Source organism: Coffea arabica, chromosome 9c, assembly GCF_036785885.1.
Source record: "Coffea arabica cultivar ET-39 chromosome 9c, Coffea Arabica ET-39 HiFi, whole genome shotgun sequence".
Lineage (NCBI taxonomy): Eukaryota > Viridiplantae > Streptophyta > Magnoliopsida > Gentianales > Rubiaceae > Coffea > Coffea arabica.
The window spans coordinates 15,412,422-15,484,510 of NC_092326.1; the positions used below are offsets into that span (position 1 = coordinate 15,412,422).

The following is a 72,089-nucleotide window of genomic DNA, read 5'->3' on the forward strand; positions in this document are numbered from 1 at the left end:
CTCCAACAGCCATTAGTGCCATTTGGGCCAACTCTTCTTTTTCTCTTTTTGAATTGCATTCATCCCATGTAATTTTGCAATCTCCTCTTGAACATCTCTTGTTGAAGATCTTCTTGAAACTTTTGATGTGAGGAGTTATATCATTGTCCACTTCCATGATTTCCTTACCCATGAAGGATGGGTTATCCCCCACTTGAGATGCTTTAAAAGCTATGCCTCTCTTATACATTCTTGTATTTTCTTCCACTTGCACTTTGAATTTCAGTTTTAATTCATAAGAGGTTAGGGAATTCACAAGAGATTCAATGGACATAGAATTTAAATCCTTTGCCTCTTCTATAGCATTTATTTTGTTTTCCCATTCTTTTGGCAAGGCATTCAAAATCTTTCTATTTTTCTCACCTAAAGAATATTCTTTTCCAAGCAATTTAAGATCTTCAATAATGTCACAAAATCTACTACACATCTTATCAACATTTTCAAGAGGATGCATTTTGAAAAATTCATATTGAGAAACAAGCAAAGATTTCTTTTGTTCTTTAATATCTTGGTTACCTTCATGAAATACACACAATTTATCCCAAATATCTTTAGCTGATTTGCAACCTTTAATCCTACTAGATTCATTTACATCTAATGCATTGTACAATATACACATGGCCTTGGCATTCAAAGAAATGTATCTCTTGTCTTTTTCATTCAATTCTTGTCTAGTCTTTAATCTACTCAAATTGGTGGTAGAGTCAACTATTCTAGCTTCATAAGGACCATCTTCTACCACATACCATAATTCAATATAAACAGATTGTAAGAAAATTATCATTCTTTGTTTCCACATGCTAAAATGAGAACCATTAAACATAGGTGGTCTATCAATAGATTGCCCTTCCAAAAAGAAACTTTTATGGTTGTCATGATCTTTACTCTAAGCGGTTAAGCTTGATCAAAAGAGACCAAGCTCTGATACCAATTGTAAGTGCCCGGTGCAACCCAATGAGTACAAACAATTTCACAATGATGCACTAGGATATATCAAATTTAAGCACAATAAAGAAAACTTAATTAAAGAGAAAAGATAAGAAATGCAAACCAAATATCAATCCAATAGCCTCTTCAATTGATGGCGATGCTAACCAAGATGTACAAGTGAAGGCTCACTCCTTCCTCACCCCAAACACACTTTGGTTGAGCCAAGGAGTTTTACAACAATTCTAGTTAACCCTCAACAACCTACACTTGAAAGATCACTCACCCAATTAAGAACTATTTTATACAAATGAGGCAACCTTCACCAAGGTTTTACCACTTCAAGTGATAGGTTCACCTTCACCAAGGTTTTACTCCTCCTAGAGAATAACCTTCACTTGAGCAACCTCACAACCCAACTTTCCCAACCCCTTATACAACCAACAAAGAATCTTTCTACTCAAAAATCTCACTTGTAAGCTTGTATTTTGTGTTGGCAAAAGTCCCTTGTCTTCTTGTGCTTTGGGGTTTTTATAGAAGGTGAGAAATGGCTCCAAAAGGCTCTCGAACGGTCAAATATTAAATGCTGTCAAAACTAGCCGTTGGCCTGTCGGACGTCCGAACCACCTGTCAGACGTCCGAACCCTGCGTCCAAACCACCTGTCGGACGTCCGAACCCTGCGTCCGAACGTCGTCAGAGAGTCATCAAATCTTTGTGAAATTTCTCGGACGTCCGATGCGATCGATGTGCGTCCGAGGCGTGCGTCCGATCCTTCCGGACGTCCGATGCTTCCTCACGAGCGTCCGACAGAGTTTCCTTCTTGATGTTCTTCATCCTTTCGGACGTCCGATAGCTTCCTTTCGGACGTCCGACATGAGTGCCCTGTTTTTGCTTCTTCTTTTGTGCCACAAGAATCTGTTCTAACAAATTGCTCACATAAAAGCATTAGCCCAAATCTACATTTTGGTTTGTTAATCATCAAAACCAAGGATTGATCGACCATGGTCAACATACTCATTTCTTTCAAGTCACTACATAGGCAAAAAGAAAATTTCTATCCATGCATGGTCTGTCGCTTGTACTTGGAAATAATATACTATTGCAGATGAACAATCAGATTTTTACCTCTCTATTGATAAACTAACAGCACTATATACATGATACCTAGATATTTCCCAAAGAATAAGTTCAGATAACAATGATGCATAACATCAGCCCCAAAAAATGTTATTACACAACCATCAGCCCCATAACCATAACCATAAACTACACAACCATAACAAAAAATAGTCCACAATGATGGATAACATCGCCCCAAAAAATGTTATTACCAGCTATTACCAAAAAACAGTCCACAATGACCACAAGTTACCAGAAACTACACATCAGCCATAACCATAACCATAAACTACACAACCATAACAAAAAACTGTCCACAATGATGCATAACATCAGCCCCAAAAAATGCTATTACTAGCTATTACCAAAAAACAGTCCACAGTGACCACAAGTTACCAAAAACTACAGATCAGCCATAACCATAACCATAAACTACACAACTATAACAAAAAATAGTCCACAATGATGCATAACATTAGCCCCAAAAAATGCTATTACCATATTGTTGGTAATATGTCTAGTTAAACTAAGCTAAGAGGATCTCCACAAGAATAACTGGTAAATCAGAAATATGTACTGTTACAAGCACATATTCCAGAAGATAACCATTTAGCACATGTACAAATCTTATGCACAAGGAACCTGATGAACGAAGCATAACCTATTTCCTTTTTTTTCTTTTTTAGCTATTTTAATCATTACTTCTCTCACTTCTCAAAGGTCATCCTCAGTTTTCCTTACCATTCTATGTGACAGCCCCACCTTCCCCTAAGGCGAACCAAAGAGGTTAGCGGACTGCCTGCCCAACTCTCGCCAGGACTAACGGTACAGTTTAGAGCGATCTATTTCGTTCCGGAACTTATAAACGAGCGTAAACAAGGCAAAAGGGCAAAATAACCCAAAAAAAATGAAATTCGGAGTCGGTCATGAATAGTAACTGACCCATCAGAACGCAACCAAATATCGAACAAACATTCACATCTTGAATTTTAGCAAATACAATCCAAAGTGATATATAAAAGTTGTCAAAAGTGAATATATACACGGTTTGCCAAATTGAAAGTGAAAACGGCCCTAAAGATACATTTAGGGTTTCACTTCATATACCATACAAAAAAAATATACATCTAGTTCATTCGGCAACCATCTATCAAGATTCATTCCAAAAGAGTCATATTCCTGTAAGAAAAACAAAAGGAACGGTGTGAGCTAATTGCCCAGTGAGATACTATCACTTACGCAACCAATTGCATATAAGCATCAAGCTTTCATTCAATATAGTAAAATAAGCAAAGGCACACGTCAAATATGGTGATAAAAGGATACAGATGACTCTCAAGAGCCCTTTTTCCTCGTTTGCATTTCTTGATCGAACGTCATTGACTCTCCGTCAATGTTCAACAATAACCAACCGTAGACTCCACTTTACTTCCATTCCTTCCACCTAACATTCCCCAACCGGGCCCGAAATCCAAACACTTGCATTGTGGTATTACTCGAGTAAACCGGAATTGAGAGTCTCTCATACTACAAGATTCCATATAACATTGCCCCAAGGCACATTAATTGGAACGACCAAGCCCTCGCCGGCTCGATTCAATCAATTACCAATGGGGTTGAGCTCAAGGATAACAATTGTAGTCATTGGAGACTCGTCCAAACGACACCAAGTCATGTGTTTCATTTCATATAACATTTCATATAACATTCCAATAACTTTTCAATAACATGCGAAACAATAAGTGAGAGTGATAAAGTACACTCTCACTTCAATCAATTAACATTTAACATCTCAAGTTCAAGTATCAAAGTCATATAATAACACACAAGTGAGTAGTACACTCACCAAGCTCGCAAATGTGGTTTCATGCACTTCCGTCAAAAGAACGTTGTGCACCACGGTCACGTCCTAAAACATGCAAACAAATACCATGAGACTCGATAACGAGTCATAAACCAAGGCCAAACATGACCCCAATAGGGTTCCATAAGTATATACAAACATTAAAGGAAACCAGAAATTTTGGAAATGTAACTAGCTTTGGCCCTGAAAAAAAAACAGTTTTTGTCCTCATTTTGCGGTAATGGCACCAATTTCACTACGATTATCGGATGAGGGTGAAAGACCCACCATTTCGAATCTAAAAGACAGGGCTACAACGTCACAGAAGGTCACTCAACCCAGTTTTGAGTACAAACAGGTCAAAAATGCAAGATACTACATCAAAAACGTAAAACAGATTCACCAAAATGCATTCTAGCGGAAACATCATAACTCAGGCTCTACAAGTCCAAATCCAGAAATTCCAAAACCAGCTGAAAGCTAAGAAACAGGGATAAATTTCATCAGAAGGCCTCAACAACCAATTCGGAAGAAATTCCAGCCAAAACAACCAATTACAGGCGCAATCCTTACATTCGGGTAAAACCAGAACAGCAATAATAATTTCGATTTTTCTCATTATACACTACTCCGATTGACCTGAAATTTTGTAGGAACCTCTAAAATGTCATTCCCTACAACTTTCATGTTTTAAGGTAAGGCCAATTCGGCCTCTAACTAGGAGCTAAAAATTCAGGCAGAATGCCCCCTCAAGAACCCTAATTTTCTGAAATTTCTTCCAAACCAGAAATTGGTTGCAATTAATCACTTTTTCCACCTTCTAGAGTCATTATATACCAATTCCAATCATCATAGCTAGCCACACAATCATGCTTATATTAAAATAGAAAAATCCCCAAAAATAATAAAATTTCATCACTACAACCACAAATCAAGAATTAATCCATAAACTTGCATCTCATACTACCACTAAGCATGATTTAAGCATCAATTAAGGGAGGAGGGTGGTTCTTCACAACTTACCTTAGAAACAAGAGAGAGAGAGCTATTGGTCACCTTAACTTTCCAAAAAACTTCACACAACAACTCACCAACACTTCCTTAAGTGGTTTTACGGAGCAAAATCAAGGTTGGATGGTTGGTTTTGATGATTTGGAACAAGATTGAAGTGTTTTCTTCCTTGTGCTTGGAGTAAGAGAGAGAGAAAGAGAGAAAGAGAGGGCCGGCCACTTCTTGATGATTTTTGAAGATTTTTGGTCATTTTTTAGCTATTTTAACCAATTTGGTAAAAGGGTGGATAGTGTTCTAACAAGTGCAACCAATCCTATGGTGACACTTGTCACCTTTTATTAAATGCTCACCTACCTTGTCTCTCTTATATCAATCCACTTAGCACCCTCTACTTATCTCTTAACACCCGGTAAATTAATTCCAGTATCCAAAACTTAACCTAGTTGGTCGAATTCTTCCGAACTTTTCGCACTAGTGGGTCCCACGTCCCGTATACGCTCTTAATTTCTCAAAATCCATTCGATACTAGAAAAAAACATCTAAAAATTATATCTGCTCCTTAAATTCATCTAGAAATTTTTCTAATCACGAAAATGCAGAAAACAAGCCATGAAAAAAATACGAGAAACCTAGAAAATGAAAATTATGGGTTCTCACACTCTCTCCCCCTTAAAAGAATTTCGCCCTCAAAATTTCTCACCTTAACTCACGAAAAGGTTAGGGTATTTCGTTCGTATTTCTTCTTCCACTTCCCAGGTAGCTTCCTCTACCCCATGGTTTCTCCACAGTATCTTCACTAACGGAATCTGCTTGTTTCTGAGCTCTTTGACTTTCCGGTCAAGCACTTGGACAGGTTTTTCTTCGTAAGCAAGCGATTCGTCCACATCGATCTCCTCTGGTTGTAAGACATGGGTTGGGTCGGGATAGTACTTCTTGAGCATTGAGACATGAAATACGTCGTGGATTCTCAAGAGACTTGACGGCAGTTCTAGTCTATACGCTACCGCACCTATCCTCTGTAAGATCTTGTAAGGTCCGACAAACCTCGGTTGAAGCTTCTTTCCTTTGCCTGCTGTGACACTCCGTAAAGGGGTGACTTTAAGAAATACATGGTCTCCAACCTCGAACTCCAAGTCTTTTATCCGGTTGTCGGCGTAGCTCTTTTGTCGGCTTTGAGCTGTTTGGAGTCATTGCCGTATCAACTTGACCTTCTCTCGAGCTTCCTCCATCCAAGGAATAGTGGTTGGATCTAATGTCTTCCTCTCGCCAACTTCATCCCAGTAAATTGGTGATCGACATTTTCGTCCATATAATGCTTCATATGGAGCCATTTGAATAGACGAATGGTAGCTATTGTTGTATGCAAACTCTACTAAGGTCATGTGTTGACCCCAATTGCCTCCAAAATCCAGGATGCAAGTTCGTAGCATGTCCTCGAAAGTTTGAATGGTTCGTTCTGATTGTCCATCCGTCTGAGGGTGATAGGTTGTGCTCAAGTTGAGTTTCATCCCTAGAGTCTCCTGGAACTTTTGCCAAACTCTACAAGGTCATGTGTTGACCCCAATTGCCTCAAAAATCCAGGATGCAAGTTCGTAGCATGTCCTCGAAAGTTTGAATGGTTCGTTCTGATTGTCCATCCGTCTGAGGGTGATAGGTTGTGCTCAAGTTGAGTTTCATCCCTAGAGTCTCCTGGAACTTTTGCCAAAACCGAGATAGAAAACGTGGATCTCGATCGGAGACGATGCTCACCGGCACACCATGCAGCCTTACGATCTCATTCATGTACAGTTGAGCCAACTTGTCCATGGAATACTTCATGTTCACCGGCAAGAAATGGGCCGACTTGGTTAATCGATCGACGATCACCCAAACGGCATCGTGTCCTCGCTGCGTTCGCGGTAAACCTGAAACGAAGTCCATGGTGATGTTTTCCCACTTCCATTCAGGTATCTCAAGCGGTTGTAACAAGCCCGATGGTTTTTTATGCTCTGCTTGAACTTGTTAGCACACGAGGCATTTCTGCACGTACAGAGCGATTTCCTTCTTCATATTGTCCCACCAATAGGTTCCTTTCAGGTCTTGATACATCTTGCTGCTACCCGGATGGATTGTATACTTGGATCGATGGGCTTCCTCTAGAATCTCCGTTTTCAATGATTCATCTTTCGGCACCACTATTCGGTTTCGGTATTTTAAAATACCCTCAAGACCAAAATTGAAATCAGTGGTTTCTCCTTTTCCCACTTTCTCTCCCCATTTCCAGATCGTGGGTCGGGTAATTTTGCCCGTGAGGTTTTAACTTCCTCGAGGCAAAAGAGATCACATTTCGGTTTTGCATTAATACACAACCCAGGCCTTCTCGGGATGTATTAGTGTACACAGCATATCCGTCCACCCCGTTTGGAAAGACTAGAACTGGAGCCATGGTCAATCTTTTCTTTAATTCCTGAAAACTTGTCTCACTTTGGCCGTTCCATAAGAATCGACCATGTTTCTTCGTCAAATCGGTTAAAGGACTGGCTAGTTTGGAGAAGTCCTTGATAAAACGCCGGTAATATCCAGCCAGTCCTAGAAAGCTGCGGACCTCTGTGGGAGTTTCTGGCCTCTTCCAATTAGTCACAGCCTCTACTTTCACCGGGTCGACTGAAATACCCTCTTGAGAAATTACATGCCCTAGAAAAGCAATTTTCTCCAGCCAAAATTCGTACTTGCTGAACTTGGCATACAGTTGATGGTCTCTCAGGGTTTGCAAAATAGTCTTCAAGTGTTGCTCATGTTCTTCACGGGTCTTGGAATAGACCAGGATGTCATCGATGAAGACTACTACAAATCGATCTAGGTAGGGCTTAAAAACCCTATGCATTAGGTCCATGAAGGCGGCAGGAGCATTGGTTAGTCCAAAGGGCATCACTGCGAACTCGTAATGCCCATATCTCGAGTTGAAGGCGGTCTTCGGAATATCGTCCTTCCTGATTAGTAATTGGCAGTACCCTTGGCGGAGGTCCAATTTCGAGAAGACCACCGCTTCTTGCAACTGATCAAATAGCTCATCGATATGGGGCAGTGGATACTTATTTTTAATTGTAATATTATTCAGGCCCCGATAATCAATACATATCCTCAAACCACCATCTTTTTTCTTCACAAACAGTACAGGAGCTCCCCAAGGAGACCCACTCTCTTGAATGAATCCCCGCCCCAGAAGGTCCTGTAATTGCAACTATAGCTCCTTGAGCTCGGGAGGAGCCATTCGGTACGGTATTTTTGAGATGGGTGAGGCCCCGGTAGCAGGTGTATTTTGAATTCAATTTCTCTTTCTGGAGGTAAGGCTGCTAATTCATCAGGAAACACGTCCGGAATTTCCTTCACTATGGCCACATCTTCGACTTTCAACTTATCCGTGGTGGTGTTAATCAAAAAGGCCAAAAATCCTTGTGCCCCTCTACTTAGCAATTTCCTAGCCCGAATGTCCGAAATTAAAGCAGATGAGGCTAACCTACCCCTTATATCCAACCTTATGGTTGCCTCACCAGGGATACGGAATTCCACCACTTTCATTTTACAATCCAGTTGGGCATTATACTTGGCTAGCCAATCCATACCCAAAATCACATCATACCCTTTAATAACCAAACTTATCAAGTCCCCTAACAATCTTTTCTCTCCTACCCACACTTCGCAATCCTTATAAACCATACTAGTAGCCAAGCGTTGATTCCCCGTAGGTGTACTAATTTCTAGGTCGTATGGTAAACTAGCAGGTTTTATATCGATGCCACACATGAAATCAGGGTTAACAAAGGAATGGGTGGCACCAGGATCAATTAAAACTTTGGCAAAATGGTGGAAAATAGGGATCGTACCTTCTACGACCTCTAAGGAATCTGGGACCTGTTGAGGTTCTAAGGAATAGACTCGAGTTGGCACTTTAGGTTTCGCCTCATTCCCCTTATTCGGTCCCGTATTGGTCTTTGCCGTGGTTTGAGTTCCCCTTCCGTCTTGCGTTATGAGTGGGTAGGTAGCAAGCTGGTGGTCTGCGCTTCCGTAACGCAGACATTTGCCTCCCTTCTTCCAGCAATTGTCTTCAAAGTGATTCAGCTTTCCGCAGTACCCACAAGGTCCACGAGACGCCGAACCTGAGTCCCTCTGGAAGTTTCCACCTTGGCCTCTCCCGGCTGGGCTGCCCCTAGACTGGGCCCCTCTGCCGGAACCTGACTGTCGCCCACCTCCAGCTCCGCGTCCAAACTTGGAGGGAGTACCTTTGTCCCCTTGTCCAGAACTGCTTCCAGGAAAGCCCCGCTTCTTCGCCTGGAAGTTCTGGACTTGCAATCGAGCACTCTCTATCCTTTGGGCCTTTTCTACGACCTCGCTAAAAGCATTGATTTGAGCCACTGCGAGGTCCTTTTGAATTTCGACGTTCAAGCCCTGAATGAAACGCCTGATTCGCCGTTGCTCTATCATGATCAGCTCAGGCGCAAATTTGGACAAACGGGTGAACTGGCTCTCGTATTCCGCCACCAATTGAGTTCCTTGGCGGAGTCGGATGAACTCGTCTTCCTTCATTTCCTGAACTAGAGGAGGGAAGAATTTCGCTTTAAATTCCCGGATGAAATTCACCCAAGTCTTGGGCGTTTGTTCCCGTTCCCATTTTTGTCGTATGACGTTCCACCAGGAACGGGCCGCCCTTCGAACTGGAATATGGCAAAAGTCACCTGCCGTTCATCGGTGTAGTGCAAAGCCGCAAAAATATCAACCATCTTCTAGAGCCATCGCTCGGCAACATCCGGATCAGGTCCCCCAATGAATTTGGGTGGAGCAAACTTTTGAAAACGTTCGAGAGCTCTGTCTTCGCTCTCGATGTGGTTTCCAGGGTTTCCAGGATTAGGGTTTGTATTCTGGCCTTGTTTCTGCACCACTTGTGCTAGCAAGTTAGTCATTTGCTGCATAGCGCCAGCGATTTGCACATTCGGGTCAGGGTTAGGTCCCGTAGAAGTTTCCCCAATACCCCTATCCGGTGTGGGTTGTCTATTTCCGCGCCCACGTCCCCGTCCACTACGTGTTCCTTCCATATGTTATATGATCTAGGCAATGGTACTAAACCAATATAAAACAATGCATGTAAGTAAACTCAAAACTTTCCAAACACGCATATATACATTACAAACAAGACAAACAACACACATATATACAATCAGTCAAGTCAAGTACAAGCATGGACAATCCCCAAGGGAATAGCCTCATCAAAAGAAATATACACGTAGCTAATCTAGCCGTACAAAATGATTAGCTAAGGCCCTACTCCCTATCCGCCCTATATACAAGACCAAAACTATCCACAACAACTCTAGGAGTCGTAACTTAGACCGATGACGAGCAATGAGACCCACCCGATGGAGTGGATCCAACCCCGCACAGGAGTCCTCGTCGCTCACGCCCTCGACCACCTCGGCGCAAAGGTTCAGGATCGAAGCGGCTCGATTCTTCACCTTTCGAGCTCGCTTACTCTCGCGCTCTTGGACCTCCTTCAGCTGAGCACAGAGGTCATCAACCCTATCCTCTGCCTCAAGTACGTCGTACTTCAGGCCCTCAACGCGCTCGACCTGTCTCTCATTGGCCGCTCTAAGTTGAGTCACCTCAGCCTCCAGTCAAGCATTCTCTCCAGCCAACTCCTTACGTTCCTTGTCCACTGCAAACACGAGAGCGTTCGGATAGGCATACTTATGTTTACACTCACACCGTCGAAGACGGTTAGACGGGCTCCAGCGCACGACGGCCCCTCCTGGCCGTATCTGGTACGGGATCACTGGGAGTACTCCACGAGATCTCTCGCTCGGAGGACTATCACTAGGCTCACCCTGTCCGGCCATTCTACACCAAAAGAGCAATTAACCATAAATAATCTTAAAGGCCATAAACAATAAACCCTCAACACCCAGGCTAATTCAAACCTAGACTCTGATACCACCTGTGACAGCCCCACCTTCCCCTAAGGCGAACCAAAGAGGTTAGCGGACTGCCTGCCCAGCTCTCGCCAGGACTAACGGTGCAGTTTAGAGCGATCTATTTCGTTCCGGAACTTATAAACGCGCGTAAACAAGGCAAAAGGGCAAAATAACCCAAAATAAAAAATGAAATTCGGAGTCGGTCATGAATAGTAACTGACCCGTCAGAACGCAATCAAATATCGAACAAACATTCACATCTTGAATTTTAGCAAATACAATCCAAAGTGACATATAAAAGTTGTCAAAAGTGAATATATACACGGTTTGCCAAATTGAAAGTGAAAACGGCCCTAAAGATACATTTAGGGTTTCACTTCATATACCATACAAAAAAAATATACATCTAGTTCATTCGGCAACCATCTATCAAGATTCATTCCAAAAGAGTCATATTCCTGTAAGGAAAACAAAAGGAACGGTGTGAGCTAATTGCCCAGTGAGATACTATCACTTACGCAACCAATTGCATATAAGCATCAAGCTTTCATTCAATATAGTAAAATAAGCAAAGGCACACGTCAAATATGGTGATAAAAGGATACAGATGGCTCTCAAGAGCCCTTTTTCCTCGTTTGCATTTCTTGATCGAACGTCATTGACTCTCCGTCAATGTTCAACAATAACCAACCGTAGACTCCACTTTACTTTCATTCCTTCCACCTAACATTCCCCAACCGGGCCCGAAATCCAAACACTTGCATTGTGGTATTACTCGAGTAAACCGGAATCGAGAGTCTCTCATACTACAAGATTCCATATAACATTGCCCCAAGGCACATTAATTGGCACGACCAAGCCCTCGCTGGCTCGATTCAATCAATTACCAATGGGGTTGAGCTCAAGGATAACAATTGTAGTCATTGGAGACTCGTCCAAACGACACCAAGTCATGTGTTTCATTTCATATAACATTTCATATAACATTCCAATAACTTTCCAATAACATGCGAAACAATAAGTGAGAGTGATAAAGTACACTCTCACTTCAATCAATTAACATTTAACATCTGAAGTTCAAGTATCAAAGTCATATAATAACACACAAGTGAGTAGTACACTCACCAAGCTCGCAAATGTGGTTTCATGCACTTCCGTCAAAAGAACGTTGTGCACCACGGTCACGTCCTAAAACATGCAAACAAATACCATGAGACTGGATAACGAGTCATAAACCAAGGCCAAACATGACCCCAATAGGGTTCCATAAGTATATACAAACATTAAAGGAAACCAAAAATTTCGGAAATGTAACTAGCTTTGGCCCTGAAAAAAAAAACAGTTTTTGTCCTCATTTTGCGGTAATGGCACCAATTTCACTACGATTATCGGATGAGGGTGCAAGACCCACCATTTTGAATCTAAAAGACAGGGTTACAACATCACAGAAGGTCACTCAACCCAGTTTTGAGTGCAAATAGGTCAGAAATGCAAGATACTACATCAAAAACGTAAAACAGATTCACCAAAATGCATTCTAGCGGAAACATCATAACTCAGGTTCTACAAGTCCAAATCCAGAAATTCCAAAACCAGCTGAAAGCTAAGAAACAGGGATAAATTTCATCAGAAGGCCTCAACAACCAATTCGGAAGCAATTCCAGCCAAAACAACCAATTACAGGCGCAATCCTTACATTCGGGTAAAACCAGAACAGCAATAGTAATTTCGACTTTTCTCATTATACACTACTCCGATTGACCTGAAATTTCGTAGGAACCTCTAAAATGTCATTCCCTACAACTTTCATGTTTTAAGGTAAGGCCAATTCGGCCTCTAACTAGGAGCTAAAAATTCGGGCAGAATGCCCCCTCAAGAACCCTAATTTTCTGAAATTTCTTCCAAACCAGAAATTGGTTGTAATTAATCACTTTTTCCACCTTCTAGAGTCATTATATACCAATTCCAATCATCATAGCTAGCCACACAATCATGCTTATATTAAAACAGAAAAATCCCCAAAAATAATAAAACTTCATCACTACAACCACAAATCAAGAATTAATCCATAAACTTGCATCTCATACTACCACTAAGCATGATTTAAGCATCAATTAAGGGAGGAGGGTGGTTCTTCACAACTTACCTTAGAAACAAGAGAGAGAGAGCTATTGGTCACCTTAACTTTCCAAAAAACTTCACACAACAACTCACCAACACTTCCTTAAGTGGTTTTACGGAGCAAAATCAAGGTTGGATGGTTGGTTTTGATGATTTGGAACAAGATTGAAGTGTTTTCTTCCTTGTGCTTGGAGTAAGAGAGAGAGAAAGAGAGAAAGAGAGGGCCGGCCACTTCTTGATGATTTTTGAAGATTTTTGGTCATTTTTTAGCTATTTTAACCAATTTGGTAAAAGGGTGAATAGTGTTCTAACAAGTGCAACCAATCCTATGGTGACACTTGTCACCTTTTATTAAATGCTCACCTACCTTGTCTCTCTTATATCAATCAACTTAGCACCCTCTACTTATCTCTTAACACCCGATAAATTAATTCCAGTATCCAAAACTTAACCTAGTTGGTCGAATTCTTCCGAACTTTTCGCACTAGTGGGTCCCACGTCCCGTATACGCTCTTAATTTCTCAAAATCCATTCGATACTAGAAAAAATATCTAAAAATTATATCTGCTCCTTAAATTCATCTAGAAATTTTTCTAATCACGAAAATGCAGAAAACAAGCCATGAAAAAAATACGAGAAACCTAGAAAATGAAAATTATGGTTTCTCACATTCTAAATACGGCCAGATCTGCTTCCAAAAAATTTCTGATCTTTTATATAACAATACGATACAACAATCAATGAGTATGCGTCCAAACACAAAAGTTTCGCATACAGCTAGTCTTCCAATAATGTGTAAATCACGTAAGAAAGTTTCCTACTTGTGGTATAAGAGTTAAAAAGGTTCACTTGAATGCGTAATATCAAAATGTATTCAACCAACTACAAAAGGATTAAGTTAGACTGAATTCCCTCAAGGTTTGCCAAGTACTCTTTCCTCTCCCTTCACCTCACCTCCTCGGCTGTCTTATCTCTTCCCCTTGAAGACCCCCTACCTTTTGGCCAGTCTAGTGAGGAACCATCTCAGGCCATAAAGTGAAAAAATAAATAAATAAATGCGGCAACGTGTACAGAATTGATAATACACAAATCCGGAGTCAAGTACAAAACCATTTGCACTTTAAGCCTCTTATAAAAATATATTAAAATGGGTGTCCCTTCTTTTTGGAGATATATACCTATAATTGCTGCTCCTACAGTTCGAATAGAAAATCATTGTAGAACTAATATTATAACTCTAGAGGTTTACACTTTCTTTACACATGAGAGACGTCATACTAGATCATTCAATATTTGTTTCCAATGAGACCCCATCTTCAGAAAATTAAATCAATATACATGAAACAAAAGAAATAGAGGTCGTAAGGCAATATCACATATATAACAAGGTTAAATGTTTAACGTAATTTAGATTTTATTCTATAATCACTCACAATCCCATATTATATCAAGTAATAGAGTATTTTCCATTTCCAATCTAATCAAACTAGAGAATGAGCTAATTAATATGGTGCTTTTTGCTATAGTTGAAAACTGCCCAAGTGAACTGCCAATTCACATTGTGACGCCCCGAAAATTAGGGTTTTTATTTGATGGATCTTTTGTTGGACGAGTGGAGTAAAACAGGTTTTGAACTTGGAAAAGAAGAAAAATTTTTGGAAATATGAAGGGGGCCAAATCCGGCCGGAAATCCGGCCAGTTTCTGGCCGGATAGCTGGCCGGATTGCCTGGCCATTTTGAAAAAAATTGAGTTTGCTTCGGCCTTGAATCCGGCCAAGAATCCGGCCGGAAATCCGGCCAGATTCTGGCCGGATTGTGACGTGTCACAGCCGGTCAGCTTTGACCGGCTGCCTTTTCTTCCTTCTTATCTCACTTTTGCACCTAAAATATCTCATTTTCTTTCCCTGGTTCAGCCGAGCTTCATAAGAGAAAAACCTCTTCATTTTCCAACTTCAATTTTGTCCCAGAATCTTGAAATTTCACCAATGGTTTTGGAAGATATTTCACACAAGGGATCACTAGGGTGTTTTAAAGCTTTTGATGGATTGGTTTGTGAAGGGAAGCTCTAGGTGGTTAGCTCTCTTGAATTTGAGGTAAGTTTGATATACAAGTTTCTTTTGTTCTAGTATTGGTTGATTAATGGTTTGTAGTGGCCATGTGTGTTATTTTGTGGAGTATTTCGTGGGTTGAAGGAATTTATGGTGGATTTCTGATTTATTGGGAATTTTCTGACTTAATATGGTTATGGTTCATTAGCCTTGGATTGATAGCTTTAAATGATATTAAATAGAGCTCTTGTGCGTTAATTTCGGTGGTTTGCGGAAAATTTCTGGTTTGTGCATAGATTCCGGTTTCTAGGGTTTGAATTGGGGATTGTGCTAATGGTTGGGTTATAAGCTCCTAATTGCCTTGAATTGAAGGATTTTGTGGCTTTAATTGAGTATATTTGCTAGCCTATAAATTGTATGAAAAATGGGGTTGAATGGATATATATTTGGTATTTGAATGGTAGGTTGGAAATGTGTAAAATTAAGGGGTTATGCCGCCCAATTTTTGAGAGTATGTGGTTGTTTTGAATTTGAATTGGTCTTGATTCATTTTATGGAAATTCTTGTGATTCGGAAGTTGGGATGATAAAGTTTCATATTAGTGATGTTTCTCAACTTTGTCTAAGTTAATTCATCCTTGTTTTGGCATGTATATGATTAGTATAGGCTAATCTCATGTTACGTGGGGATTTCTAGCCCTTAATTGTGATCAGTAATGGTTGTATAAAAAAGGTTGGTTCAAGAAGGATAATTTCAGTTTTTCCCTGTTTCTGGACTGAACTTGGACTGTCATTTTCTCTGTGTTTTAGACCGAACCAGCTTTTTCTCAAAACATGAATTTTGTAGATATATGAGTTAACTACCTACCTGCATAATTTCAGATTGTTTGAACCACTGTAGCTTGTGAATTGACCGAAATACCCTTGACTGTTCATAGACTCTGTTTTGCGGACAGTTTTCTGTCCTCTTCTAGATTTCGATATTTGACCCTGAAAATGTATTATTTGGCCTTGGAAATCTTCATAAGAAATGTTGATATATGTCTTAGCTTCGTAACGCCATAAGATTTGTGTCAATCGGATAAGCTTATTTTCAATTGTGTTTGAAATGCCAAAAGGTGGCAGGAACTTGTTAGTTTTAGAATGCCTTTTATTTGACATGCTATTTGTTATCTAGACTTGATCAAGGCAAGGATGTATGCTGGGATAAGCTTCGTGAGCCGTGCTTGGTGAGTGTATCATTAAATGGTTCAATGTACTTGTTATATGACTTGAATAGGTCGAGAGTGTACTTTACCGCTCTTGACCACTTGCTTGCACTATTATTACTGTGAAATTTCATGAAGATGTGATTTGATATTTGTTAGGGCAATGCCCTATTATTTCTGTGAAAATTGAGCTCATTCCCTTGGACCATTATTTGAGTCGAGCCAGCAAGGGCTTGGGCGATTCGTTAACGAGCCTTCGGGTCTCTGATAGGCGAGTGGAGTGTATCTCCTCGACCTTGTGGTATACTCGAGTATTACCCTTTTGGAACTATGAGGCGGCGGGCCCGAATAGGGGGTGAATGGTGGAAGGAATTGGTGCGAAGTGGTGTCTACGGATTTTGGTTATTCTCAATGGTTGACGGAGTGTCAACGAGTACGATCAAGTATGGACCTCGGAAACGGCCCTTGAGGGCCGAATGTATCCTTTTATACATGGTTGAGTTCATAAAACACTTATGTGTGTTGTTGGATTGTACGACTTATTTGTGCATTTGGTACCTCACGAGCGCAAGCTCACCCCCGTTGTTTTGTTTTCCTTACAGGGACACTGTTGGACTCAAGTTTTGAAATGAGTGGAGCTAGTTATGTAGCTAGTTTTGAGTTGCTCCTCGAAAACTTGGAATTTTTGATGTAAATGAATTCAAGTACATTTGAAGTGTACAATTGAACCTGTCTCATGTATATATGAAATATATATATATGTCCTTGTCAAGTCTTGGATAAATTGCATTATGTGTTTGATGTGTTTATGCGAGTACCAGTTTCGAACAAAGGAAGAGCTGTATTAAGTTATTTGTGTACCTGGATGGTGTATATCTTGTATAGTTTGGATTTGAATTCGTTTGGTGTAATAGTTGGGCTAGGGTGACTGTTTATAATTGGAATGGATGGATTCTACCTTGTACGGTTTGAATTTGGATCGCCTCTTGTGTAATAGCTTGTGGATATGGTTTGTAATGAATGATTGGACTTGAATGGACGTACGTGTACATTCCGCGGCGTTTGTGATATGTAGTTCTTGAAGAATTTGATGTATATATGTGAGATTTATATTGTAATTTTTGGAGAACTGTAGTAATTGACGGAGACCTGGCGAGAGCTGGGCAGGCGGCCCGTTGACCCCTCTGGTTCGCCTTAGGGGAAAATGGGGTCGTTACAATTGGTATCAGAGCTTAGGCTTCCGATCTCTATAGTGTATCCTAAGTTTGAAATTTAGGATACCTGACTGTGGGATTGATTTGAATATTGTGTGAACAAGGATCTATTGTATCTTAGAGGTTAAAGAAATTGATTACTTGGGAGTTTCTTGCTTGGGATTTATATTGAAGGAAAATATGGGATGAGAGATTTGCAGTGAAAGATTGGATGAATTTGAAGTATTATTATACTTGTAAGTGTGGAAAGAGTTGAGATAATCATTAGTACTGGCTATGGGGGATAAGAGACCGAGGTTTGCTGGCCAAACTCCACGTATGATGATTTTGAACCAAGATAAAAGAGTATCAAATGAATAAAATGCATTTTCTGCCTGTATACTTCCTAGTTTTATTTGCAAGCGATGTTTGGAAATTCGATATATATGCTTTAAAAATGTGTAATTTTCCGATTTTGGTAAAAAGGTGAATTTTACTTGAATTTCGAATTCGAAAATTTGTGAATAACTGATGAGCTTATTTGACTTGGTTTCTATTTAACATGTAAGTTAGCAAGCTGTGCTTACTTTCTTGGATTTGAACTTGGAACTTGAGACTCTGCTATAGAACCTAAGATTGGTTATTCTTGGAGGTGATGGTGCTCTTACTAGTAGCTGGTTTATTGAAGATTTTGAACTTCGAATGGATAATCTTTGGATTCAGCTTGTGTTATGGACTTATTGGATTTAATTTCGTAAAGGCATGTGATCCGATTGAACTTGGTGCCACTTGGTGACATTGGCACTAATTTTGGAAGTAGTATATGTAAAATATGATTTTGACTTTCGCTGAATACCATACGATCTGAGTCGTGAAGTTCTTAGTTGGAATTCTTGTATTTGAGTACTTGACATTTTCTTGAGGAATGAATCTTGGTTGGAACATAGTAATGTATGACGATGTGAATGGAAATTATAAGTGAGTTTGAGATAAGTTGTGATGGCATAGGTTAGAGCACAGAAGATTTTGTATCGTACTCACGGCTAAACCGAATAAGGAGAGTGAGATAACGACTTGGACTTGTTCAATAAGGGTGTGGCTCGGGTTTTGATAGATTTCGGTAGTGGCTAGAATTGTTGAGAAATTTTTAGTTTTGTATCTCTCTTCTAGTATTTTTGTTGGGTTAAAGTTGCACCACTTGAGTGGTAAGTGTTGGAATTTGCTATACTTGAACTACTTGGGATGGACCTCGAACTACCTGAGATTGGTCTTGAGCTGCTTGAGATCGACTAGACTGAACTTCCTTGAGACTTGACCTCGTTAGGCGAGTGTGTTTATACGTATCCTTGATGGACCTAACTTCACTGAATATATGGTATTGGACCTGTAGGTGGACTTGAATTTTATGACTGCTTAAGAATGTGAATAGTTGGACAGAGGTTAGGCCAGTGTGTTTTACCAGTACTCATGATCCTTGAACTTGAACTTGCACTTGAACCTGAACTTGTACTCTTATTTGTGACCGTGCTCCCTGAACCTGCAATAATTGACCCTACTCTTGAACTTATTCGTACTCATATGGTTGTAGACCGGCTACTACTCTTTTGTAGCGGTTGAACTGAACCTCTCTGGTGAGGCATTGCCTGTTGTGTTGTCCAGTACCACCAGGGATGGAATTTTGAATTGAGACTCTTTGGTGAAGTTTAGCCGTTGTGCTAACTTGTTGTGTTGTCCGGCACCACCAGGGCCAACTTACTGAACTGAAATTCTTTGGTGAAGCGTAGCCGTTGTGCTAGCTTGTTGTGTTGTCCAGCACCACCAGGGATGAGTTTTGATTTGCAGCTTCGCTATACCCTGAATTTCTTCCAGATATCTGGGACTTTACGTCCGATTTCAAGCCTTTTGCCTGTTTATCTGGGTACGGGTTTAACTCCCTACTGAACCGTGACTATTTGATGAGTTGGATTAGCGGGTATTTAGTACTTGAAATTGATAAGTGATTATTTGATAAGTCGTGCTTTACTGGATCATGATTTACGACAAGTGAGATTGGAGTGATTCCTAGTATTCGACCGACTTTGGGAAGACTAATTGGACCTGGTGAATGCAAGTTGGATTAGATGGAATTCTAACGCTTGAATGGTTTTTGAACGATATCTTGACCAGATGTATATGAGGTAGAATGTCGAGGACGACATTGTTTTAAGGAGGGGAGATTGTGACGCCCCGAAAATTAGGGTTTTTATTTGATGGATCTTTTGTTGGACGAGTGGAGTAAAACAGGTTTTGAACTTGGAAAAGAAGAAAATTTTTTGGAAATATGAAGGGGGCCAAATCCGGCCGGAAATCCGGCCAGTTTCTGGCCGGATAGCTGGCCGGATTGCCTGGCCATTTTGAAAAAAATTGAGTTTGCTTCGGCCTTGAATCCGGCCAAGAATCCGGCCGGATTGTGACGTGTCACAGCCGGTCAGCTTTGACCGGCTGCCTTTTCTTCCTTCTTATCTCACTTTTGCACCTAAAATATCTCATTTTCTTTCCCTGGTTCAGCCGAGCTTCATAAGAGAAAAACCTCTTCATTTTCCAACTTCAATTTTGTCCCAGAATCTTGAAATTTCACCAATGGTTTTGGAAGATATTTCACACAAGGGATCACTAGGGTGTTTTAAAGCTTTTGATGGATTGGTTTGTGAAGGGAAGCTCTAGGTGGTTAGCTCTCTTGAATTTGAGGTAAGTTTGATATACAAGTTTCTTTTGTTCTAGTATTGGTTGATTAATGGTTTGTAGTGGCCATGTGTGTTATTTTGTGGAGTATTTCGTGGGTTGAAGGAATTTATGGTGGATTTCTGATTTATTGGGAATTTTCTGACTTAATATGGTTATGGTTCATTAGCCTTGGATTGATAGCTTTAAATGATATTAAATAGAGCTCTTGTGCGTTAATTTCGGTGGTTTGCGGAAAATTTCTGGTTTGTGCATAGATTCCGGTTTCTAGGGTTTGAATTGGGGATTGTGCTAATGGTTGGGTTATAAGCTCCTAATTGCCTTGAATTGAAGGATTTTGTGGCTTTAATTGAGTATATTTGCTAGCCTATAAATTGTATGAAAAATGGGGTTGAATGGATATATATTTGGTATTTGAATGGTAGGTTGGAAATGTGTAAAATTAAGGGGTTATGCCGCCCAATTTTTGAGAGTATGTGGTTGTTTTGAATTTGAATTGGTCTTGATTCATTTTATGGAAATTCTTGTGATTCGGAAGTTGGGATGATAAAGTTTCATATTAGTGATGTTTCTCAACTTTGTCTAAGTTAATTCATCCTTGTTTTGGCATGTATATGATTAGTATAGGCTAATCTCATGTTACGTGGGGATTTCTAGCCCTTAATTGTGATCAGTAATGGTTGTATAAAAAAGGTTGGTTCAAGAAGGATAATTTCAGTTTTTCCCTGTTTCTGGACTGAACTTGGACTGTCATTTTCTCTGTGTTTTAGACCGAACCAGCTTTTTCTCAAAACATGAATTTTGTAGATATATGAGTTAACTACCTACCTGCATAATTTCAGATTGTTTGAACCACTGTAGCTTGTGAATTGACCGAAATACCCTTGACTGTTCATAGACTCTGTTTTGCGGACAGTTTTCTGTCCTCTTCTAGATTTCGATATTTGACCCTGAAAATGTATTATTTGGCCTTGGAAATCTTCATAAGAAATGTTGATATATGTCTTAGCTTCGTAACACCATAAGATTTGTGTCAATCGGATAAGCGTATTTTCAATTGTGTTTGAAATGCCAAAAGGTGGCAGGAACTTGTTAGTTTTAGAATGCCTTTTATTTGACATGCTATTTGTTATCTAGACTTGATCAAGGCAAGGATGTATGCTGGGATAAGCTTCGTGAGCCGTGCTTGGTGAGTGTATCATTAAATGGTTCAATGTACTTGTTATATGACTTGAATAGGTCGAGAGTGTACTTTACCGCTCTTGACCACTTGCTTGCACTATTATTACTGTGAAATTTCATGAAGATGTGATTTGATATTTGTTAGGGCAATGCCCTATTATTTCTGTGAAAATTGAGCTCATTCCCTTGGACCGTTATTTGAGTCGAGCCAGCAAGGGCTTGGGCGATTCGTTAACGAGCCTTCGGGTCTCTGATAGGCGAGTGGAGTGTATCTCCTCGAGCTTGTGGTATACTCGAGTATTACCCTTTTGGAACTATGAGGCGGCGGGCCCGAATAGGGGGTGAATGGTGGAAGGAATTGGTGCGAAGTGGTGTCTACGGATTTTGGTTATTCTCAATGGTTGACGGAGTGTCAACGAGTACGATCAAGTATGGACCTCGGAAACGGCCCTTGAGGGCCGAATGTATCCTTTTATACATGGTTGAGTTCATAAAACACTTATGTGTGTTGTTGGATTGTACGACTTATTTGTGCATTTGGTACCTCACGAGCGCAAGCTCACCCCCGTTGTTTTGTTTTCCTTACAGGGACACTGTTGGACTCAAGTTTTGAAATGAGTGGAGCTAGTTATGTAGCTAGTTTTGAGTTGCTCCTCGAAAACTTGGAATTTTTGATGTAAATGAATTCAAGTACATTTGAAGTGTACAATTGAACCTGTCTCATGTATATATGAAATATATATATATGTCCTTGTCAAGTCTTGGATAAATTGCATTATGTGTTTGATGTGTTTATGCGAGTACCAGTTTCGAACAAAGGAAGAGCTGTATTAAGTTATTTGTGTACCTGGATGGTGTATATCTTGTATAGTTTGGATTTGAATTCGTTTGGTGTAATAGTTGGGCTAGGGTGACTGTTTATAATTGGAATGGATGGATTCTACCTTGTACGGTTTGAATTTGGATCGCCTCTTGTGTAATAGCTTGTGGATATGGTTTGTAATGAATGATTGGACTTGAATGGACGTACGTGTACATTCCGCGGCGTTTGTGATATGTAGTTCTTGGAGAATTTGATGTATATATGTGAGATTTATATTGTAATTTTTGGAGAACTGTAGTAATTGATGGAGACCTGGCGAGAGCTGGGCAGGCGGCCCGTTGACCCCTCTGGTTCGCCTTAGGGGAAAATGGGGTCGTTACACACATAACCAAGCCAGTTTGGTTTTGTTCAGACAACTTCTATACTGAAGTTAACAGTTCAGCTTGAAAGAGCAACTAAGGGTGGTGTTTGATAACCCCATTAAGCACTTAAACTTAATGGATTAAGCGTTTTTCCTATTCAGTTTGTTTGATAACAAAACTCCACAACATCTGAATCCATTAAGAGACACTTAATTTCTTTGAAAAATTTTAAGTGAAAATTTAATCATTTAATTTGCTGAATGTTTGAACTAGGGTAACATTATTCATCAAAAATATTATTTCACATACTAGCACACTTTCATACATGCACACAGCCTCTTTCTCTTTCACACACACGCACACACATATAGTCTCTCTCACGCACACTTTCTCTCTCTCTTTGACACACACACTCTCTCCCTCTCACATATACTCTCTCTCTCTCTCTCAGGCACACTTGTCTCTCCTCTCTCTCTCACACGCTAACATTTGTTGTTTAGCATATTTTATTTCAAACATAACTCGCTTATTATGTGACAGTCCCACCTTCCCCTAAGGCGAACCAAAGGGGTTAGCGGACTGCATGCCCAACTCTCGTCAGGACTAACAGTTCAGTTTAGAGCGATCTAATACGTTCCGGAACTTACAACCGCGCGTAAACAAGTCAAAATGTCAAATAAAAAAAATGAAATCGGAATTGGCCATGAATAGTAACCAACACGTCAAAACCCAACCAAACGTCAAGCAAATATTCACATCTCGAAATTAAGCATATACAACCCAAAGGGGCATACAAAAGTTATTCAAAAGTGGATACAGGTACGGTTTGCCAAATTAAAAGAGAAACGGACCCAAAAGTACATCTAGGGTTTCAATCAAGGAGCTATACAAAAGATCTGTCCATCTAGCTCAATTCAGCAACCACCTATTAAATCCAGTCCAAAAGTATTTATTTTCCTGTAAGGAAAACAAAAGGAACAGAAAGGGGTGAGCTTGCGCTCAATGAGGTACCAGACACATAGCAGTAAAATCATGGCATTTCACATTTAACAAATCAGGTACACATGCTAGATGTAAAGTAAAGGAACCAATGATTCAAATAGGAAGGATACAGGTGGCTCTCAGGAGCCAAATTCCAATTCGCGTCACCGAAGCTTGATCGAAATAATAGTTGACACTCCGTCAACGCTAAAGGAGTAACCAATACCGCAGACTCCACTTTCTCCGATTCCTTCCACCTCACATACCCCTACCGGGCCCGAAATCCAATCAGATCAGAAATGGTAATACTCGAGTATACCGGAATCAAGGGTCTCAATACCCAAAGATCCCAAAACAGACTACCGTGGTTCGTTATCTAATCGACCAGGCCCTTGCCGGCCCGACTCGAGTAACTGGCCATAGGTGTTGAGCTCAGAGGTCACAGAAAGGTCGTTGGATACAAGTTTCCAAACGACGTCAGAACAGATACAGATACCGATACCCGATACAGATAGCAGATTCCGATACGCACTCAAAATTGATATATTAACAGACAAGAGAACGAGTGTGATAAAGTACACCCTCGCCTCCATTTTATCAAAACATTATTTGGCTCCAACAGGCATAAATCAAGTATTTCATATATTCAGATATTTCACATAACAGGTAGCAGGTAGTGGAACACTCACCGGTGTCAGTACAGATACCTCAAAATTTGGGCTTTAGTCACCAAGAAACCCTAAAATAACAAAGGTGAAACAATTATGGTTTCCACTTTTCACGAATCCAGTACACGGAATGCATAACTAAGACTTAACTATAAGTCGTGTGCCTGATCACATTAGCTTCCAGTGCAAAAAAATAACAATGAAATTGGAGAAAAAGGTAGCGGTTGGTATCGAAAACATGAACAATCCTAAAACCCTTCGCTCAAGTCACAAGTAAATCCAACTAGCCTTCAAGTAAAATTTCGGCAGCAAGTCCCTTGTGTTTACCTATTTTTCAGCCATTAATGGCTTCATTATTTCCACAAATCAGTCCCAATATCTCATACAAAAATAATCTCATTTCCAAAAGCCGTTCACCAAGCTTAAAGTCATTCAAGTACAAAATTTAGCTAGGAAAATGACCGGAAACGAAAGTCAAGCCCCAAAACTATTCAAATAAACACAATAAGACTCGCTTACAAGTCATAAACCAATTCTAGATACCACCAAAATAGGGCTCCATAAGCATACATAAGCATTAGAGGAAACCAGAAAAATCCGAAAATGTAGTTAAGCGTTAACCCGAAAAAAAAACAGTTTTTGACGTCATTTTACGGTTTTGGTACCAATGGCACTACGATTATCGGATGAAGGTGCAAGACCCAAAGTTTTGAAGCTAAGAGATAGGGTTACAATATTACAGAAGGTCACTCAGCCCAGTTGTGAGTGTAACCAGGTCAAAAATGCAAGACACTACACCAGAACCGGAAAAATAGATTCACAGAACGCATTCTGGTTCAAACATCATAAGTCAGCCTACCTAAGTCCAAATCTAGTAATTCCAAAGCCATCCGAAACCTAAGAAACAGGGATACAATACATCAGAAGACCTCAACAACCAATTCCAAAGCATTCCCAACCAAAATAACCCATTACAGAAGCAATTCCTAAATTCGGGTAAAACCAGGGCAGCAAGGGTAATTCCATCTTTTCTCAAGATACGCTACTCCGATTGACGTGAAATTTTGTAGACACCTCTAAAATATCATTCCCTACAACTTTCATGTTTTAACCCAAGGCCAATTCGACCTCTAACTATTAGTTACAAAACCGGGCAGAATGTAATTCAAAGAAACCCTACTTTCCAATTTTCTTTCTAAAACAGAAATTGCTTGCAATTAACCACTTTTTCCACCTTCTAGCTTCCTTAAATACCATTTCCAATCATCATACATAATCACATAATCATATCCATATGAAAACAGAAAAATCCCCAATAATTACAAAACTTCACCAATTCAACCAAAAATCAAGATATAAACCGTAAAATTGCATCTTATACTACCACTAATCATGGATTAAACATCATTAGAGGGAGGAGAGGGGTCCTTTTCAACTTACCTTAGCAACACAAGGGAGGGAGCAACTAATCCTCTTAGCTTTCCAAATAACTCCACTAAACTCCTCACAAACACTCCCTTAAGTGTTTCTATGGAGCAAAAACAAGATTCAATGGTTGATTTGGTAGATTGGAGCAAAACTTGGACAGTTTTCTTTCTTTTGCTTAGAGAGAGAGAGAGAGAGCCGGCCACAATAGCTAAGAATGAAGAGGATTTTTGGTAATTTTTTGTGATTTATTTGGTCAAATAGAAAAAGGTGAATAGTGGTCTTACTTAAGAATAAATCCTATGGTGACACTTGTCACCCTTTAATGCATCTCTATCTCTTTGTTCCCTCTCACACCAATCCAAATAGCAACCTCTAATTATCTCTTAACACCCGGTCAATTAATTCCAGTATCCAAAACTTAACCTAGTTGGCCGAATTTTTCCGAACTTTTCGCACTAGCGGGTCCCACATCCGATATACGCTCTTAATTTCTCAAAAACTAACCGATACTAGAAAAATCATTTAAAAACTATATTTACTCATAAAATTTATTTGCACAATTTTTCGAATAAAGAAAATGTGGAAAAACGTGTAATTAAAAGAAATTAAAACCTAGAAATTAAGAAAATTACGGGTCCTCACATATTATACATAGACATGCATTTTTGTTCCCAACATGCATTTGCATACATAAACACCATACACTATTCGTATTGGAATTTCAGTTTAACAATATTAATGAGTGATATTTAAACTTTGTAATTTGTGTATAATAAAATTTTCTCATTCAGTCCATATAATTCATGTATAATAAAAGTTTTCATTCAGTGCTCAAATTCAGTAGATTATCAAACCGGTTTGACTTAATGAAATCAGCAACATCAGTACTTAAATTTCAGCGTTCAAATTTCAGTTTTATCAAACACCCATAAATCAAATGAAATTGAGCCATGGATCAGCCCAGCCCCATATCCCACCATTCCAATCTACAACCCTCAACTAACCCACAGCAAACCCCCCCAAAAGAAAAAACTCTCTCACCTGCTCGCTAACCCTTCCTCTCCTTCACAAACTTGCCTGCCACCCATTGACCCCAGTCTTCCCATGCTTGTCCCTCTCCCTGAAAAAGAATCTAAGCTTGATTTGCCACTTCATGGAGGCATATATGGCATTGACATTATTCTTCTTGGTTTTGAGTGATGATATCAGGTGGGGTAAAAACTATCATACTGAGGCTAATGGCAGAGGCTGAGGATAGCACAAATGATCAGTGCCAAGTGTTGGAATATTCCCTAAGCAATCAACCAGGCATGCAAACATACTCAGGTATACATACATACTTAGGCAAACATCAGATCATAGAACCAAATAAGCATTTTAAGTGAGTAATTGCCACAAACCTCTCCTAAGCTTCTCGGCATAGTCCTTCCCACGTTGCAAGTAATCTGCACTATAACTTGAGGGAATACTAGAGTCAGTTTTGGTGCGGCCCATGAGCCTTTTTTCTTGTAAGAGCTTTTTGGCAACCTCAGTTTCCACAATATTCCTCAATTTGTATCTGTCACAAATGGGAGAATTTGAGCACAACTTATTGCATAGAGATCTGCAAGCTGAACCTATCTGTATAATGTTTCAACAGAAATTAAGATGTTCTATTACACAGACAACAAATGCCACCCCAACACATTTTAGTTTTCCCAACCAAAATTAAATAAAAAGTTTGCAGTAGAGATACATCATGTTGTATAAGACAAATTAAGATATGCCTAGTCACAGTGAGGAAAATTAGCATACTCCATGGGAAGCTGAAACTCGGCAATACCAGTAGTCCACTGCGTAGAGCTTTCCTTTGAATTTCGCCTCTTAACCTAAGGGAAACATTAGGACACTTCATAAAAAGAATATTAAGTAGATAAATCTTAAAAGGATATTGAACACAATAAAGTGGGAAAAAATGACTAATTTCAGTGACCACAACTCCTTAAGTAGATGGTAAACTAAACGCCCCATGTACAAAATCTGCACTTGATTAGGGCCAAAAAAGTACATAGTACAATTTCTTTGCTTTCAATTGATGCTGCAGTAATCATCTACAAAATCTTACTTTTACAGTTATACGTATGTGGTATGTGGTATGATACCAAAAAAGTTCTTCACTAAGTTTTTATGGCCATTCGTCACTTTATGAAAAGGTTGTTTCTGTATCCCCATACAGTTTTCAGCCATAAGCAGTGACTAACTATTTTTGGAAGGTATTGATCCTTTTATCCAAGAGGAATAGCTTCTCATGACATTGCAGCAGGGACATTGGGCATATTCACTTTTAAATTAAAATTCTGTCCTCTTAGTATTAATCCCTCAAGAATAAACTATTTCCTCTGTAAATCTCCCACCTTTATTTTCTGAACCATCTAAATACTTGGGGTCTAGGTAGTTCTTAATAGACATCCAACTCCTATCCATATTGTTGCAGCCCTTTATCCTACCATAAAGAATATGACCGTCACATTATATAGAAAACAAATGCAATGTAATATGAACTAAATTTAAACTCCTCAAATACTAGCAATGGGATCCAAGGTGTAAAACACATTTTTAGCAAAAATCTACCATCTCAAGTACAAATGCATTAGTAAGGCAACAAACTAAATAGAATCTGCAGCCACAGTATACATGCAAAAGTTTGGCAAACAAAAGATAAAGCCAAAAGATTTACCTACTTTCTTATCTCTTTTCTTTTTTAGTAAAAGAGGTCTACTATAATGCCAATTCCGCATTCATTCGTTGGAAACTAATTCACAGATAAACAATTCACCATTAAAGATGTTGATCTTGATCCCTATCTTTTGATGTTTACAAAACAAATGGATGTTACTAATGTCTCATAAAAGATCTATTCAGTTATGAAGCAAATTAGTTCCAAAGATCAAGTACAATTGAAAGATGACAAAGTATGCTGAAACTGTCGGACGCTCAAGAAGTCAGGATCGGACGTCCGATAATCATTGCACAACTTCGGACACTTGCTTCGGACGTCCGATAGGATCCTTCGAAGTCGACGAAACTATCGGACGCTGAATATGTCTCTACCGGACGTCCGATAGAAACAAGATAATTTCTCAAATCTGTTTGTTTGCTGTCGGACGCACAAAGAGCTTGCACCGGACGTCCGAAAGAATTGAAGAAAATCTTTGAAACTCACTGCCTGCTGTCGGACGCATAAAACAGGGCTATCGGACGTCCGACACTCCAACGGCTAGTTGACTCTTCAGCTACTTTCTATCCGTTGGAAGCTTTAATGAGGCTCTTTCTTGGTCCTATATAAATAGTGATTGGTCAGATACTTCAAACAACTTTGGCACACTGAAGATACAAAAGATCTATAGAGATTTTAGTGAGAAAATACTCTTCAAAGAAGATTTGTAGTCTTAGTGGTGTGAGGTTCATTGTAAGCTTTTCATTTGTGAGTGAATACTTCATGAGTGTAGCTCTGTGAGGGTTGTCCTGAGGGATAGTAAAACGTCCTGGCTTGACCGAGGGAGTTCGGGGCAAGGAGGAGGTGAACCTTCCTTTGTACACAAGAGTGATTGTAATTCATCAATTTGAAGTAGCTTGTTTGAAGCTCAAGAGGAGCTGGGTAGTTAATTGGTTTGCAATTCTTTCCTTTTACTTATTGTTACATTTATGATCTTTTAATTGCTTATTGATTGGCTTTTCGATTGGTTGTCTTTGGGCCTTACAATTGGTATCAGAGCTTGGTCTCCTTGAGATTAAGCTCAATCGACTTTGGAGTAAAGATGACAACCAACAATGCTATTTTTTTGAAGGACATTCTGTCATTAGACCACCTATGTTTAATGGATCAAATTATGTGAGTTGGAAAGAAAGAATGATTATTTTTTTGCAATCTATTGATATTGAATTGTGGTTTATCATTAGTGAAGGTCCATATGATACCTCTCTTATAGATGAAAATACTCAAAGATCTAGACCAAAAACAAGAAGTGAATTGACTGTTATAGATAGAACTCATCTCACCTTAAATGCAAAAGCTATGAATGTGTTATTTTGTGCTTTAGACTCAAATGAATCTATTAGAGTCAAAGGTTGCAAGCCAGCCAAGAAAATTTGGGATAAACTGAGAGAAATTCATGAAGGTAGTGAGAATGTTAGAGAACAAAAGAAATCCATTCTGGTTACCAAGTATGAATCGTTCAAGATGCAATCTCATGAAAACATTGATGAGATGTATTGTAGATTTAATGACCTTATTAAGGATTTGGAGGTGCTGGAAAAAGAATATTCTCTTGGTGAGAAAAATAGAAAAATCCTGAATGCCTTGTCCAATGATTGGGAAAATAAAGTGACTGCTATTGAGGAGTCTAAAGATTTGAATACCATGCCTATTGAATCTCTTATTAATTCTCTTACCTCTTATGAGCTGAAACTTAAGACTAAGGTGCAAGAGGAAGAGGATGCAAAAGTGCGAAAGAATATTGCTCTAAAAGCCTCACAAGATGAAGATGATTCTGCCTCCCTAGATGAAGAAGATGTGGAAGGTGATGACAATGATATCGCTCTCATTACAAGAAGTTTCAAACGAATACTCAACAAAAGGAGATTCAGAAAAGGTGGACCTAGCAATTCATTCCCAAATCAGTTCAACAACTCAAGAAACAAAGGGAAGCTAGAGTTCAACAAAAAGCAAACTGATCAGTGCTTTGAATGCGGCCAACCTGGACACTATGCAAGTGACTGTCCAGTGATGAAGAAGAAAGAAGGAAGAAAACCAAGAATAAACAAATTTCAATTCACATGGAATGAATGCAATTCCGATGGTGAAATTGAAGAGGAAGATCAATCTGCTCAATTGGCTTTCATGGCCATTGGAGATGATGAGGTAACATCTTGTAACTCTCAAGTTGAAAGTGATGATGAAACTGATGATGATCTTGAATCTTTCATTATAAAATTGCATGATAGTTTGAAAGAGTTTTTTGCTAGAAACAAGGAGTTAAAACAGAAAATTAGTTTTTTGCTTCGAGATAATGCAAATCTTTTTCAACAAAACAAAAAGTTGATTGCTGAAAATGATTACTTCAAAAAGAGTGAGACTGCTTTACATTTTGAGCTTGATAGAAAAACAAAGCTTTGTGATTTGTTCAAAAAGGAACAAGGTGATTTGAAAAGAAGAATGGATGGTCTAAATGAGTTGCTTAAACACAAGAAACAAGTCTGTTTTCAAAAGAATAGGTTGAATTCTAATTCAAATGAGTTTGCTATCCATAGGAGAAGACAAGTAAGATTTATTAAACCTGTTCATGTAAATAACTCTTTGGTTATGTGTAATTTTTGTTGTCAAAAAGGTCACATAAATAGTGATTGTTATGTGAGAAAGAATATGAGAAGAGGCATGAAATGCATGTGGATAGTTAGACATGATGCTAATTTTAACAAGTAGGAGGTTTTGTCTAATCATTGCAGTGATTCTTGTTCATAATATTTGTTCTTTTGATACTTTGATCTGAGTTTTCACTGATATCTTTGAACACTACTGAATCTATATGATGTCAAAAAGAGAGATAAAAGAATAATACTGATCTCATGATGATTTGCTGCGATTGCTGTCATTTCTCTATTTTTTCTTGGAATATTGAATTCTCTGTTATTGTTGCTGGATTATAGTAGTTGATTTTTACTCTTATGATGACAAAAAATGGGAGAAATGGATGCAATGTGTAAGGGGGAGTTATTCTGAGATTATGAGTTTGGCTCTTAAAAGTTTTGGTTGCAATGATTGAGGGGGAGCTTATACTTATTCTTGTTTCTTTCCATCCATTGTTTTGTCATCATCAAAAAGGGGGAGATTGTTGATCTTGATCCCTATCTTTTGATGTTTACAAAACAAATGAATGTTACTAATGTCTCTTAAAAGATCTATTCAGTTATGAAGCAAATTAGTTCCAAAGATCAAATACAATTGAAAGATGACAAAGTATGCTGAAACTGTCGGACGCTCAAGAAGTCAGGATCGGACGTCCGATAATCATTGCACAACTTCGGACGCTTGCTTCGGACGTCCGATAGGATCCTTTGAAGTCGACGAAACTATCGGACGCTGAATATGTCTCTACCGGACGTCCGATAGAAACAAGATAATTTCTCAAATCTGTTTGTTTGCTGTCGGACGCACAAAGAGCTTGCACCGGACGTCCGAAAGAATTGAAGAAAATCTCTGAAACTTACTGCGTGCTGTCGGACGCATAAAACAGGGCTATCGGACGTCCGACACTCCAACGGCTAGTTGACTCTTCAGCTACTTTCTATCCGTTGGAAGCTTTAATGAGGCTCTTTCTTGGTCCTATACAAATAGTGATTGGTCAGATACTTCAAACAACTTTGGCACACTGAAGATACAAAAGATCTATAGAGATTTTAGTGAGAAAATACTCTTCAAAGAAGATTTGTAATCTTAGTGGTGTGAGGTTCATTGTAAGCTTTTCATTTGTGAGTGAATACTTCATGAGTGTAGCTCTGTGAGGGTTGTCCTGAGGGATAGTAAAACGTCCTGGCTTGACCGAGGGAGTTCGGGGCAAGGAGGAGATGAACCTTCCTTTGTATACAAGAGTGATTGTAATTCATCAATTTGAAGTAGCTTGTTTGAAGCTCAAGAGGAGTTGGGTAGTTAATTGGTTTGCAATTCTTTCCTTTTACTTATTGTTACATTTATGATCTTTTAATTGCTTATTGATTGGCTTTTCGATTGGTTGTCTTTGGGCCTTACAAAAGAATGCTTATTTTGCTCTTTGGGACACTTGCTTCTCAATAAATATTCATTCATTGGCTTTTAGAACTATCCGAATTTTAAATTTTTGTCTACACTTGGGAATTTGCACTGTAGTACAAAATAACAAATGGTGAAAAGTTGGCAGGACAGTAAAGAAGGAAAAGCAAAGAAACAAAACTAAGACATCCGGCAATCTGAATGGTAAAACAATTACAAAGAAAAATTAGTTTACCAGATCAGCTCCCACTGTCCTATGCATGAGACCTGACTGGGTCTTCCAGTCAAACACCTTGAGCCGACTGCAAAATTTCAATTTCTAATTAAAATATGAAACATTTGCCAGCATGCGCTGCGCTACCCATCGTGAACAAATGGACTCTTATTTTCAAACCTTCAACGGTCAACATTCAAATACCACAACGTACATCGCTTTATTATTCTCGTCTATGATTTTGAACAATTCCCTCTTGTCCCCTACCTATTCCTACCTTTGAGTATTTGACCTCAATAATTTGGCAAACAAAAGATAAAGCCAAATAAACTCGAATAGACAGCTTCTCAAACCTGATCGATGCACCAATCAAGCGGACTCCTCTTTGAAATAACGAACATCCAACTCAACGACCAATCACGCTTGCAGAAATGAACTTGAAACAAATCAGCCACAGGTTAGATGAATCGAGTCGAGCGGGGGGAGTTCCGAGTACAACATAGCTATGATAGCATCTAATAATCAAGAGCTGCTAAAAGATTTTGGGCAGAAATTTGCAAAAAATATTGTAGAATATTAGGGATTTGGAAAAATTGGGGAAAATGTATAGGAGAGAGAAAAACGAACCTTTCCAATGAAAACCTTGCCCTTTAATGCTGGACAGCCATGGTGATGCTAGTGAGAAGCCAGAGAACAGATTTGTTGTGTGGGTGAAAGTGTGACGACCCCACTTCTCCCAAGGGCGAACCCAAGGGTATCGGCGGGCCGCCTGCCTAGCTCGCGCCAGGACTCAAAACTTAAAACAATAAAAGCCAGAAAATTCAAAAGAGTTCTATATACAATTCCAAAAGAGTTATAATTACATTCTCCAAAAGTACCTGCTCACACTATTACATCCTTATAATTACCACCAAAACCAAAATGTAGACCCTAAGGAGGGTCCTTATACAAACCACTAAAACTAAAACAAAAACAAACATACTATAAGTCCAACTATTACAATCAAACCTAACTATGCTAGTGTGTGTGACAAAAGTCCCCGCGTCGGCCCCTGCTAAGGAAAACAAAAGGAATGGGGTAAGCTATATGCTTAGTAAGTAAACAGGGGCAAAAGCGTAAATTTCACGTAACAACAGTGACATAGTAAGAGTAAAGCAAAAGCAGAAAGGTAACATCACATAATAAGGATACAGGTGGCTCCAAAGCCAATTCATATGCCATGCGTGATCTCCTGCCGACACTCCGTCGACCACACTTAATGGTCCGTAGAACTTCACTTGTACACCCACCGACACCTTATCACCCTCACTGGCCAGTCACCTCACAAACTTGCCCGGGCGAACGAAATCACAAACTTGAACTTGAGTCACAAGCTCGGGTCACAAACTTGATCACCTTCTCGGTGAACCGGATTCACAAAATTGGTTCATAACATGAACCTACAAACTTGGTGACCTCAGACTAAGTTGGACTGACTTCGACCAAGCCCTAACCAGCTCGAATAGTCCAAACAGGTCTTAGATCGGGCCCACGAACTCACAAACTTTGCAAATTTCACAAACTTTACTCGAAAGTCGCCCCGAGCCACAAGCTCAAGGGTTTTGGTTCCAAAAGGTTCATATACATATGCCAAGTGCAATTATACATTCAAATTAGGGTTTAGGTCGAGTGCGATAGAGTACACCCTCGCCTAAGTACCCTTTTCACATATCTCAAACACATAGCAAAGAAAACACATCAAACTGGCCTGAATACTTACTCAGAAACTGAAATAGCAAAAGTACGAAGTCGGACCGAAATGAACAGCTAGTAGTGGGCCCCACCAGTTCCGCCCAGCTCACCACCGTCTGAAATAGAAGATTGTGTCACATAATATCGCAAACGGCAGATTTGACACTCATTTCTAGTTTACTCATAAGTTGAGTTACGAATATCGGATTAAGGCGTATGAGATGCCAGATCAAAGCTTAAAGGATGAACAACAACTATTATGAAGACATCCAGAACTGAAACTGGAGGCTTCAATCCCAAATGAACCAAACACAATCACTTACGAAATCTGGCCAATGCACAAATGGTCAGTTTTGAGTGCAAACTGTTTTCTATGCTACACATGGTCAAAAGAGCTGAAAATTGGCAGTTAGATAGTTCATTCCAAATGGAACAACTTTCATGAAGGTCGGCAATCCAAATTCGGAACGGAAATTGGTCATCAGGACCAAAACAGATCTGACCAGAAAATGGTCATCTTCACGGCCAGGCCTTATTTGCTCGGCTATATCTCAGGTTTTATAAATCCGATTCATGAAATTCCAAGGGCGTTAGAAAGCTCTGATATAAGGCTATATGTTTGGTGTTTTGGCCGCAAGCCCAAACAGCTTGTAACCCAGTCAAATGTGAAGCCAAAGTTCCAGTCATAAACTTTCCAAAAACGTAACAGAATTTGATGGTCAAAACAGGTCTGAGTATTTCGTTTATAGCTCAGGATATACTAATCCGTTTAACCTGAAAATTTACAGGAATATCCAGGACTTAAGGGGCTACAATGTTGAAGAAGGAAACTTTGTCCAATTTTGAATGTAACAAGGTCAAAAATGCAAGACACTATACCAGAATCACAAAACAGGATCACAAACCGTATTTGACACTACGGTTATCGGATGGGGGTGTAAGACCCACCGTTTCGAAGCTAAGAAACAAGGCTACAATAATGTAGAAGACCACTCAGTCCAAATCCTAGCACAACTAGGTCAAATATGCAAAATACGAAACCAGAATTACCAAAACAGGTTTGCAAATCACATAATGCTGTAATGAGTCCAACTCAGTCTATACAAGTCCAAATGCATTGATTCCAAAGGCATATGGTAGATAAGACATTCCTATATATTTCATCAGAAGATACCAACATCTAAAACCAAAGCAATTCCTGTCAAAATGGCCAATTACAAGTGCAGTTTTCGCATTCTGATCAACCCAGAACAGCAACAGTAAAATCGACATATCTCACTCTACATTAATCCAAATGACCTGAAATTTTACAGGAACCTCAAACTCATCAATACCTACAACTTTCATGTTTTAAGAAAAGTCCAATTCGGCCTCTAACCACCTGATCCAAAACCGGACAGAAAAGGGGGTTTATGAACCCTAACTTTTCATGTTTCAATCCAAACCCAAAATTGGTTGCAAATATCAATCCTTTCCATCCACTAGAGTCATAACCCCTCATTATCAATCATCATAAACAACCACAACACCATGATTACATTAAACCAGAAAATTCATCAATAAAATGAAAACTTCACTAAATCACTTCAAACCAAGAAATAAATCACAAAAGGTTTCACTATCACTACCATTAGGCACAATTTAAGCATCATTAGGTGTAAGGGAATAGTCAATCATCACTTACCTAAGAAACAAGAGAAGAGGAGTTGTAGACCACCTTAGCTCTTCCAAAAACTTCACCAAACTCACCACCAACACCAAATGGAAAAGTTGTATGGAATGGAAACTAGTTTATGTGATTGATTTGGATGATTTGAGCTAGAGGAAAGCTTGAAGATTGAAGAAGTTTTCTTCCTTCTTGGCAAGAGAGAGGGCCGGCCACAAGGTGAAAGAAAATGGTGATTTTTTGTGAAATTTTTAGATATTTAACCAATTTTGGTCAAAAGTCAAAAAAGGTGAATAGTGTTCTTAAATCAAAACCAATCACCAAGTGACACGTGGCACTTCATAAATGCACTCCCATCCTTTCTTTTCTCTCTCACATCAATCATTTCACACACTCTACTTATCTCTTAACACCCGATAAATTTTACACAGTATCCGGAATTTAACCTAATTGGCCGAATTTTTCCGAACTTTTCGCACTAGTGGGTCCCACGTCCAATATATATTCTTAATTTTCTAAAAATTCTCCAATACTAGAAAAATCATCTAAAAACTATAATTGCTCATAAAAATTATCTGGGGAACTTTTCTCATAAAGAAAATGTGGAAAAAGGCGGGCGATAAATAAAACTCCACTTAAGCTTTCTAATATAGTAACACTAGAGGTTTGCTAATCATTCAAACTTACTAAACCTTTGTAATTAAAACAAATCCTATATTTACCTATGTCAAGGCACACACTAGAATACCGAATATAAACTATAGCTTGAACCTTATAATCATAATACGTAAACTAGGATTTTCAAGCTCAACCGAATTAGGGTTTCCTTCCTAGTCATAAAACCCTGATTTTTTTCTATACCGAATATCAAATTACCCTAATATCGACTTGCGAACGGACTGGGGCCTCACAATCTCCCCCACTTAGGACAATTTCGTCCTCGAAATTTCTATGAACGGAATCTATCAAATCTAAAGTAACCAGAAGCCTGTGCCTTCCACGTTCTTAAAAGAAACGAGGCTCTTCATTCCAGTCCCTTCTCTAGTTGACGGTCCAGGGTCGGTCTGGGTTAGCTGCTGGGTTCCTTTCTTTTCGTGCAATAAACCCGGGCAATTAGCAATTTGATGCTTGGCGCTCCCACAGCGCAGACATCTCCTCCCCTTTCTCCAACAATTCACTTCAATGTGATTGGATTTTCTACAATAACCACAAATTGTCACACCACCCGCTCCACGACCCTTCTTAGCAGATGACCTACCTCGCTTACTCGGTTCTGGCCTTTGACTCTCAAGAGATGCGGTTCTTTTCTTTGCATGGAAGGTCTTCACTTGCGGCCTTGAAATTTCTGTCCTTTGAGTTTTCTCTGGAACCCCCATAGAAGTAGTGCTCTGTGCCATTGCTAAGGCCTCCCCGGAAATCCCTTCGTATTTCCTTTTTAGCTCTAAGTTCTTGTGCAAGAGCTCAATTTTCTCTGAATACTCGTGCTTCCATTGCCCTTCCCAGTATGCGACTAGTTTCTTTTGGACTTCTATTTCGTCTCGAAGAACCGCAATTTCCTTATACATCTCAACCCAATGTGCCATCTCACAAAATTGCTGGAACTCCGATGGTAGCCTGTCGGGCAAAACAATGGGTCATAATCAATTCTTGGACACAAGTGGCATTCTCGGTCCTGGTTTTGTTCAGCTATTGTTTCCTCCCTTTCTTCTCTTGACTCTTGGCCTCGTTTTGTTCCACAGCTATGACCATGTCCGCGACTATGTCCTCCTTCCACATATATACATATATATATATAGTTTTCCCTTCTCTCTCTTTTCTTTCCAAAAAGGTACTTTAATGAATGAATGCAGTAAATTGACTACAATAACAAAATCCAACATACCAATTACACAAATAACATATCGCACATAACACACCATATCAAAAGACGGACAAGCAAGTATACAAATACATATCAAGTTGGACAGATAACCATGTACACCAACACATATACTAACGTCAGGTGGTCGTAATATACGGGCGAACCAAAAGGAAAAGGTGAAGTCGTCCCAGTATCAGCCCGTCTGATCTCTCACGTCCCTTACTATCCAAACTAGATGTCCATTGGCCTTTTGTGCTCATTCTAGTCAGACAAAGCCTGTTCATGTTTCCAAAATACAAGTCTCAAGTACCTAGTAGCTTGCATCGCCTCAATTCTGGAGTATTCGGGCACAAGAATCCGAAATACGATAGTTCACATCTCGAGCTGGCCAGTCCCAAGAGTAAACCATCTACAAATCGAACTTCCTACCCGACATACCTATCTATGGTCCTTAGATATCATGAGAAGGATTGAAGACCTATAACACTTCAGGGTTCATAGCTTATGCTCGAACGAGCGCTTAATCCTTCATACCCATTCACCACTCAGCCCAAGCTCACTCCGCGCAGAGACCACGCGAAGCAGGCTCTGATACCAACTGTGACGACCCCACTTCTCGCAAGGGCGAACCCAAGGGTATCGGCGGGCCGCCTGCCTACCTCGCGCCAGGACTCAAAACTTAAAACAATAAAAGCCAGAAAATTCAAAAGAGTTCTATATACAATCCCAAAAGAGTTATAATTACATTCTCCAAAAGTACCTGCTCACACTATTACATCCTTATAATTACCACCAAAACCAAAATGTAGACCCTAAGGAGGGTCCTTATACAAACCACTAAAACTAAAACAAAAACAAACATACTATAAGTCCAACTATTACAATCAAACCTAACTATGCTAGTGTGTGTGACAAAAGTCCCCGCGTCGGCCCCTGCTAAGGAAAACAAAAGGAATGGGGTAAGCTATATGCTTAGTAAGTAAACAGGGGCAAAAGCGTAAATTTCACGTAACAACAGTGACATAGTAAGAGTAAAGCAAAAGCAGAAAGGTAACATCACATAATAAGGATACAGGTGGCTCCAAAGCCAATTCATATGCCATGCGTGATCTCCTGCCGACACTCCGTCGACCACACTTAATGGTCCGTAGAACTTCACTTGTACACCCACCGACACCTTATCACCCTCACTGGCCAGTCACCTCACAAACTTGCCCGGGCGAACGAAGTCACAAGCTCGGGTCACAAACTTGGTCACCTTCTCGGTGAACCGGATTCACAAAATTGGTTCATAACATGAACCTACAAACTTGGTGACCTCAGACTAAGTTGGACTGACTTCGACCAAGCCCTAACCGGCTCGAATAGTCCAAACAGGTCTTAGATCGGGCCCACGAACTCACAAACTTTGCAAACTTCACAAACTTTACTCGAAAGTCGCCCCGAGCCACAAGCTCAAGGGTTTTGGTTCCAAAAGGTTCATATACATATGCCAAGTGCAATTATACATTCAAATTAGGGTTTAGGTCGAGTGCGATAGAGTACACCCTCGTCTAAGTACCCTTTTCACATATCTCAAGCACATAGCAAAGAAAACACATCAAACTGGCCTGAATACTTACTCAGAAACTGAAATACCAAAAGTATGAAGTCGGACCGAAATGAACAGCTAGTAGTGGGCCCCACCTGTTCCGCCCAGCTCACCACCGTCTGAAATAGAAAATTGTGTCACATAATATCGCAAACGGCTACTATCGTGCCTAAAACAAGCAAAACGGCAAAACAACACGCGCGCACGTAAATATGACGAACGGAAACGGAAACGGCCGTTAGCGGAAACGGCAGATTTGACACTCATTTCTAGTTTACTCATAAGTTGAGCTACGAATATCGGATTAAGGCGTATGAGATGCCAGATCGAAGCTTAAAGGATGAACAACAACTGTTATGAAGACATCCAGAACTTAAACTGGAGGCTTCAATCCCAAATGAACCAAACACAATCACTTACGAAATCTGGCCAATGCACAAATGGTCAGTTTTGAGTGCAAACTGTTTTCTATGCTACACATGGTCAAAAGAGCTGAAAATTGGCAGTTAGATAGTTCATTCCAAATGGAACAACTTTCATGAAGGTCGGCAATCCAAATTCGGAACGGAAATTGGTCATCAGGACCAAAACAGATCTGACCAGAAAATGGTCATCTTCACGGCCAGGCCTTATTTGCTCGGCTATATCTCAGGTTTTATAAATCCGATTCATGAAATTCCAAGGGCGTTAGAAAGCTCTGATATAAGGCTATATGTTTGGTGTTTTGGCCGCAAGCCCAAACAGCTTGTAACCCAGTCAAATGTGAAGCCAAAGTTCCAGTCATAAACTTTCCAAAAACGTAACAGAATTTGATGGTCAAAACAGGTCTGAGTATTTCGTTTATAGCTCAGGATATACTAATCCGTTTAACCTGAAAATTTACAGGAATATCCAGGACTTAAGGGGCTACAATGTTGAAGAAGGAAACTTTGTCCAATTTTGAATGTAACAAGGTCAAAAATGCAAGACACTATACCAGAATCACAAAACAGGATCACAAACCGTATTTGACACTACGGTTATCGGATGGGGGTGTAAGACCCACCGTTTCGAAGCTAAGAAACAAGGCTACAATAATGTAGAAGACCACTCAGTCCAAATCCTAGCACAACTAGGTCAAATATGCAAAATACGAAACCAGAATTACCAAAACAGGTTTGCAAATCACATAATGCTGTAATGAGTCCAACTCAGTCTATACAAGTCCAAATGCATTGATTCCAAAGGCATATGGTAGATAAGACATTCCTATATATTTCATCAGAAGATACCAACATCTAAAACCAAAGCAATTCCTGTCAAAATGGCCAATTACAAGTGCAGTTTTCGCATTCTGATCAACCCAGAACAGCAACAGTAAAATCGACATATCTCACTCTACATTAATCCAAATGACCTTAAATTTTACAGGAACCTCAAACACATCAATACCTACAACTTTCATGTTTTAAGAAAAGTCCAATTCGGCCTCTAACCACCTGATCCAAAACCGGACAGAAAAGGGGGTTTATGAACCCTAACTTTTCATGTTTCAATCCAAACCCAAAATTGGTTGCAAATATCAATCCTTTCCATCCACTAGAGTCATAACCCCTCATTATCAATCATCATAAACAACCACAACACCATGATTACATTAAACCAGAAAATTCATCAATAAAATGAAAACTTCACTAAATCACTTCAAACCAAGAAATAAATCACAAAAGGTTTCACTATCACTACCATTAGGCACAATTTAAGCATCATTAGGTGTAAGGGAATAGTCAATCATCACTTACCTAAGAAACAAGAGAAGAGGAGTTGTAGACCACCTTAGCTCTTCCAAAAACTTCACCAAACTCACCACCAACACCAAATGGAAAAGTTGTATGGAATGGAAACTAGTTTATGTGATTGATTTGGATGATTTGAGCTAGAGGAAAGCTTGAAGATTGAAGAAGTTTTCTTCCTTCTTGGCAAGAGAGAGGGCCGGCCACAAGGTGAAAGAAAATGGTGATTTTTTGTGAAATTTTTAGATATTTAAACAATTTTGGTCAAAAGTCAAAAAAGGTGAATAGTGTTCTTAAATCAAAACCAATCACCAAGTGACACGTGGCACTTCATAAATGCACTCCCATCCTTTCTTTTCTCTCTCACATCAATCATTTCACACACTCTACTTATCTCTTAACACCCGATAAATTTTACACAGTATCCGGAATTTAACCTAATTGGCCGAATTTTTCCGAACTTTTCGCACTAGTGGGTCCCACGTCCAATATATATTCTTAATTTTCTAAAAATTCTCCTGTAACGGCCCCACTTCTCCCTAGGGCGTACCCCAGGGTATCGGCGGACCGTCTGCCCATCTCTCGCCGGGACTCAGTCAGTTGCTATAAGAGAAGGCAAGAAAATCCACAAAACAATCGAAATAACAAAATTTCAAACTTAACGTAAACTTATATACATATCCAATCCAAAAGCAAAACAACTTTTGTACAAAGGTTCCCCATTCTCCATACAACCAGCCCACCAAACATTGGGGCGAGAACCAAAACAAAAGAAACAAAAGTACTAACGGCTAATCTATTTGTAGCTTCCGTCCTCGCACGTCTTCCCCTGCTAAGGAAAACAAAAACTAAAGGGATGAGCTGGAAAGCTCAGTGAGGTTCCGTACACATAGGCAACAAGAGAAACAAAAGCATGTAAACAACAATTCACGATACAAGTATAATAAAGCGATAAACACATTCTTTAAAAGGATACGGGCTCACAAGGAGCCATTCATTCATTCATTCATTCTCCTTTCATTTCCCCAACCTTCAATCATTTGAAAATGCATTTTTGTATAAATAAAACTCCTCGTTCATTCATTCATTCATTCATTCTTTCTCCCCGTCCCTGGCTTTTGGCCAGGCTCCACCAACCTACAGGGTAATACTCGAGTATACCGGATCGTTCACCCAAGTTCCTAATCGCTCGACCGAGTCCGACTGGCTCGAGACGACCGGTAACAAGGGGCTATGGCCAGTTCAGCCCGAAGGCCTACATTCATGCACAATTAACATTTCAATCGCTCAATCATTAAAATTTCACAATCATTTAGGCTAAGTGCGGTAAAGTACACACTCGCCTCGAAAATCGTTTTAGCAATCATTGAAAGCGTTTAACATGTTATCAATCATTCAAACAAGCCATATAATCAGGAAATATAACAAATAAGGAACACTCACCTATAACCGCAAAACAACGCCCAATTCTCAATCACCAATGAAACCTAAAATTCCACAAAGATCACATTACAATCCATCTAACATGATTTAGATGAAATCAACAAAAACCCGACTACTCGCGAGTAAACGTATAAAAGACTTTCAAAGTGTAAAGAGGCATTTGGATCCGTAAACAAGACTAATCCTAATGCAACTCAAACCAAGAGGGTTATAAAGTCTCTAAAAGGAAACACTTGACTCAAAACAATTCAAAGTTCCAGAAGAGGGGCTAAGAAAACATTCTTTCGGAATTGCTTATGTGACTCGAAAACATATTTATTCAAGTGGCCAATAAAATAACCAATGCCTTGATAAAATCATGTAAAAAGGATGACAAAATACTTTAACTTCCACACTTAAAACCTTGTTTAAAAGCAATTCACTTGTGGCCGTTAAAACCCGAACTCATACCTCTATCGGTTGGAAAGGCTTAAGGACCATTTGAAGTGTGAAACGAAAGAGGTATCATGTTTTCAAAAGATAAAACGGTCACATTATTTGCCAAAAGACAATATACGAGTTCGAATAGAAATGTAGTCTTCGAACCCTTATTCAAAAACCCGAAGTCACTTCCAAGGCAATACGTTCACTTTGATACAAAATACATTCCCAAAAACCACTTTAACTTAGTCAATTTTCAAGAAAATAAACGGACGGCATGTCCCTTGTGTTTACCTATTTTTCCAGCCATTAATGGCTTCATTATTTTTTCTCAAATCAGTCCCAACATGTCATATAGAATAACCTCATGTCCAAAAGCCGATCACCAGGCTTAAATTCATATAAATACAACAATAAATACGAAAAGCAAGCTAGAAACATTTTCGGATAAAACAATGCTTGACATCATTTTGCGGGAATGGCACTAAAGGCACTTCCGATTATTGGATTAGGGTGCAAGACCCACTGTTTCAAAGCTAAGAGACAGGGCTACAATAATGTAGAAGGTCACTCAGTCCAGTTTGTAGTGCAACTAGGTCAAAAATACAAGACACTAGTTCAGAACCGCAAAAGCAGGTAGACAAACCACGTTCTGGTTAACGAACTACAATTCGGTCTACTTAGGTCCAAATCCATTGATTCCAAAGCCAAATGATAGCTAGGACATCAGGCTACATTTCATTAGAAGACCTCTACAACCAGTTCAGAAGTTTTCCTAGCCAAAATAGCTAATTACTGCAACAATTCCCAAGTTCGGATGAAACCAGAGCAGCAGGGGTAAATTCGACTTTTCTCACTCTACATTACTCCGATTGACCTGAAATTTTACAGGCACCTCTAACACATCAATACCTACAACTTTCATGTTTTAAGTAAAGGCCAATTCGGCCTCTAACTATGCTAAACAGGGCCGGCCAGAATTGAAGATAATGAAGCCCTAAGTTTTCCAAATTTCCTTTCAAACAAGAATTTCTTGCATTAAACCACCATTTACACCAAATAGCCTCATTCTATAACATTCCCCTTCATCATACATGGCTACAAAGACAAAATCAAATGCAAACAAAAAAATCATAATTAAATATAAAACTTCACCATAAATTCCTTAAACCCATGAAATACTTCACAATATAACATATTCAATCATCTCAAACCCTAGCTTAACCAATATTTAAACCAAAGAAGCTTGTTTAACCAACTCACCTCAAATTCAAGAAGCTAACAACTTGCAACCTTCCCTCCAAAAACAACTCCACTAGCACCTTTAAACCACCTTAGCCAACACTTGTATGGAGTAAATTAAAATTCTAACGGTGAAATATCAAGATTCAAGTAGAAATTGAAGTTGGAAGTTGCAAAGCTTTTCTTAGTTTTTCTCTCAAAGCCACGGCTGAACAAGAAGAGGAAATGAAGATATTTTGGTGAACCAAAGAGATAAGGAGGAAAGAAACAGCCGGTCAAAGTTGCTGACCGGCTGTGCCACGTCAGAATCCGGCCGGATTCTGGTCGGATTCCCGGCCGGATTCCTGGCTGGATATGAGGCCGAGAGGAAACATTTTTTTTTTCAACAATGCAGGGCAATCCGGCCAGCTATCCGGCCAGAAACTGGCCGGATTTCCGGCCGGATTTGGCCACTTCAGTTTTCCAAAATTTTTTCTCTTTTTTTTTTTTTCCCGAATTCGATTATCGCACTCAAACGTACTTCTAACACATACACATACATACATATCTCATACCTAATGGCACATAACAACAAGGCCTTCCCGTTTTTGAAACGGTTAGTGAACAAATCTTCACTTAAATAGAAAACGAGAAGTAACCAAAATGCTTAGAAAATATGCAAGGTTTGGGGTTCTCACATCTCCAATACTAGAAAAATCATCTAAAAACTATAATTGCTCATAAAAATTATCTGGGGAACTTTTCTCATAAAGAAAATGTGGAAAAAGGCGGGCGATAAATAAAACTCCACTTAAGCTTTCTAATATAGTAACACTAGAGGTTTGCTAATCATTCAAACTTACTAAACCTTTGTAATTAAAACAAATCCTATATTTACCTATGTCAAGGCACACACTAGAATACCGAATATAAACTATAGCTTGAACCTTATAATCATAATACGTAAACTAGGATTTTCAAGCTCAACCGAACTAGGGTTTCCTTCCTAGTCATAAAACCCTAATTTTTTTCTATACCGAATATCAAATAACCCTAATATCGACTTGCGAACGGACTGGGGCCTCACAGAAAGTATCAGGTGCCGTGCGGAAGCTCTGTTTTGTGCTCAGTGCAGAAGCTTGTTTGTTTCAGCTCGGTGAAAGTTTGTGTTGCTCAAGTGTTCCGTTGCTTTAACTCAGACCAAGTGTTCCGTTGCTTTTGTTTTCAGAATGTGTTCCGCTGCTTTGGTCTTTGCTTTGCTTTGGATATTGTTTTTGTTGCGTGGCACTTTCACTATGATTTGATCAAAATTTTGACTTCACTCATTTTCCCTCCATTTGATACCAAAAATCATGTTTTTTTCTGGATTTGTAATATGGTTTGAACCATAGATTTTAATGCTATAGTATTATTTTTTATTTTTTAGCAAAAAATAAAAATTTTCATCAACATAGGTGGCAAAATTTGTTAATTTCATATAATTGAAAATGTACTTTTATAATTTGCTAATATTTTATACTAATTTCTTATAATTGCAGCACTAAAGAACATCATGTAATTGAAAATAATTAAACTCAAATTATATGGTTATAACATAGTTTCAATAAAAATAATCATTTTCCCAACATTTGAGACCAATCATCATGCTTTTTTTTATTTTTAATTTGGTTTGAAGCATAGATTTTATTGCTATAGTATTATTCTTTATTTTTTAGTACAAAAACACAAATTTTCATCAATATAGGTGGCAAAATTTGTTAATTACATATAAGTGAAAATATACTTTTATAATTTGCAAATATTTTAGCCCTGCAATTTTTTATAATTACAGCACTAAAGTACATCATTAATTGAAAATAACAAAAGTCAAATTCTATGGTTATAATAGACTTACATTAAAAATAATCAAATGCTATTAATAAGACATTATTGTTAAGTCAAAATCAAAGAAAATTTAGTGATGACATAATGTTATCACTAATTTATTCAAGATTATAATGATAAGAAAAGTCATCACTAATTAAATTCCTAGTTTTTAATATTGTCAATTGCTAGTTTTTAATACTTTTATGAAAATATTGATAATGGTTGAGAAAATTTTGTTACATTACTGCAAGTGATAAATGTACTTTTGTTCTTTTTCAAACATTTATTTTAATGTTTAATTTTGTTTAAAACTATTGTACTAGTATAGATTTGCAAGACAAAACTTAAGTTCTCAATAGTTAAAAAATTCATGACAGAGAAAACACAAAGTAGTAGTTGCAAAATGTGTATAAATTACAGATATTTTAATGTGTATAAATTACAGTTTATTTTAATGTTTAATTTTGTTTGAAACTATTTTACTAGTATAGATTTGCAAGACATAGATTTATGGGTAATTTCTTTTTTTTTTTTGCTTTCATATATTTAATTTATGTTAAATACAAAACCTACCAGTTTTTCTTTCATAAAAATATTAGTGCAACACTTTTTGAATTTTACTTATAAACATTTATGTATTTAACATAAATTAAATGATTCAGAGTGAAATGCCCATAAAGAGCAGAATATTTGTTCATGTAATGGAGGAAACCCACAAAGAGTTGGTACTTTATGCGCCATTTCTTTTTTTAAAAATATTTAATTTATGTTGAAAAGATAACCTGCCAGTTTTCGTTTTGTAAGAAATTGTGACAGCCCCACTTTCCCCTAAGGTGAACCAAAGGGGTGAGCGGACTGCCTGCCCAACTCTCGCCAGGACTAACGATGCAGACCAGAACTATCTATAGCGATCCGGAACTTACAAACGAGCGTAAACAAGTCAAAATGGTAAAATAACCCAAAATAAAAAATGAAATCCGGAGTCGGCCATGAATAGTAACCGACCCGTCAGAACCCAACCGAAATAGCTAACAAACATTCACATCTGAACTTTAGCATTTACAAATCAAAATGACATACAAAAGTTTTCAAAAGTTAATATATACACATGGTTTGCCAAATCAAAAGAGAAAACGCCCCAAAAGTACACTTAGGGTTTTAATACATGAGCTATACAAAAGATATGTTCGACTAGCTCAATTTGGCAGCCATTTGTTAAATCCAGACCAAAAGGGGTTTATTTTCCAGTAAGGAAAACAAAAGGAACAGAAAGGGGTGAGCTTGCGCTCAATGAGGTACCAAACATATAGCAGAAAAATCATGGCATTTCACATTTTACAAAATCAGATACACATGCTAGATGTAAAGCAAAGGAACCAAGGATTCAAATCAGAAGGATACAGGTGGCTCTCAGGAGCCAAATTTCCAGCGCCGTACTTGATCCAAATCGGTTGACTCTTCGTCAACGTATATAGAACCAATGCGTCCGTAGACCCCTCTTTACACCGAATTCCGTCCACCAAACACCCCTTTACCGGGCCCGCTCACCGTAACCGAACAGAAATGGTAATACTCGAGTATACCCGGAATCAAGGGTCTCAATACCCAAAATCCCCGAACAGACTACCGTGGTTCGTTATCTAATCGTCCAGGCCCTTGCCAGCCCGACTCGAATAACTTAGCCACAGGATTGAACTCATAGGTCATAGAAATCCGAGCGGATGCAGACACAGATAACAGATTCAGATACAGATACAGAATAGCAGATTCAGATAGGCACTCAAAATTGGCATATGAACAGACAAGAGAACGAGTGTGATAAAGTACACCCTCGTCTCAAACAAATTAAACTGATTGCAGAGCAGAAATCAAGTTAAACAGCAATGGAGGGGAGTGGTACACTCACCGGCTCAACTTCAAAAGTTTTCACTTCAGATTGGCCTTAATCGCCAAGAAACCCTAAAATAATCAAAATAAACCAATTGAAGGTTTTACTTCCAGAATCGAGTAAACAGAATGCACATGTGAGGCTCGACTACTAGTCGTATGCCTCGCCAAATAATTACTAATGCAAGGGTGCAAAACATGATTTTCTTGGAAACGAAAAGGTAGCATGAAGACCTAGGCGCAAACAACCCAAAAGCCTTTCATTCTACCAAAAGGCAAACCCAACTTAAAGGAACCAAACGGCCTAGAAAATCGGGCAGCACTTCCCCTAAATTTCTTACTTTTCCAGCCATTAAGGCTTCATTCTATCCTCAAATCAGTCCCAACATCTCACACAAAATTCATCTCATTTCCCAAAAGCCGTTCACTAGGCTCAAAGTGGTACAAGTACAAAAGTTAACTAGGAAACAACCGAAATGAAAGCAAGCCCTAAAAGAGACTCGATAACGAGTCATAAACCAATGCCAACCACAACCCCAATAAGGTTTCATATGCATATATAAGCATCATAGGTAACCAGAAATTAAGAAATGGCTTTAACTTAGGCCTTAACAAAAAAACGTATTTGACCTCATAATGCGGTAATGACACCACTTTCACTACGGTTATCGGATGGGGGTGCAAGACCCACCGTTTCAAAGCTATGAAACAGGGCTACAACAATGTAGAATGTCACTCAATCCAGTTCCTGGCCCAACTAGGTCAAAAATGCCAAACACTAAACTAGAATCACCAAAACAGGTTTGCAAAACACAGAAAACTGTAATCAGTATATCTCAGTCCATACAAGTCCAAATGCCGAAATTCCAAAGGAATAAGTTAGCTAAGACATCCAGCTACATTTCATCAGAAGACACCAACTTCAAATTCCAAACCAATTCCAGTCAAAAGGGCCAATTACTATCGCAGTTTTCGCATTCTGATCAAAACAGAACAGCTACAGTAAAAACGGCATAACTCACACTACACTCATCCAAATGACCTGAAATTTTACAGGCACCTCAAACACATCAATACCTACAACTTTCATGTTTTGAGAAAAGTCTAATTCGGCCTCTAACCCAGTGATCTAAAACCGGACAGAATTGGGATTTTATGAACCCTAACTTTCCATTTTTCACACCAAATCCAAAATTGATTGCATTTAACCACAATTCACACTCACTAGAGTCATTTCCAACCATTACAATTCATCATACAAGCCCCCAACATCAAGATCATATTAAACCAGAAAAATTCCCAATAAAATAAAAACTTCACCAAAACAAGCCAAATCAAGAGATAAATCACATTTTCAAACACTCAAGCCACTTCTAAGCATCATATAACCATTATTAGAGGTAGTAGGGTGTTCAAGCAACACTTACCAAGAAATCAAGAGAGAGAGGGATTGTGGACACCTTTGCTCTTCAAACAAACTTCACTACAACCCTTACTAGCACTAGAAGGTAAGGTTTTATGGAGTGAAATCTAACTAAACACTTGATTTGATGGATTTTGGACCAATTGGAAGCTTGAAGTTGATGAAGTTTCTTCTTTCTTCTTGCTAGAAGGGCCGGCCAACACAAGGTAAGAAAATGGTGTTTTTTGTGAATTTTTGGAATATTTACTTAAGTGGTCAAAAGTCAAAAAAATTGTCAAAAGGTGAATAGTGTTTCTTAAGTCACAACCAACCATATTGTGACACTTGTCACACTCATTAATGCATTCTTATCTTTCTTTTTCCCTCTCACATCAATCACTTCACACATTCTACTTATCTCTTAACACCCGATAAATTTCACACAGTATCCGAAACTTAACCTTATTGGCCGAATTTTTCCGAACTTTTCGCACTAGTGGGTCCCGCGTCCACTATTTACTCTTAATTTTCTAAAATTTCTCCAATGCTAGGAAAATCATCTTAAAACTATAATTGCTCATAAAATCCACTAAGAAAATATTTCTAAGCCAGAAAATGCAGAAAACATGCAATTAAGGGGAAATAAACCCTAGGAAAATAATTAGGGTTTTACGGGTTCTCACACTCTCCCCCCCTTAAAAGAATTTCGTCCTCGAAATTCCTTATCAGCGGAATCCATCAAATCTAAGGTACCCAACGGATCGTACCTTCTGCGTCCTCAGACGAGTCAGGGACCTGATGCTGCTCTAGAGAATATACTCGAGCTGGTGCCTTCGATCCCGTCCCTTCTCCTTTCGTCTGTCCAGGGTTGCTCTTGGCGGGTTGCTGAGAATTGGGCTTGGTTGGTGGCAGAGTCCCTCTCCGCTCGCGCAGGCGAGCTGGACAGTTAGCAATCCGATGTTCAGTGCTTCCACAGCGCAAGCATTTTCCTTCTTTCTTCCAGCAATTTGTTTCCGTATGACTTGGCCCTCCGCAATATCCACAGGGACCACGAGCAGCAGAGACCGTTCCTCCCTGAGGAACATCACGCGACACCCCTGGTTGTCGTACTCCTCCGTTTCCCTTTCCAATCTTAGGGGGTGTATTTGTACCTTCTTGTTCAGAGCTACTCCCAGGAAAGCCCCTTTTCTTGGTTTGGAAGTTTCTAACTTGTAGCCTCGCATCTTCAACCCGTTGAGCTTTCTCCACAGCGTCACTAAAGGTACTAAGTTGAGCTACAGCCAAATCCTTTTGAATCTCAACATTTAGCCCCTGAATAAAACGCCTTATCCGTCTTTGTTCGGTTATGATCAGTTCAGGCGCAAACTTAGACAACCGAGTGAATTGACTCTCATACTCGGCTACGGTTTGTGTTCCCTGGCGAAGCCGAATAAATTCATCTTCCTTCTTTTCTTGGATGAGAGGAGGGAAAAACTTGGCATTAAATTCACTCATAAAGTTCGCCCACGTCCTCGGGGTTTGTTCTCTTTCCCATTTCATTCGAATGACATTCCACCAGGAACGGGCGGCTCCCTCTAGTTGAAAGACAGCAAATGTCACCTGTCTCTCCTCGGTATAGTGTAAGGCAGCGAAAATATCGATCATCTTCTCCAGCCACTTCTCAGCTACGTCAGGATCAGGGCCTCCAAGAAATTTGGGTGGGGAGAACTTCTGAAATCTCTCAAGGGCTCTATCCTCGCCCTCCATGTGATTACCAGGATTCCCAGGGTTAGGGTTAGGGTTTTGACCTTGTTGGTGCACCACTTGGGCTAGCAAAGTAGTCATTTGCTGCAAGGCAGCAACTATTTGGACATTGGGATCAACCCTAAGTTCAGGGTTTGGTCCAGATGAGGTTTCCCCAGTACCCCTTTCAGGTGTAGGTTGCCTATTTCCACGCCCACGGCCCCGTCCACTCCGTGTACCTTCCATGAGTTTTACTTGGTCTAGGCAATAATACTAAACCAAAATAAGCACGATGCATGTAAGTAACACTCAAAACTTTTATGATAACACACATTTATACATTCCAAACAAGATCAAAGCATATATATACAAGCCAGTCAAAATTAGGCCGCACACATACATACAGCTAGTTAAGTCAAGTACAAACATAGACGATCCACCGAGGAAAGGCCTTTCTAGTTCACCAAATCCTTTCTAACCTAGGCCCTCACATCTTTCGTATCCGGGCGCAAGAATCCCATCTAAGATAATTCACAACTCGAGCCGGCCGGTCCCAAGAGTAAACCATCTTTATTAAGGATTCCTACCCGACATACATACCTAGCTTCCTCGAGTCCCATGATAATGATTCGTACACTTATCACATGCCCGGTTCATAACTTACGCTCAAACGAGCACTTAGACATATTCATGAAATTAGGACCACAACACCACTTGGCCCAGTCTCACTCCGCGCAGAGACCACGCGAAGTGGCTCTGATACCACTTGTGACAGCCCCACTTTCCCCTAAGGCGAACCAAAGGGGTGAGCGGACTGCCTGCCCAGCTCTCGCCAGGACTAACGATGCAGACCAGAACTATCTATAGCGATCCGGAACTTACAAACGAGCGTAAACAAGTCAAAATGGTAAAATAACCCAAAATAAAAAATGAAATCCGGAGTCGGCCATGAATAGTAACCGACCCGTCAGAACCCAACCGAAATAGCTAACAAACATTCACATCTGAACTTTAGCGTTTACAAATCAAAATGACATACAAAAGTTTTCAAAAGTTAATATATACACATGGTTTGCCAAATCAAAAGAGAAAACGCCCCAAAAGTACACTTAGGGTTTTAATACATGAGCTATACAAAAGATATGTTCGACTAGCTCAATTTGGCAGCCATTTGTCAAATCCAGACCAAAAGGCGTTTATTTTCCTGTAAGGAAAACAAAAGGAACAGAAAGGGGTGAGCTTGCGCTCAATGAGGTACCAAACATATAGCAGAAAAATCATGGCATTTCACATTTTACAAAATCAGATACACATGCTAGATGTAAAGCAAAGGAACCAAGGATTCAAATCAGAAGGATACGGGTGGCTCTCAGGAGCCAAATTTCCAGCGCCGTACTTGATCCAAATCAGTTGACTCTCCGTCAACGTATATAGAACCAATGCGTCCGTAGACCCCTCTTTACACCGAATTCCGTCCACCAAACACCCCTTTACCGGGCCCGCTCACCGTAACCGAACAGAAATGGTAATACTCGAGTATACCCGGAATCAAGGGTCTCAATACCCAAAATCCCCGAACAGACTACCGTGGTTCGTTATCTAATCGTCCAGGCCCTTGCCGGCCCGACTCGAATAACTTAGCCACAGGATTGAGCTCATAGGTCATAGAAATCCGAACAGATGCAGACACAGATAACAGATTCAGATACAGATACAGAATAGCAGATTCAGATAGCAGATTCAGATAGGCACTCAAAATTGGCATATGAACAGACAAGAGAACGAGTGTGATAAAGTACACCCTCGTCTCAAACAAATTAAACTGATTGCAGAGCAGAAATCAAGTTAAACAGCAATGGAGGGGAGTGGTACACTCACCGGCTCAACTTCAAAAGTTTTCACTTCAGATTGGCCTTAATCGCCAAGAAACCCTAAAATAATCAAAATAAACCAATTGAAGGTTTTACTTCCAGAATCGAGTAAACAGAATGCACATGTGAGGCTCGACTACTAGTCGTATGCCTCGCCAAATAATTACTAATGCAAGGGTGCAAAACATGATTTTCTTGGAAACGAAAAGGTAGCATGAAGACCTAGGCGCAAACAACCCAAAAGCCTTTCATTCTACCAAAAGGCAAACCCAACTTAAAGGAACCAAACGGCCTAGAAAATCGGGCAGCACTTCCCCTAAATTTCTTACTTTTCCAGCCATTAAGGCTTCATTCTATCCTCAAATCAGTCCCAACATCTCACACAAAATTCATCTCATTTCCCAAAAGCCGTTCACTAGGCTCAAAGTGGTACAAGTACAAAAGTTAACTAGGAAACAACCGAAATGAAAGCAAGCCCTAAAAGAGACTCGATAACGAGTCATAAACCAATGCCAACCACAACCCCAATAAGGTTTCATATGCATATATAAGCATCATAGGTAACCAGAAATTAAGAAATGGCTTTAACTTAGGCCTTAACAAAAAAACGTATTTGACCTCATAATGCGGTAATGACACCACTTTCACTACGGTTATCGGATGGGGGTGCAAGACCCACCGTTTCGAAGCTATGAAACAGGGCTACAACAATGTAGAAGGTCACTCAATCCAGTTCCTGGCCCAACTAGGTCAAAAATGCCAAACACTAAACCAGAATCACCAAAACAGGTTTGCAAAACACAGAAAACTGTAATCAGTATATCTCAGTCCATACAAGTCCAAATGCCGAAATTCCAAAGGCATAAGTTAGCTAAGACATCCAGCTACATTTCATCAGAAGACACCAACTTCAAATTCCAAACCAATTCCAGTCAAAAGGGCCAATTACTATCGCAGTTTTCGCATTCTGATCAAAACAGAACAGCTACAGTAAAAACGGCATAACTCACTCTACACTCATCCAAATGACCTGAAATTTTACAGGCACCTCAAACACATCAATACCTACAACTTTCATGTTTTGAGAAAAGTCTAATTCGGCCTCTAACCCAGTGATCTAAAACCGGACAGAATTGGGATTTTATGAACCCTAACTTTCCATTTTTCACACCAAATCCAAAATTGATTGCATTTAACCACAATTCACACTCACTAGAGTCATTTCCAACCATTACAATTCATCATACAAGCCCCCAACATCAAGATCATATTAAACCAGAAAAATTCCCAATAAAATAAAAACTTCACCAAAACAAGCCAAATCAAGAGATAAATCACATTTTCAAACACTCAAGCCACTTCTAAGCATCATATAACCATTATTAGAGGTAGTAGGGTGTTCAAGCAACACTTACCAAGAAATCAAGAGAGAGAGGGATTGTGGACACCTTTGCTCTTCAAACAAACTTCACTACAACCCTTACTAGCACTAGAAGGTAAGGTTTTATGGAGTGAAATCTAACTAAACACTTGATTTGGTGGATTTTGGACCAATTGGAAGCTTGAAGTTGATGAAGTTTCTTCTTTCTTCTTGCTAGAAGGGCCGGCCAACACAAGGTAAGAAAATGGTGTTTTTTGTGAATTTTTGGAATATTTACTTAAGTGGTCAAAAGTCAAAAAAATTGTCAAAAGGTGAATAGTGTTTCTTAAGTCACAACCAACCATATTGTGACACTTGTCACACTCATTAATGCATTCTTATCTTTCTTTTTCCCTCTCACATCAATCACTTCACACATTCTACTTATCTCTTAACACCCGATAAATTTCACACAGTATCCGAAACTTAACCTTATTGGCCGAATTTTTCCGAACTTTTCGCACTAGTGGGTCCCGCGTCCACTATTTACTCTTAATTTTCTAAAATTTCTCCAATGCTAGGAAAATCATCTTAAAACTATAATTGCTCATAAAATCCACTAAGAAAATATTTCTAAGCCAGAAAATGCAGAAAACATGCAATTAAGGGGAAATAAACCCTAGGAAAATAATTAGGGTTTTACGGGTTCTCACACTCTCCCCCCCTTAAAAGAATTTCGTCCTCGAAATTCCTTATCAGCGGAATCCATCAAATCTAAGGTACCCAACGGATCGTACCTTCTGCGTCCTCAGACGAGTCAGGGACCTGATGCTGCTCTAGAGAATATACTCGAGCTGGTGCCTTCGATCCCGTCCCTTCTCCTTTCGTCTGTCCAGGGTTGCTCTTGGCGGGTTGCTGAGAATTGGGCTTGGTTGGTGGCAGAGTCCCTCTCCGCTCGCGCAGGCGAGCTGGACAGTTAGCAATCCGATGTTCAGCGCTTCCACAGCGCAAGCATTTTCCTTCTTTCTTCCAGCAATTTGTTTCCGTATGACTTGGCCCTCCGCAATATCCACAGGGACCACGAGCAGCAGAGACCGTTCCTCCCTGAGGAACATCACGCGACACCCCTGGTTGTCGTACTCCTCCGTTTCCCTTTCCAATCTTAGGGGGTGTATTTGTACCTTCTTGTTCAGAGCTACTCCCAGGAAAGCCCCTTTTCTTGGTTTGGAAGTTTCTAACTTGTAGCCTCGCATCTTCAACCCGTTGAGCTTTCTCCACAGCGTCACTAAAGGTACTAAGTTGAGCTACAGCCAAATCCTTTTGAATCTCAACATTTAGCCCCTGAATAAAACGCCTTATCCGTCTTTGTTCGGTTATGATCAGTTCAGGCGCAAACTTAGACAACCGAGTGAATTGACTCTCATACTCGGCTACGGTTTGTGTTCCCTGGCGAAGCCGAATAAATTCATCTTCCTTCTTTTCTTGGATGAGAGGAGGGAAAAACTTGGCATTAAATTCACTCATAAAGTTCGCCCACGTCCTCGGGGTTTGTTCTCTTTCCCATTTCATTCGAATGACATTCCACCAGGAACGGGCGGCTCCCTCTAGTTGAAAGACAGCAAATGTCACCTGTCTCTCCTCGGTATAGTGTAAGGCAGCGAAAATATCGATCATCTTCTCCAGCCACTTCTCAGCTACGTCAGGATCAGGGCCTCCAAGAAATTTGGGTGGGGAGAACTTCTGAAATCTCTCAAGGGCTCTATCCTCGCCCTCCATGTGATTACCAGGATTCCCAGGGTTAGGGTTAGGGTTTTGACCTTGTTGGTGCACCACTTGGGCTAGCAAAGTAGTCATTTGCTGCAAGGCAGCAACTATTTGGACATTGGGATCAACCCTAAGTTCAGGGTTTGGTCCAGATGAGGTTTCCCCAGTACCCCTTTCAGGTGTAGGTTGCCTATTTCCACGCCCACGGCCCCGTCCACTCCGTGTACCTTCCATGAGTTTTACTTGGTCTAGGCAATAATACTAAACCAAAATAAGCACGATGCATGTAAGTAACACTCAAAACTTTTATGATAACACACATTTATACATTCCAAACAAGATCAAAGCATATATATACAAGCCAGTCAAAATTAGGCCGCACACATACATACAGCTAGTTAAGTCAAGTACAAACATAGATGATCCACCGAGGAAAGGCCTTTCTAGTTCACCAAATCCTTTCTAACCTAGGCCCTCACATCTTTCGTATCCGGGCGCAAGAATCCCATCTAAGATAATTCACAACTCGAGCCGGCCGGTCCCAAGAGTAAACCATATTTATTAAGGATTCCTACCCGACATACATACCTAGCTTCCTCGAGTCCCATGATAATGATTCGTACACTTATCACATGCCCGGTTCATAACTTACGCTCAAACGAGCACTTAGACATATTCATGAAATTAGGACCACAACACCACTTGGCCCAGTCTCACTCCGCGCAGAGACCACGCGAAGTGGCTCTGATACCACTTGTGACAGCCCCACTTTCCCCTAAGGCGAACCAAAGGGGTGAGCGGACTGCCTGCCCAGCTCTAGCCAGGACTAACGATGCAGACCAGAACTATCTATAGCGATCCGGAACTTACAAACGAGCGTAAACAAGTCAAAATGGTAAAATAACCCAAAATAAAAAATGAAATCCGGAGTCGGCCATGAATAGTAACCGACCCGTCAGAACCCAACCGAAATAGCTAACAAACATTCACATCTGAACTTTAGCGTTCACAAATCAAAATAACATACAAAAGTTTTCAAAAGTTAATATATACACATGGTTTGCCAAATCAAAAGAGAAAACGCCCCAAAAGTACACTTAGGGTTTTAATACATGAGCTATACAAAAGATATGTTCGACTACCTCAATTTGGCAGCCATTTGTCAAATCCAGACCAAAAGGCGTTTATTTTCCTGTAAGGAAAACAAAAGGAACAGAAAGGGGTGAGCTTGCGCTCAATGAGGTACCAAACATATAGCAGAAAAATCATGGCATTTCACATTTTACAAAATCAGATACACATGCTAGATGTAAAGCAAAGGAACCAAGGATTCAAATCAGAAGGATACGGGTGGCTCTCAGGAGCCAAATTTCCAGCGCCGTACTTGATCCAAATCAGTTGACTCTCCGTCAACGTATATAGAACCAATGCGTCCGTAGACCCCTCTTTACACCGAATTCCGTCCACCAAACACCCCTTTACCGGGCCCGCTCACCGTAACCGAACAGAAATGGTAATACTCGAGTATACCCGGAATCAAGGGTCTCAATACCCAAAATCCCCGAACAGACTACCGTGGTTCGTTATCTAATCGTCCAGGCCCTTGCCGGCCCGACTCGAATAACTTAGCCACAGGATTGAGCTCATAGGTCATAGAAATCCGAACAGATGCAGACACAGATAACAGATTCAGATACAGATACAGAATAGCAGATTCAGATAGCAGATTCAGATAGGCACTCAAAATTGGCATATGAACAGACAAGAGAACGAGTGTGATAAAGTACACCCTCGTCTCAAACAAATTAAACTGATTGCAGAGCAGAAATCAAGTTAAACAGCAATGGAGGGGAGTGGTACACTCACCGGCTCAACTTCAAAAGTTTTCACTTCAGATTGGCCTTAATCGTCAAGAAACCCTAAAATAATCAAAATAAACCAATTGAAGGTTTTACTTCCAGAATCGAGTAAACAGAATGCACATGTGAGGCTCGACTACTAGTCGTATGCCTCGCCAAATAATTACTAATGCAAGGGTGCAAAACATGATTTTCTTGGAAACGAAAAGGTAGCATGAAGACCTAGGCGCAAACAACCCAAAAGCCTTTCATTCTACCAAAAGGCAAACCCAACTTAAAGGAACCAAACGGCCTAGAAAATCGGGCAGCACTTCCCCTAAATTTCTTACTTTTCCAGCCATTAAGGCTTCATTCTATCCTCAAATCAGTCCCAACATCTCACACAAAATTCATCTCATTTCCCAAAAGCCGTTCACTAGGCTCAAAGTGGTACAAGTACAAAAGTTAACTAGGAAACAACCGAAATGAAAGCAAGCCCTAAAAGAGACTCGATAACGAGTCATAAACCAATGCCAACCACAACCCCAATAAGGTTTCATATGCATATATAAGCATCATAGGTAACCAGAAATTAAGAAATGGCTTTAACTTAGGCCTTAACAAAAAAACGTATTTGACCTCATAATGCGGTAATGACACCACTTTCACTACGGTTATCGGATGGGGGTGCAAGACCCACCGTTTCGAAGCTATGAAACAGGGCTACAACAATGTAGAAGGTCACTCAATCCAGTTCCTGGCCCAACTAGGTCAAAAATGCCAAACACTAAACCAGAATCACCAAAACAGGTTTGCAAAACACAGAAAACTGTAATCAGTATATCTCAGTCCATACAAGTCCAAATGCCGAAATTCCAAAGGCATAAGTTAGCTAAGACATCCAGCTACATTTCATCAGAAGACACCAACTTCAAATTCCAAACCAATTCCAGTCAAAAGGGCCAATTACTATCGCAGTTTTCGCATTCTGATCAAAACAGAACAGCTACAGTAAAAACGGCATAACTCACTCTACACTCATCCAAATGACCTGAAATTTTACAGGCACCTCAAACACATCAATACCTACAACTTTCATGTTTTGAGCAAAGTCTAATTCGGCCTCTAACCCAGTGATCTAAAACCGGACAGAATTGGGATTTTATGAACCCTAACTTTCCATTTTTCACACCAAATCCAAAATTGATTGCATTTAACCACAATTCACACTCACTAGAGTCATTTCCAACCATTACAATTCATCATACAAGCCCCCAACATCAAGATCATATTAAACCAGAAAAATTCCCAATAAAATAAAAACTTCACCAAAACAAGCCAAATCAAGAGATAAATCACATTTTCAAACACTCAAGCCACTTCTAAGCATCATATAACCATTATTAGAGGTAGTAGGGTGTTCAAGCAACACTTACCAAGAAATCAAGAGAGAGAGGGATTGTGGACACCTTTGCTCTTCAAACAAACTTCACTACAACCCTTACTAGCACTAGAAGGTAAGGTTTTATGGAGTGAAATCTAACTAAACACTTGATTTGGTGGATTTTGGACCAATTGGAAGCTTGAAGTTGATGAAGTTTCTTCTTTCTTCTTGCTAGAAGGGCCGGCCAACACAAGGTAAGAAAATGGTGTTTTTTGTGAATTTTTGGAATATTTACTTAAGTGGTCAAAAGTCAAAAAAATTGTCAAAAGGTGAATAGTGTTTCTTAAGTCACAACCAACCATATTGTGACACTTGTCACACTCATTAATGCATTCTTATCTTTCTTTTTCCCTCTCACATCAATCACTTCACACATTCTACTTATCTCTTAACACCCGATAAATTTCACACAGTATCCGAAACTTAACCTTATTGGCCGAATTTTTCCGAACTTTTCGCACTAGTGGGTCCCGCGTCCACTATTTACTCTTAATTTTCTAAAATTTCTCCAATGCTAGGAAAATCATCTTAAAACTATAATTGCTCATAAAATCCACTAAGAAAATATTTCTAAGCCAGAAAATGCAGAAAACATGCAATTAAGGGGAAATAAACCCTAGGAAAATAATTAGGGTTTTACGGGTTCTCACACTCTCCCCCCCTTAAAAGAATTTCGTCCTCGAAATTCCTTATCAGCGGAATCCATCAAATCTAAGGTACCCAACGGATCGTACCTTCTGCGTCCTCAGACGAGTCAGGGACCTGATGCTGCTCTAGAGAATATACTCGAGCTGGTGCCTTCGATCCCGTCCCTTCTCCTTTCGTCTGTCCAGGGTTGCTCTTGGCGGGTTGCTGAGAATTGGGCTTGGTTGGTGGCAGAGTCCCTCTCCGCTCGCGCAGGCGAGCTGGACAGTTAGCAATCCGATGTTCAGCGCTTCCACAGCGCAAGCATTTTCCTTCTTTCTTCCAGCAATTTGTTTCCGTATGACTTGGCCCTCCGCAATATCCACAGGGACCACGAGCAGCAGAGACCGTTCCTCCCTGAGGAACATCACGCGACACCCCTGGTTGTCGTACTCCTCCGTTTCCCTTTCCAATCTTAGGGGGTGTATTTGTACCTTCTTGTTCAGAGCTACTCCCAGGAAAGCCCCTTTTCTTGGTTTGGAAGTTTCTAACTTGTAGCCTCGCATCTTCAACCCGTTGAGCTTTCTCCACAGCGTCACTAAAGGTACTAAGTTGAGCTACAGCCAAATCCTTTTGAATCTCAACATTTAGCCCCTGAATAAAACGCCTTATCCGTCTTTGTTCGGTTATGATCAGTTCAGGCGCAAACTTAGACAACCGAGTGAATTGACTCTCATACTCGGCTACGGTTTGTGTTCCCTGGCGAAGCCGAATAAATTCATCTTCCTTCTTTTCTTGGATGAGAGGAGGGAAAAACTTGGCATTAAATTCACTCATAAAGTTCGCCCACGTCCTCGGGGTTTGTTCTCTTTCCCATTTCATTCGAATGACATTCCACCAGGAACGGGCGGCTCCCTCTAGTTGAAAGACAGCAAATGTCACCTGTCTCTCCTCGGTATAGTGTAAGGCAGCGAAAATATCGATCATCTTCTCCAGCCACTTCTCAGCTACGTCAGGATCAGGGCCTCCAAGAAATTTGGGTGGGGAGAACTTCTGAAATCTCTCAAGGGCTCTATCCTCGCCCTCCATGTGATTACCAGGATTCCCAGGGTTAGGGTTAGGGTTTTGACCTTGTTGGTGCACCACTTGGGCTAGCAAAGTAGTCATTTGCTGCAAGGCAGCAACTATTTGGACATTGGGATCAACCCTAAGTTCAGGGTTTGGTCCAGATGAGGTTTCCCCAGTACCCCTTTCAGGTGTAGGTTGCCTATTTCCACGCCCACGGCCCCGTCCACTCCGTGTACCTTCCATGAGTTTTACTTGGTCTAGGCAATAATACTAAACCAAAATAAGCACGATGCATGTAAGTAACACTCAAAACTTTTATGATAACACACATTTATACATTCCAAACAAGATCAAAGCATATATATACAAGCCAGTCAAAATTAGGCCGCACACATACATACAGCTAGTTAAGTCAAGTACAAACATAGATGATCCACCGAGGAAAGGCCTTTCTAGTTCACCAAATCCTTTCTAACCTAGGCCCTCACATCTTTCGTATCCGGGCGCAAGAATCCCATCTAAGATAATTCACAACTCGAGCCGGCCGGTCCCAAGAGTAAACCATATTTATTAAGGATTCCTACCCGACATACATACCTAGCTTCCTCGAGTCCCATGATAATGATTCGTACACTTATCACATGCCCGGTTCATAACTTACGCTCAAACGAGCACTTAGACATATTCATGAAATTAGGACCACAACACCACTTGGCCCAGTCTCACTCCGCGCAGAGACCACGCGAAGTGGCTCTGATACCACTTGTGACAGCCCCACTTTCCCCTAAGGCGAACCAAAGGGGTGAGCGGACTGCCTGCCCAGCTCTAGCCAGGACTAACGATGCAGACCAGAACTATCTATAGCGATCCGGAACTTACAAACGAGCGTAAACAAGTCAAAATGGTAAAATAACCCAAAATAAAAAATGAAATCCGGAGTCGGCCATGAATAGTAACCGACCCGTCAGAACCCAACCGAAATAGCTAACAAACATTCACATCTGAACTTTAGCGTTTACAAATCAAAATGACATACAAAAGTTTTCAAAAGTTAATATATACACATGGTTTGCCAAATCAAAAGAGAAAACGCCCCAAAAGTACACTTAGGGTTTTAATACATGAGCTATACAAAAGATATGTTCGACTACCTCAATTTGGCAGCCATTTGTCAAATCCAGACCAAAAGGCGTTTATTTTCCTGTAAGGAAAACAAAAGGAACAGAAAGGGGTGAGCTTGCGCTCAATGAGGTACCAAACATATAGCAGAAAAATCATGGCATTTCACATTTTACAAAATCAGATACACATGCTAGATGTAAAGCAAAGGAACCAAGGATTCAAATCAGAAGGATACGGGTGGCTCTCAGGAGCCAAATTTCCAGCGCCGTACTTGATCCAAATCAGTTGACTCTCCGTCAACGTATATAGAACCAATGCGTCCGTAGACCCCTCTTTACACCGAATTCCGTCCACCAAACACCCCTTTACCGGGCCCGCTCACCGTAACCGAACAGAAATGGTAATACTCGAGTATACCCGGAATCAAGGGTCTCAATACCCAAAATCCCCGAACAGACTACCGTGGTTCGTTATCTAATCGTCCAGGCCCTTGCCGGCCCGACTCGAATAACTTAGCCACAGGATTGAGCTCATAGGTCATAGAAATCCGAACAGATGCAGACACAGATAACAGATTCAGATACAGATACAGAATAGCAGATTCAGATAGCAGATTCAGATAGGCACTCAAAATTGGCATATGAACAGACAAGAGAACGAGTGTGATAAAGTACACCCTCGTCTCAAACAAATTAAACTGATTGCAGAGCAGAAATCAAGTTAAACAGCAATGGAGGGGAGTGGTACACTCACCGGCTCAACTTCAAAAGTTTTCACTTCAGATTGGCCTTAATCGTCAAGAAACCCTAAAATAATCAAAATAAACCAATTGAAGGTTTTACTTCCAGAATCGAGTAAACAGAATGCACATGTGAGGCTCGACTACTAGTCGTATGCCTCGCCAAATAATTACTAATGCAAGGGTGCAAAACATGATTTTCTTGGAAACGAAAAGGTAGCATGAAGACCTAGGCGCAAACAACCCAAAAGCCTTTCATTCTACCAAAAGGCAAACCCAACTTAAAGGAACCAAACGGCCTAGAAAATCGGGCAGCACTTCCCCTAAATTTCTTACTTTTCCAGCCATTAAGGCTTCATTCTATCCTCAAATCAGTCCCAACATCTCACACAAAATTCATCTCATTTCCCAAAAGCCGTTCACTAGGCTCAAAGTGGTACAAGTACAAAAGTTAACTAGGAAACAACCGAAATGAAAGCAAGCCCTAAAAGAGACTCGATAACGAGTCATAAACCAATGCCAACCACAACCCCAATAAGGTTTCATATGCATATATAAGCATCATAGGTAACCAGAAATTAAGAAATGGCTTTAACTTAGGCCTTAACAAAAAAACGTATTTGACCTCATAATGCGGTAATGACACCACTTTCACTACGGTTATCGGATGGGGGTGCAAGACCCACCGTTTCGAAGCTATGAAACAGGGCTACAACAATGTAGAAGGTCACTCAATCCAGTTCCTGGCCCAACTAGGTCAAAAATGCCAAACACTAAACCAGAATCACCAAAACAGGTTTGCAAAACACAGAAAACTGTAATCAGTATATCTCAGTCCATACAAGTCCAAATGCCGAAATTCCAAAGGCATAAGTTAGCTAAGACATCCAGCTACATTTCATCAGAAGACACCAACTTCAAATTCCAAACCAATTCCAGTCAAAAGGGCCAATTACTATCGCAGTTTTCGCATTCTGATCAAAACAGAACAGCTACAGTAAAAACGGCATAACTCACTCTACACTCATCCAAATGACCTGAAATTTTACAGGCACCTCAAACACATCAATACCTACAACTTTCATGTTTTGAGCAAAGTCTAATTCGGCCTCTAACCCAGTGATCTAAAACCGGACAGAATTGGGATTTTATGAACCCTAACTTTCCATTTTTCACACCAAATCCAAAATTGATTGCATTTAACCACAATTCACACTCACTAGAGTCATTTCCAACCATTACAATTCATCATACAAGCCCCCAACATCAAGATCATATTAAACCAGAAAAATTCCCAATAAAATAAAAACTTCACCAAAACAAGCCAAATCAAGAGATAAATCACATTTTCAAACACTCAAGCCACTTCTAAGCATCATATAACCATTATTAGAGGTAGTAGGGTGTTCAAGCAACACTTACCAAGAAATCAAGAGAGAGAGGGATTGTGGACACCTTTGCTCTTCAAACAAACTTCACTACAACCCTTACTAGCACTAGAAGGTAAGGTTTTATGGAGTGAAATCTAACTAAACACTTGATTTGGTGGATTTTGGACCAATTGGAAGCTTGAAGTTGATGAAGTTTCTTCTTTCTTCTTGCTAGAAGGGCCGGCCAACACAAGGTAAGAAAATGGTGTTTTTTGTGAATTTTTGGAATATTTACTTAAGTGGTCAAAAGTCAAAAAAATTGTCAAAAGGTGAATAGTGTTTCTTAAGTCACAACCAACCATATTGTGACACTTGTCACACTCATTAATGCATTCTTATCTTTCTTTTTCCCTCTCACATCAATCACTTCACACATTCTACTTATCTCTTAACACCCGATAAATTTCACACAGTATCCGAAACTTAACCTTATTGGCCGAATTTTTCCGAACTTTTCGCACTAGTGGGTCCCGCGTCCACTATTTACTCTTAATTTTCTAAAATTTCTCCAATGCTAGGAAAATCATCTTAAAACTATAATTGCTCATAAAATCCACTAAGAAAATATTTCTAAGCCAGAAAATGCAGAAAACATGCAATTAAGGGGAAATAAACCCTAGGAAAATAATTAGGGTTTTACGGGTTCTCACACTCTCCCCCCCTTAAAAGAATTTCGTCCTCGAAATTCCTTATCAGCGGAATCCATCAAATCTAAGGTACCCAACGGATCGTACCTTCTGCGTCCTCAGACGAGTCAGGGACCTGATGCTGCTCTAGAGAATATACTCGAGCTGGTGCCTTCGATCCCGTCCCTTCTCCTTTCGTCTGTCCAGGGTTGCTCTTGGCGGGTTGCTGAGAATTGGGCTTGGTTGGTGGCAGAGTCCCTCTCCGCTCGCGCAGGCGAGCTGGACAGTTAGCAATCCGATGTTCAGCGCTTCCACAGCGCAAGCATTTTCCTTCTTTCTTCCAGCAATTTGTTTCCGTATGACTTGGCCCTCCGCAATATCCACAGGGACCACGAGCAGCAGAGACCGTTCCTCCCTGAGGAACATCACGCGACACCCCTGGTTGTCGTACTCCTCCGTTTCCCTTTCCAATCTTAGGGGGTGTATTTGTACCTTCTTGTTCAGAGCTACTCCCAGGAAAGCCCCTTTTCTTGGTTTGGAAGTTTCTAACTTGTAGCCTCGCATCTTCAACCCGTTGAGCTTTCTCCACAGCGTCACTAAAGGTACTAAGTTGAGCTACAGCCAAATCCTTTTGAATCTCAACATTTAGCCCCTGAATAAAACGCCTTATCCGTCTTTGTTCGGTTATGATCAGTTCAGGCGCAAACTTAGACAACCGAGTGAATTGACTCTCATACTCGGCTACGGTTTGTGTTCCCTGGCGAAGCCGAATAAATTCATCTTCCTTCTTTTCTTGGATGAGAGGAGGGAAAAACTTGGCATTAAATTCACTCATAAAGTTCGCCCACGTCCTCGGGGTTTGTTCTCTTTCCCATTTCATTCGAATGACATTCCACCAGGAACGGGCGGCTCCCTCTAGTTGAAAGACAGCAAATGTCACCTGTCTCTCCTCGGTATAGTGTAAGGCAGCGAAAATATCGATCATCTTCTCCAGCCACTTCTCAGCTACGTCAGGATCAGGGCCTCCAAGAAATTTGGGTGGGGAGAACTTCTGAAATCTCTCAAGGGCTCTATCCTCGCCCTCCATGTGATTACCAGGATTCCCAGGGTTAGGGTTAGGGTTTTGACCTTGTTGGTGCACCACTTGGGCTAGCAAAGTAGTCATTTGCTGCAAGGCAGCAACTATTTGGACATTGGGATCAACCCTAAGTTCAGGGTTTGGTCCAGATGAGGTTTCCCCAGTACCCCTTTCAGGTGTAGGTTGCCTATTTCCACGCCCACGGCCCCGTCCACTCCGTGTACCTTCCATGAGTTTTACTTGGTCTAGGCAATAATACTAAACCAAAATAAGCACGATGCATGTAAGTAACACTCAAAACTTTTATGATAACACACATTTATACATTCCAAACAAGATCAAAGCATATATATACAAGCCAGTCAAAATTAGGCCGCACACATACATACAGCTAGTTAAGTCAAGTACAAACATAGATGATCCACCGAGGAAAGGCCTTTCTAGTTCACCAAATCCTTTCTAACCTAGGCCCTCACATCTTTCGTATCCGGGCGCAAGAATCCCATCTAAGATAATTCACAACTCGAGCCGGCCGGTCCCAAGAGTAAACCATATTTATTAAGGATTCCTACCCGACATACATACCTAGCTTCCTCGAGTCCCATGATAATGATTCGTACACTTATCACATGCCCGGTTCATAACTTACGCTCAAACGAGCACTTAGACATATTCATGAAATTAGGACCACAACACCACTTGGCCCAGTCTCACTCCGCGCAGAGACCACGCGAAGTGGCTCTGATACCACTTGTGACAGCCCCACTTTCCCCTAAGGCGAACCAAAGGGGTGAGCGGACTGCCTGCCCAGCTCTAGCCAGGACTAACGATGCAGACCAGAACTATCTATAGCGATCCGGAACTTACAAACGAGCGTAAACAAGTCAAAATGGTAAAATAACCCAAAATAAAAAATGAAATCCGGAGTCGGCCATGAATAGTAACCGACCCGTCAGAACCCAACCGAAATAGCTAACAAACATTCACATCTGAACTTTAGCGTTTACAAATCAAAATGACATACAAAAGTTTTCAAAAGTTAATATATACACATGGTTTGCCAAATCAAAAGAGAAAACGCCCCAAAAGTACACTTAGGGTTTTAATACATGAGCTATACAAAAGATATGTTCGACTACCTCAATTTGGCAGCCATTTGTCAAATCCAGACCAAAAGGCGTTTATTTTCCTGTAAGGAAAACAAAAGGAACAGAAAGGGGTGAGCTTGCGCTCAATGAGGTACCAAACATATAGCAGAAAAATCATGGCATTTCACATTTTACAAAATCAGATACACATGCTAGATGTAAAGCAAAGGAACCAAGGATTCAAATCAGAAGGATACGGGTGGCTCTCAGGAGCCAAATTTCCAGCGCCGTACTTGATCCAAATCAGTTGACTCTCCGTCAACGTATATAGAACCAATGCGTCCGTAGACCCCTCTTTACACCGAATTCCGTCCACCAAACACCCCTTTACCGGGCCCGCTCACCGTAACCGAACAGAAATGGTAATACTCGAGTATACCCGGAATCAAGGGTCTCAATACCCAAAATCCCCGAACAGACTACCGTGGTTCGTTATCTAATCGTCCAGGCCCTTGCCGGCCCGACTCGAATAACTTAGCCACAGGATTGAGCTCATAGGTCATAGAAATCCGAACAGATGCAGACACAGATAACAGATTCAGATACAGATACAGAATAGCAGATTCAGATAGCAGATTCAGATAGGCACTCAAAATTGGCATATGAACAGACAAGAGAACGAGTGTGATAAAGTACACCCTCGTCTCAAACAAATTAAACTGATTGCAGAGCAGAAATCAAGTTAAACAGCAATGGAGGGGAGTGGTACACTCACCGGCTCAACTTCAAAAGTTTTCACTTCAGATTGGCCTTAATCGTCAAGAAACCCTAAAATAATCAAAATAAACCAATTGAAGGTTTTACTTCCAGAATCGAGTAAACAGAATGCACATGTGAGGCTCGACTACTAGTCGTATGCCTCGCCAAATAATTACTAATGCAAGGGTGCAAAACATGATTTTCTTGGAAACGAAAAGGTAGCATGAAGACCTAGGCGCAAACAACCCAAAAGCCTTTCATTCTACCAAAAGGCAAACCCAACTTAAAGGAACCAAACGGCCTAGAAAATCGGGCAGCACTTCCCCTAAATTTCTTACTTTTCCAGCCATTAAGGCTTCATTCTATCCTCAAATCAGTCCCAACATCTCACACAAAATTCATCTCATTTCCCAAAAGCCGTTCACTAGGCTCAAAGTGGTACAAGTACAAAAGTTAACTAGGAAACAACCGAAATGAAAGCAAGCCCTAAAAGAGACTCGATAACGAGTCATAAACCAATGCCAACCACAACCCCAATAAGGTTTCATATGCATATATAAGCATCATAGGTAACCAGAAATTAAGAAATGGCTTTAACTTAGGCCTTAACAAAAAAACGTATTTGACCTCATAATGCGGTAATGACACCACTTTCACTACGGTTATCGGATGGGGGTGCAAGACCCACCGTTTCGAAGCTATGAAACAGGGCTACAACAATGTAGAAGGTCACTCAATCCAGTTCCTGGCCCAACTAGGTCAAAAATGCCAAACACTAAACCAGAATCACCAAAACAGGTTTGCAAAACACAGAAAACTGTAATCAGTATATCTCAGTCCATACAAGTCCAAATGCCGAAATTCCAAAGGCATAAGTTAGCTAAGACATCCAGCTACATTTCATCAGAAGACACCAACTTCAAATTCCAAACCAATTCCAGTCAAAAGGGCCAATTACTATCGCAGTTTTCGCATTCTGATCAAAACAGAACAGCTACAGTAAAAACGGCATAACTCACTCTACACTCATCCAAATGACCTGAAATTTTACAGGCACCTCAAACACATCAATACCTACAACTTTCATGTTTTGAGCAAAGTCTAATTCGGCCTCTAACCCAGTGATCTAAAACCGGACAGAATTGGGATTTTATGAACCCTAACTTTCCATTTTTCACACCAAATCCAAAATTGATTGCATTTAACCACAATTCACACTCACTAGAGTCATTTCCAACCATTACAATTCATCATACAAGCCCCCAACATCAAGATCATATTAAACCAGAAAAATTCCCAATAAAATAAAAACTTCACCAAAACAAGCCAAATCAAGAGATAAATCACATTTTCAAACACTCAAGCCACTTCTAAGCATCATATAACCATTATTAGAGGTAGTAGGGTGTTCAAGCAACACTTACCAAGAAATCAAGAGAGAGAGGGATTGTGGACACCTTTGCTCTTCAAACAAACTTCACTACAACCCTTACTAGCACTAGAAGGTAAGGTTTTATGGAGTGAAATCTAACTAAACACTTGATTTGGTGGATTTTGGACCAATTGGAAGCTTGAAGTTGATGAAGTTTCTTCTTTCTTCTTGCTAGAAGGGCCGGCCAACACAAGGTAAGAAAATGGTGTTTTTTGTGAATTTTTGGAATATTTACTTAAGTGGTCAAAAGTCAAAAAAATTGTCAAAAGGTGAATAGTGTTTCTTAAGTCACAACCAACCATATTGTGACACTTGTCACACTCATTAATGCATTCTTATCTTTCTTTTTCCCTCTCACATCAATCACTTCACACATTCTACTTATCTCTTAACACCCGATAAATTTCACACAGTATCCGAAACTTAACCTTATTGGCCGAATTTTTCCGAACTTTTCGCACTAGTGGGTCCCGCGTCCACTATTTACTCTTAATTTTCTAAAATTTCTCCAATGCTAGGAAAATCATCTTAAAACTATAATTGCTCATAAAATCCACTAAGAAAATATTTCTAAGCCAGAAAATGCAGAAAACATGCAATTAAGGGGAAATAAACCCTAGGAAAATAATTAGGGTTTTACGGGTTCTCACACTCTCCCCCCCTTAAAAGAATTTCGTCCTCGAAATTCCTTATCAGCGGAATCCATCAAATCTAAGGTACCCAACGGATCGTACCTTCTGCGTCCTCAGACGAGTCAGGGACCTGATGCTGCTCTAGAGAATATACTCGAGCTGGTGCCTTCGATCCCGTCCCTTCTCCTTTCGTCTGTCCAGGGTTGCTCTTGGCGGGTTGCTGAGAATTGGGCTTGGTTGGTGGCAGAGTCCCTCTCCGCTCGCGCAGGCGAGCTGGACAGTTAGCAATCCGATGTTCAGCGCTTCCACAGCGCAAGCATTTTCCTTCTTTCTTCCAGCAATTTGTTTCCGTATGACTTGGCCCTCCGCAATATCCACAGGGACCACGAGCAGCAGAGACCGTTCCTCCCTGAGGAACATCACGCGACACCCCTGGTTGTCGTACTCCTCCGTTTCCCTTTCCAATCTTAGGGGGTGTATTTGTACCTTCTTGTTCAGAGCTACTCCCAGGAAAGCCCCTTTTCTTGGTTTGGAAGTTTCTAACTTGTAGCCTCGCATCTTCAACCCGTTGAGCTTTCTCCACAGCGTCACTAAAGGTACTAAGTTGAGCTACAGCCAAATCCTTTTGAATCTCAACATTTAGCCCCTGAATAAAACGCCTTATCCGTCTTTGTTCGGTTATGATCAGTTCAGGCGCAAACTTAGACAACCGAGTGAATTGACTCTCATACTCGGCTACGGTTTGTGTTCCCTGGCGAAGCCGAATAAATTCATCTTCCTTCTTTTCTTGGATGAGAGGAGGGAAAAACTTGGCATTAAATTCACTCATAAAGTTCGCCCACGTCCTCGGGGTTTGTTCTCTTTCCCATTTCATTCGAATGACATTCCACCAGGAACGGGCGGCTCCCTCTAGTTGAAAGACAGCAAATGTCACCTGTCTCTCCTCGGTATAGTGTAAGGCAGCGAAAATATCGATCATCTTCTCCAGCCACTTCTCAGCTACGTCAGGATCAGGGCCTCCAAGAAATTTGGGTGGGGAGAACTTCTGAAATCTCTCAAGGGCTCTATCCTCGCCCTCCATGTGATTACCAGGATTCCCAGGGTTAGGGTTAGGGTTTTGACCTTGTTGGTGCACCACTTGGGCTAGCAAAGTAGTCATTTGCTGCAAGGCAGCAACTATTTGGACATTGGGATCAACCCTAAGTTCAGGGTTTGGTCCAGATGAGGTTTCCCCAGTACCCCTTTCAGGTGTAGGTTGCCTATTTCCACGCCCACGGCCCCGTCCACTCCGTGTACCTTCCATGAGTTTTACTTGGTCTAGGCAATAATACTAAACCAAAATAAGCACGATGCATGTAAGTAACACTCAAAACTTTTATGATAACACACATTTATACATTCCAAACAAGATCAAAGCATATATATACAAGCCAGTCAAAATTAGGCCGCACACATACATACAGCTAGTTAAGTCAAGTACAAACATAGATGATCCACCGAGGAAAGGCCTTTCTAGTTCACCAAATCCTTTCTAACCTAGGCCCTCACATCTTTCGTATCCGGGCGCAAGAATCCCATCTAAGATAATTCACAACTCGAGCCGGCCGGTCCCAAGAGTAAACCATATTTATTAAGGATTCCTACCCGACATACATACCTAGCTTCCTCGAGTCCCATGATAATGATTCGTACACTTATCACATGCCCGGTTCATAACTTACGCTCAAACGAGCACTTAGACATATTCATGAAATTAGGACCACAACACCACTTGGCCCAGTCTCACTCCGCGCAGAGACCACGCGAAGTGGCTCTGATACCACTTGTGACAGCCCCACTTTCCCCTAAGGCGAACCAAAGGGGTGAGCGGACTGCCTGCCCAGCTCTAGCCAGGACTAACGATGCAGACCAGAACTATCTATAGCGATCCGGAACTTACAAACGAGCGTAAACAAGTCAAAATGGTAAAATAACCCAAAATAAAAAATGAAATCCGGAGTCGGCCATGAATAGTAACC

General features: G+C 40.2%; 1 long non-coding RNA gene across 1 annotated transcript; it reads right to left on the reverse strand.

Annotated features, from left to right (window-relative positions):
• Positions 1 to 27,466: 27,466 nt before the first annotated feature.
• LOC140014056 (uncharacterized) lies at positions 27,467 to 32,990 on the reverse strand. Its single transcript, XR_011820938.1, has 3 exons — positions 32,968 to 32,990; positions 32,636 to 32,702; positions 27,467 to 27,484 (listed from the first exon to the last, which is right to left on the reverse strand). It is a non-coding gene; the product is annotated as an uncharacterized lncRNA (long non-coding RNA).
• Positions 32,991 to 72,089: the final 39,099 nt, after the last annotated feature.